This window comes from Pseudophryne corroboree, chromosome 12, assembly GCF_028390025.1.
Source record: "Pseudophryne corroboree isolate aPseCor3 chromosome 12, aPseCor3.hap2, whole genome shotgun sequence".
NCBI lineage: Eukaryota > Metazoa > Chordata > Amphibia > Anura > Myobatrachidae > Pseudophryne > Pseudophryne corroboree.
The window spans coordinates 141979293-142051381 of NC_086455.1; the positions used below are offsets into that span (position 1 = coordinate 141979293).

The window sequence follows — 72089 nt, forward strand, 5'->3', positions numbered from 1 at the left end:
ATCATCCAGCAAGGGTAATTGCAGGGGTATTGATACAGCAATTACCGACAGGTATTGCCCATGGTATCCCTAAATTATTAACTGCGGGAATGGGGGACATCCTAGTGATAGGGGATTTCAATTATCCTGATATAAATTGGAGTAACAATTTGTGTGTAAAAGCTAGGAGCAGCAGGTTTCTAAAGACATTAAAGGATCAATCCTTGTCTCAATTAGTCGAGGACCCAACCAGAGGTAATAATATTCTGGACCTAGTTATTACCAATAAAGTGGATATAATATCAAACATTACAGTTGGGGAGACCTTGGGAAACAGTAACCACTATATGATCACATTCAACATCAGTTTCAAGAAACATAGCTATAACGGATCAACCAAAACATTAAACTTTCTAAAAGCTAACTTCAATATGCTGAGGCAGGCACTAAACGACATTGACTGGGAAGTTTTGTTTCAGGGTAAGGACACTTCGGAAAAGTGGGATGCTTTAAAAGGGTTGCTTGATAGCAATATTCACAAATTCATTCCCATGGGCAATAAACGCAGGAGTACTAAACACAAACCAATGTGGCTTAATAAGGAGGTCAAAAAAGAAATGGCTAATAAGAGGAATGCTTTCAAAGCATTTAAATCAATTGGGGGGGAGGAGGTATTCCAGTATTACAAGGAATGCAATAAAACGCAAAAAAAGTTATAAGAGCAGCTAAAATTGTAAACAAAAAGCAAATCGCTATAGAGAGTAAAGCCAATCCTAAAAAGATTTATAAATACATAAACAGTAAAAGGTTAAAAAAGGAGATTGTAGTCCCATTAAAAGATGGACTGGGAGCCTTGATAAATGATGACAAAATTAAAGCGGATATACTGAACAATTTTTTTTCATCAGTATTCACCAAGGAGAATCAGAAGGTGATAGTAGTTCATAATGACAGTGAAGGTAATGACTCTTGGCTAGATGCTTGTTTGAGTGAGGAAGTAGTCCTGGAGAGACTAAGCAACATAAAGATTAAAAAATCACCGGGCCCAGATGGTTTTCACCCGAGAGTTATTATGGAGCTTAGGGCACAGCTAGCAAAAGCCTTATACTTGATTTTCTATAGTTCAATTAGATCAGGTATGGTACCGAGGAATTGGCGTATAGCTGAGGTAGTTCCATTATTTAAAAAGGGATCTAAAAATCATCCTGGGAACTATAGACCAGTTAGCATAACCTCTATAGTGGGTCAAATATTGGAAGGAATTTTGAAGGCTAGCATAGAGGATTATCTGCGGAATACTAAGTTTATTATCAAGAGCCAGCATGGATTTGTGAGGGACAGATCATACCAAACTAACTTAATTAGCTTCTGCGAGGATGTGAGCGATAATCTCGACCAGGGCAAAGTAGTGTATGTGGTCTTTTTAGATTTTTCAAAAGCCTTTGATACAGTGCCTCACAGGAGACTTATCATCAAATTAAGGGATCTTGGACCAGGAAATACTATTTGTCCATGGATATGTAATTGGCTGGATAAAAGGGTACAACAAGTAGTGGTCAATGGGATGTTCTCCAGCTGGACACCAGTAGTCAGCGGAATACCACAAGGGTCCGTACTTGGCCTGCTACTGTTCAATATATTTATTAATGATCTAGGAATAGGCCTGGAAAGCACAGTGTCAATCTTTGCAGATGATACTAAACTGTGTAAGGTAATTAATTCAGAAATTGATGTGGAGTCTCTACAGAATGACTTATGGGGAATGAGGTTCAATATTGAAAAATGCAAAGTTATACACTTTGGGATTAAAAACAAACTTGCATCCTACACACTTAATGGGGAAAATATAGGGGTAGCAGTAGTGGAAAAAGATTTGGGGGTGCTCATAGATAATAAGCTTAATAACAGTACACAATGTCAAAATGCAGCAAAGAAGGCAAGTAAAGTACTTGCATGCATAAAATGGGGTATTGAGATGAGGAATGCGGATGTAATCCTGCCTCTGTATAAATCATTGGTATGTCTGCATCTGGAATATTGGGGCTAATTCAGACCTGATTGGTGCTGTGCATTTTTGCACAGCAGTGATCAGGTCTGAACTGCGCATGCGCCGGCACCACAGTGCACCAGCGCATGCCAGACAGCCGACGGCTGTCTTAGCCCTGCGATCACCTCTGCCTGATTGACAGTCAGAGGCGGTTGCTGGGCAGGAAGGAGCGGTCCAGCAGTGTTTGGTCGCCGTTTAGGAGGCGCGGTCTGGGCATCGCAGGCATGCCCGGACTGTTGGGGGGGGGGGGGCCCGCGGAGGCTGCATGACATCACACGCAGCCGCTGTGACCCTCACAGCGATGAGTAGCTACCTGCCAGCGTGCAGGAGCTGTGCTGGTGAGGAGCTACTCTTCAAGTACAAAAGCATCGATGCTGTGCAATGCTTTTGTACTTGTGCGACAGGGTAGGGCCTGACATGCGGGGCGGACTAGCCTTGTGCTGGGTGTCCCCCCGCATGTCAGGGAAGCTGATCATAGATGTGCTAAATTTAGCACATCTACGATCAGGTCTGAATCATCCCCATTGTGTTCAATTTTGGTCACCATATTATAAAAAAGATATTGGGGGGCTCGAAAGAGTTCAAAGGTGCACTACTAAACTGATTAAAGGGTTAGAGACATTGGAGTATGAGGAAAGATTTACTAGGTTAAATATGTATTCCCTTGAAAAGAGGAGACTAAGAGGGGACATTATTAATATCTTCAAATATGTAAAGGGTCATTACAAAGAGTTAGCAGGGGATTTGTTTATTAATAGAATCTGTATAGGACACGTGGGCACTCACTGAGGCTAGAGGAAAGAGAATTCCATACAAAATGTAGGAAAGGGTTCTTCACCATAAGGGTAATACGGATTAGGATCTCCCAGCCGGAGAAGATATTAATGACGGACTCTATAAATGCATTTAAAAATGGATTGGACAGTTTTCTAGCTGAAAAAGGTATCCAAGGCTATAGCATTTAATATATTGGCATTATGTATATGGGAGTGACAAAAAATATAGTTGTCAATAAGTACGAAACCATTATTTCGGCAGGTGCATTATAATGTGCACTGCTTAATACAGAATATAGGTTGAACCTGATGGACATTTTGCCTCTTTTCAACCTCATTAACTATGATACTATTTTACTATGGTAAATACTAGTGATGAGCGGGTTCGGTTCCTCGGAATCCGAACCCGCCCGAACTTCACCTTTTTTTACACGGGTCCGAGCGACTCGGATCCTCTTGCCTTGCTCGGTTAATCCGAGCGTGCCCGAACGTCATCATCCCGCTGTCGGATTCTCGCGAGGCTCGGATTCTATCGCCAGACTCGGATTCTATATAAGGAGCCGCGCGTCACCGCCATTTTCACACGTGCATTGAGATTGATAGGGAGAGGACGTGGCTGGCGTCCTCTCCGTTTAGAATAGATAGAGAGTGAGACACTTGATTTACTGGAGCATTAGGAGGAGTACTCAGAGAGTGCAGAGTTTTGCTGATAGTTATACTAGTGACTGACCACCAGTGCAGTTTTATTTATTTTTATTATTTAATATAATCCGTTCTCTGCCTGAAAAAAAACGATACACAGTCACATACCATATCTGTGCTCAGCCTCAGTGTGCTGCATCATCTATGTATATCTGACTGTGCTGAGTGCTCACTGCTCACACAGCTTAATTGTGGGGGAGACTGGGGAGCAGTTATAGCAGGAGTACATATTTAACAGTGCACACTTTTGCTGCCAGAGTGCCACTGCCAGTGTGACTGACCAGTGACCACTGACCACCAGTATATTGTGATTGTCTGCCTGAAAAAGTTAAACACTCGTCGTGTGGTGTTTTTATTCTATAAACGCATTCTGCTGACAGTGTCCAGCAGGTCCGTCATTATATAATATATACCTGTCCTGCAGTAGTGATATATATATATTTTTTATATCATTATCATCCAGTCTATACTAGCAGCAGACGCAGTACGGTAGTCCACGGCTGTAGCTACCTCTGTGTCGGCAGTCGCTCGTTCATCCATAATTGTATACCTACCTGTGGTGTTTTTTTTTTTTTCCTATCTTCTTCATACTAGTAGTTTACTTTAGGAGTCTGCAGTGCTGACAGTGTCCAGCAGGTCCGTCATTATATAATATATACCTGTCCTGCAGTAGTGATATATATATATTTTTTATACCATTATCATCCAGTCTATACTAGCAGCAGACGCAGTACGGTAGTCCACGGCTGTAGCTACCTCTGTGTCGGCAGTCGCTCGTCCATCCATAATTGTATACCTACCTGTGGTGTTTTTTTTTTCTATCTTCTTCATACTAGTAGTTTACTTTAGGAGTCTGCAGTGCTGACAGTGTCCAGCAGGTCCGTCATTATATAATATATACCTGTCCTGCAGTAGTGATATATATATATTTTTTATATAATTATCATCCAGTCTATACTAGCAGCAGACGCAGTACGGTAGTCCACGGCTGTAGCTACCTCTGTGTCGGCAGTCGCTCGTCCATCCATAATTGTATACCTACCTGTGGTGTTTTTTTTTTCTATCTTCTTCATACTAGTAGTTTACTTTAGGAGTCTGCAGTGCTGACAGTGTCCAGCAGGTCCGTCATTATATAATTTATACCTGTCCTGCAGTAGTGATATATATATATTTTTTATATCATTATTATCCAGTCTATACTAGCAGCAGACGCAGTACGGTAGTCCACGGCTGTAGCTACCTCTGTGTCGGCAGTCGCTCGTCCATCCATAATTGTATGCCTACCTGTGGTGTTTTTTTTTTTCTATCTTCTTCATACTAGTAGTTTACTTTAGGAGTCTGCAGTGCTGACAGTGTCCAGCAGGTCCGTCATTATATAATATATACCTGTCCTGCAGTAGTGATATATATATATTTTTTATATCATTATCATCCAGTCTATACTAGCAGCAGACGCAGTACGGTAGTCCACGGCTGTAGCTACCTCTGTGTCGGCAGTCGCTCGTCCATCCATAATTGTATACCTACCTGTGGTGTTTTTTTTTTCTATCTTCTTCATACTAGTAGTTTACTTTAGGAGTCTGCAGTGCTGACAGTGTCCAGCAGGTCCATCATTATATAATATATACCTGTCCTGCAGTAGTGATATATATATATTTTTCATATCATTATCATCCAGTCTATACTAGCAGCAGACGCAGTACGGTAGTCCACGGCTGTAGCTACCTGTGTGTCGGCAGTCGCTCGTCCATCCATAATTGTATACCTACCTGTGGTGTTTTGTTTTTTTTTCTATCTTCTTCATACTAGTAGTTTACTTTAGGAGTCTGCAGTGCTGACAGTGTCCAGCAGGTCCGTCATTATATAATATATACCTGTCCTGCAGTAGTGATATATATATATTTTTTATATCATTATCATCCAGTCTATACTAGCAGCAGATGCAGTACGGTAGTCCACGGCTGTAGCTACCTCTGTGTCGGCAGTCGCTCGTCATCCATAAGTATACTAGTATCCATCCATCTCCATTGTTTACCTGAGGTGCCTTTTAGTTGTGCCTATTAAAATATGGAGAACAAAAATGTTGAGGTTCCAAAAATAGGAAAGATCAAGATCGACTTCCACCTCGTGCTGAAGCTGCTGCCACTAGTCATGGCCGAGACGATGAAATGCCATCAACGTCGTCTGCCAAGGCCGATGCCCAATGTCATAGTACAGAGCATGTAAAATCCAAAACACCAAATATCAGTAAAAAAAGGACTCAAAAATCTAAAATAAAATTGTCGGAGGACAAGCGTAAACTTGCCAATATGCCATTTACCACACGGAGTGGCAAGGAACGGCTGAGGCCCTGGCCTATGTTCATGGCTAGTGGTTCAGCTTCACATGAGGATGGAAGCACTCAGCCTCTCGCTAGAAAAATGAAAAGACTCAAGCTGGCAAAAGCACAGCAAAGAACTGTGCGTTCTTCGAAATCACAAATCCACAAGGAGAGTCCAATTGTGTCGTTTGCGATGCCTGACCTTCCCAACACTGGACGTGAAGAGCATGCGCCTTCCACCATTTGCACGCCCCCTGCAAGTGCTGGAAGGAGCACCCGCAGTCCAGTTCCTGATAGTCAGATTGAAGATGTCAGTGTTGAAGTACACCAGGATGAGGAGGATATGGGTGTTGCTGGCGCTGGGGAGGAAATTGACCAGGAGGATTCTGATGGTGAGGTGGTTTGTTTAAGTCAGGCACCCGGGGAGACACCTGTTGTCCGTGGGAGGAATATGGCCATTGACATGCCTGGTGAAAATACCAAAAAAATCAGCTCTTTGGTGTGGAAGTATTTCAACAGAAATGCGGACAACATTTGTCAAGCCGTGTGTTGCCTTTGTCAAGCTGTAATAAGTAGGGGTAAGGACGTTAACCACCTCGGAACATCCTCCCTTATACGTCACCTGCAGCGCATTCATCATAAGTCAGTGACAAGTTCAAAAACTTTGGGCGACAGCGGAAGCAGTCCACTGACCAGTAAATCCCTTCCTCTTGTAACCAAGCTCACGCAAACCACCCCACCAACTCCCTCAGTGTCAATTTCCTCCTTCCCCAGGAATGCCAATAGTCCTGCAGGCCATGTCACTGGCAATTCTGAGAAGTCCTCTCCTGCCTGGGATTCCTCCGATGCATCCTTGCGTGTAACGCCTACTGCTGCTGGCGCTGCTGTTGATGCTGCTGGGAGTCGATGGTCATCCCAGAGGGGAAGTCGTAAGACCACTTTTACTACTTCCACCAAGCAATTGACTGTCCAACAGTCCTTTGCGAGGAAGATGAAATATCACAGCAGTCATCCTGCTGCAAAGCGGATAACTGAGGCCTTGGCATCCTGGGCGGTGAGAAACGTGGTTCCGGTATCCATCATTACTGCAGAGCCAACTAGAGACTTGTTGGAGGTACTGTGTCCCCGGTACCAAATACCATCTAGGTTCCATTTCTCTAGGCAGGCGATACCGAAAATGTACACAGACCTCAGAAAAAGACTCACCAGTGTCCTAAAAAATGCAGTTGTACCCAATGTCCACTTAACCACGGACATGTGGACAAGTGGAGCAGGGCAGGCTCAGGACTATATGACTGTGACAGCCCACTGGGTAGATGTATGGACTCCCGCCGCAAGAACAGCAGCGGCGGCACCAGTAGCAGCATCTCGCAAACGCCAACTCTTTCCTAGGCAGGCTACGCTTTGTATCACCGCTTTCCAGAATACGCACACAGCTGAAAACCTCTTACGGCAACTGAGGAAGATCATCGCGTAATGGCTTACCCCAATTGGACTCTCCTGTGGATTTGTGGCATCGAACAACGCCAGCAATATTGTGTGTGCATTAAATCTGGGCAAATTCCAGCACGTCCCATGTTTTGCACATACCTTGAATTTGGTGGTGCAGAATTATTTAAAAAACGACAGGGGCGTGCAAGAGATGCTGTCGGTGGCCAGAAGAATTGCGGGACACTTTCGGCGTACAGGCACCACGTACAGAAGACTGGAGCACCACCAAAAACGCCTGAACCTGCCCTGCCATCATCTGAAGCAAGAAGTGGTAACGAGGTGGAATTCAACCCTCTATATGCTTCAGAGGTTGGAGGAGCAGCAAAAGGCCATTCAAGCCTATACAACTGAGCACGATATAGGAGGTGGAATGCACCTGTCTCAAGCGCAGTGGAGAATAATTTCAACGTTGTGCAAGGTTCTGCAACCTTTTGAACTTGCCACACGTGAAGTCAGTTCAGACACTGCCAGCCTGAGTCAGGTCATTCCCCTCATCAGGCTTTTGCAGAAGAAGCTAGAGACATTGAAGGAGGAGCAAACACAGAGCGATTCCGCTAGGCATGTGGGACTTGTGGATGGAGCCCTTAATTCGCTTAACAAGGATTCACGGGTGGTCAATCTGTTGAAATCAGAGCACTACATTTTGGCCACCGTGCTCGATCCTAGATTTAAAACCTACCTTGGATCTCTCTTTCCGGCAGACACAAGTCTGCTGGGGTTCAAAGAACTGCTGGTGAGAAAATTGTCAAGTCAAGCGGAACGCGACCTGTCAACATCTCCTCCTTCACATTCTCCCGCAACTGGGGGTGCGAGGAAAAGGCTACGAATTCCGAGCCCACCAGATGGCGGTGATGCAGGGCAGTCTGGAGCGACTGCTGATGCTGACATCTGGTCCGGACTGAAGGACCTGACAACGATTACGGACATGTCGTCTACTGTCACTGCATATGATTCTCTCCCCATTGAAAGAATGGTGGAGGATTATATGAGTGACCGCATCCAAGTAGGCACGTCAGACAGTCAGTACTTATACTGGCAGGAAAAAGAGGCAATTTGGAGGCCCTTGCACAAACTGGCTTTATTCTACCTAAGTTGCCCTCCCACAAGTGTGTACTCCGAAAGAGTGTTTAGTGCCGCCGCTCACCTTGTCAGCAATCGGCGTACGAGGTTACTTCCAGAAAATGTGGAGAAGATGATGTTCATTAAAATGAATTATAATCAATTCCTCCGTGGAGACATTCACCAGCAGCAATTGCCTCCACAAAGTACACAGGGAGCTGAGATGGTGGATTCCAGTGGGGACGAATTGATAATCTGTGAGGAGGGGGATGTACACGGTGATATATCGGAGGATGATGATGAGGTGGACATCTTGCCTCTGTAGAGCCAGTTTGTGCAAGGAGAGATTAATTGCTTCTTTTTTGGTGGGGGTCCAAACCAACCCGTCATTTCAGTCACAGTCGTGTGGCAGACCCTGTCACTGAAATGATGGGTTGGTTAAAGTGTGCATGTCCTGTTTATACAACATAAGGGTGGGTGGGAGGGCCCAAGGACAATTCCATCTTGCACCTCTTTTTTCTTTCATTTTTCTTTGCGTCATGTGCTGTTTGGGGAGTAGTTTTTGGAAGGGCCATCCTGCGTGACACTGCAATGCCACTCCTAGATGGGCCAGGTGTTTGTGTCGGCCACTTGGGTCGCTTATCTTAGTCACACAGCTACCTCATTGCGCCTCTTTTTTTCTTTGCGTCATGTGCTGTTTGGGGGGTGTTTTTTGGAAGGGCCATCCTGCGTGACACTGCAGTGCCACTCCTAGATGGGCCAGGTGTTTGTGTCGGCCACTTGGGTCGCTTATCTTAGTCACACAGCTACCTCATTGCGCCTCTTTCTTTCTTTGCGTCATGTGCTGTTTGGGGGGTGTTTTTTGGAAGGGCCATCCTGCGTGACACTGCAGTGCCACTCCTAGATGGGCCAGGTATTTGTGTCGGCCACTTGGGTCGCTTATCTTAGTCACACAGCTACCTCATTGCGCCTCTTTTTTTCTTTGCGTCATGTGCTGTTTGGGGAGTGTTTTTTGGAAGGGCCATCCTGCGTGACACTGCAGTGCCACTCCTAGATGGGCCAGGTGTTTGTGTCGGCCACTAGGGTCGCTTATCTTAGTCACACAGCTACCTCATTGCGCATCTTTTTTTTCTTCTTTGCGTCATGTGCTGTTTGGGGAGTAGTTTTTTGAAGGGCCATCCTGCGTGACACTGCAGTGCCACTCCTAGATGGGCCAGGTGTTTGTGTCGGCCACTAGGGTCGCTTAGCTTAGTCACACAGCTACCTCATTGCGCCTCTTTTTTTCTTTGCGTCATGTGCTGTTTGGGGGGTGTTTTTTGGAAGGGCCATCCTGCGTGACACTGCAGTGACACTCCTAGATGGGCCAGGTGTTTGTGTCGGCCACTAGGGTCGCTTAGCTTACTCACACAGCTACCTCATTGCGCCTCTTTTTTTTCTTCTTTGCGTCATGTGCTGTTTGGGGAGTAGTTTTTTGAAGGGCCATCCTGCGTGACACTGCAGTGCCACTCCTAGATGGGCCAGGTGTTTGTGTCGGCCACTTGGGTCGCTGAGCTTAGTCATCCAGCGACCTCGGTGCAAATTTTAGGACTAAAAATAATATTGTGAGGTGTGAGGTGTTCAGAATAGACTGAAAATGAGTGGAAATTATGGTTATTGAGGTTAATAATACTATGGGATCAAAATGACCCCCAAATTCTATGATTTAAGCTGTTTTTTAGGGTTTTTTGAAAAAAACACCCGAATCCAAAACACACCCGAATCCGACAAAAAAAATTCGGTGAGGTTTTGCCAAAACGCGTTCGAACCCAAAACACGGCCGCGGAACCGAACCCAAAACCAAAACACAAAACCCGAAAAATTTCCGGTGCTCATCACTAGTAAATACTGGCTGCTTTATTTTTACACTGCAATTTAGATTTCAGTTTGAACACACCCCACCTAAATCTAACTCTCTCTGCACATGTTATATCTGCTTCCCCAGCAGTGCACATGGTTTTACCCAATTGCTAACTTTTTTGGTTTGCTAACAATTCTGAATAACCCCCCATGTTTGTTTTCCCTTTTTTGGGGGAAGCACCAAATTCCAACTTGCCTCTGGGGTACTGGGATGAACTTATGTCCCTGTCTCCAACTGACAACTGAAATCAATGCAAGCAGCTGCAGGAGTAGCTGCCAAAACATAGTTCCAGCCATATTCCAGGTGAGTTCCAGTGCTCAATAAATCCTATAAACTACCTGCTTAACCAAAAGTAGATTAAGTTACCTGCCAAAAAAAGGTATTCTTCAGGTGGGAAATATGAAAACTATATATTTAAAACCTCCCTTAAGGGGATGAAAAGCAGGTTGATATAATGACATCATCATCGATGCGTAGCTTGTGTTGTATGAATGATAACGTACAAATGGACAATCAGATTAAAATTTGGATTGCACCTTCAGTGTGTAAAATCTCATCAACTACAAAAATGGTCCTGTCACTTTTTACCCTATCTCTCACTGACTGACTGACTGACTGACTGACTGACTGACTCATCACTAATTCTCTTACTTCCGAATATGTTAGGAAGCTGACATTTAGCATACTGTAGGTATTCTTCAGGTGGAAAGTAGGAAAACTACGTAATCAGATTTTTAATAAACCTCCCCTAAGGGGATGAAATGCGGGTTGACATAATGATGTTATTACCGATGTGTGGCTTGCATTGCATGAATGATAACGCCCAAATGGACAATTGGATCAAAATTTGGATTGCACCTCCAATGGGTAGAATTTAATAAACTACACAAAAAGGTCCTGTCACTTTTAACCATATCTGCTACGGGTGCTCCTCAGGTAATGCCAGATCCATAGATTAATATTTATTTACATTAAGACGTCTCAAATTTATATCTCTATAAATTTACCAAATTTTCAACACATTTATATTTACAACATTGAAAATCTGAAACTCAAGTGCGAAGAACGGGTAGAAGAGCTAGTACTGTATAAAACACAATTTCCATATATTGTGCAATGCAACAGAGGAACTTGGTAGCAATGGTGCCATCAAATCATGTATATACATAGATGAAATAACTTGACTAGTGAGTCTCTAATTTGTTGGGTGGGTCATCCATTAGGTGTGGTAAGAGATAGTAAGCAGAAACTATTGTAGGTACTGTTGGGCATGAAGAAGACTGCTACTGGATTACAGGGTCTCAGAGTGGTAGACTGGTCTGCTCGTTTTCTTCTTGTTGCCATAGGAGTTATAGTTATAACAGTATGTTCTCAATCAATTGTTGACCACATTTAATGCCAGCTCTTGTTGTCCGTGTGGTGATTTATGAGAGTTTATGATTGTTATTACTCTGTGTAGTAGTACACAGCTGACATAAGCCATTAAGGTGCTTCTAAAATATAGATTCAAACTAAAGTTGATTGGATGACCTCTTCCAATTAAATATGTTCCTATTTATTAAAAGATGTAGCTGTAATTCTAATGGCATGTGAAAATAAAACCCAGGTGACAGAATTTATCCGGGAAGGTCTTTCAAAAGATGTAACCATACAGTCCAAACACTTATTAATATTTTCCTTCATATACACCATTACTTTTCTTAGAAACTCCACTCCTGACAAGAATAGACAGTGAATTTTTTCCTTTATAACCTCTCTCCTTTTGACAGAAGTTTCACCTCTGTCACAGTTCCAAACATCTTAGTCAATCTTTACATCAACAAGAAATCAATGACATCAATATGATGTTTTACCCAGTTGTATTTCTTCCATTTTTTGGGAAGTTCTAAATGTTTTTTGTTGGCTATCATGAGTTTTGATCGTTACATGGCTTCATGTGAGCCTCTCAGGTATACCCAAATTATGAACATGGATGTTTGTCTACGGATGGCACTTGGCTGTTGGTTCAGTGGTGTTTTATTCTCATGTTGTCATGCATTTCTTGTAGCAAGTTTATCATTTTGCGCTTCAAATGTGATTAACGACTCTTTCTGTGATATTCCACCACTTCATAAGGCATAAGGATTAACTTTAAACATCAGTATGGAATAAACATTAAAACACATACCAGCCTTACATGTACAACACTCTGCAGGTGACTCAGAGGTGGAAGTAATTACAGTGGTTTTACCTCTGCGCATGCATCCAAGGTGCACTGTGTATGCGTCCAAATGTTTATCACCAGGGGATGCAGATCGAAATTGCATGGAGATTTGCTGCTGTGTTCAGAAAGTCTGCTACATCCTCAAGCCTGTACACACATATTTCTAACAATGATATAGACACCACACTAAGCTAAGTGGCTTCCAAGTTAATAAAGAGACAAAGAACCTTAAAGTAGGAGAATACCCTGAGGGGAACCTCCCAAAAAGTCAATAAGAAATTAGACTTATCAGGGTCAATTCTATTACCATGAAGGGTGCGATGTGCCATTGCCGAGCATTTAAATGCCGTCAACGTCACCCCATCTCGCACCCTTCGCAGGCTGGTTTCTGCCCAAACTCGCACAAAGTGCTCAGAACCCTATGGGGCAGTGATCACTTTTTTTCAAATTTGGACCCCCATAAAGTGTTGATGTTGCAGTGATGATTCACACCCATGATATCATCACGGCCAATAGGATCAACCCCAAAGTCAAAGAACAGCAAATGGATAACAGGAGTCATTCCAATGAGTGTGCCTCAGACCACCAGTTTAATAATTCTGCTTCTTTTACATTTCCATAATACTTGCAATGTTTGCATTGTAGATGTAACAAACACCATCAAGAAATAGGTGTACTGCAAATAACCTCCTTGACCAGCTCATATATAGTCCAGGAAAGCGCTGGCAACTAGGATATTTACATTACTGTACTTTACTACTCCATTAACAGTTCATTACAGTGGTGCATAGACGGGATGTAGTTGGGATGCCGATGCTCGTGATCCTGGCAGTCAGAATGCTGGTGCTGGAATCCCAACACCTGGTAGTGGGCCGACGCCAGCATCCCGAACGTAAGTATCCCAGGGAGGTTAGGGTTAGGCTGCAGGGGGAGGTTTAGGAATAGGCAGCAGGAGGGAGGGTTAGGTTGAGGCAGCGGGATGGAGGGTTAGGTTGAGGCAGTGGGAGGGAGGGCTAAGTTTACTCTGTGGGTAGGGAAGGTTAGGGTTAGAGAGAGGATTAGGGTTAGATGCCACCTTCTGCCCTGTTGGAATTTCAAATAGTTGGGATGCTAGTGTCAATATTCTGACCACTGGCATCCCGCCTGCCAGTATCTCGTTCCCAATGCGTATAGATAGCCACCAGCTGTGGGGCAGAGGATATAACACATTTCTTTTCCAAGAGAGGATTTCATTACTGATCGTCCTATCTGCATTTTCAGGAAAATTCTCACATACTGTAACTGTTAAATATACTGTATTCATTGTATTCAGCTGAGGTTGGACATAAGAAAAAGCAACTTTTCACCTAGCAGAGTATGGGAAAACCATCTGGGAAGTAGTTCTGAATGAGAGAGTGACACAACTTGTCCTTTAGGCTGCATCCAATGCTCCAGCGCTCCAGTTCTGTATTGTATTTATTAAAACTAGAGATGAGCGGGTTCGGTTCCTCGGAATCCGAACCCGCCCGAACTTCATGTTTTTTTTCACGGGTCCGAGCGACTCGGATCTTCCCGCCTTGCTCGGTTAACCCGAGCGCGCCCGAACGTCATCATGACGCTGTCGGATTCTCGCGAGGCTCGGATTCTATCGCGAGACTCGGATTCTATATAAGGAGCCGCGCGTCGCCGCCATTTTCACTCGTGCATTGAGATTGATAGGGAGAGGACGTGTCTGGCGTCCTCTCCATTAGAATAGAGATAGATTAGATAGAGAGAGAGAGATTGTGCAGAGTCGCAGACAGAGTTAGTTTACCACAGTCAGTGACCAGTGCAGTTGCTAGTTAACTTTTATTTAATATAATATATCCGTTCACTTCTCTCTGCTATATCCGTTCTCTGCCTGAAAAAAAAAACGATACACAGCACAGTCAGTCACACAGTGTGACTCAGTCTGTGTGCACTCAGCTCAGCCCAGTGTGCTGCACAGTCATCAATGTATAAATTAAAAGCTTATAATTAATTGTGGGGGAGACTGGGGAGCACTGCAGGTTGTTAGCAGGAGCCAGGAGTACAATTATATTAATTAACAGTGCACACTTTTGCTGCAGGAGTGGTGACCAGTGCCTGACCACCAGTATAGTATTGTTGTATACTACTAATATCTCTTTAAATATCAACCAGTCTATATTAGCAGCAGACACAGTACAGTGCGGTAGTTCACGGCTGTGGCTACCTCTGTGTCGGCACACGGCAGGCAGTCCGTCCGACCAGAATTGTATTATTTATTATTATATACCTACCACCTAACCGTGGTTTTTTTTTCATTCTTTATACCGTCATAGTGTCATCCTAATTGTTACGAGTATACTACTATCTCTTTATCAACCAGTGTACAGTGCGGTAGTTCACGGCTGTGGCTACCTCTGTGTCGGCACACGGCAGGCAGTCCGTCCGACCAGAATTGTATTATTTATTATTATATACCTACCACCTAACCGTGGTTTTTTTTTTCATTCTTTATACCGTCATAGTGTCATCCTAATTGTTACGAGTATACTACTATCTCTTTATCAACCAGTGTACAGTGCGGTAGTTCACGGCTGTGGCTACCTCTGTGTCGGCACACGGCAGGCAGTCCGTCCGACCAGAATTGTATTATTTATTATTATATACCTACCACCTAACCGTGGTTTTTTTTTTCATTCTTTATACCGTCATAGTGTCATCCTAATTGTTACGAGTATACTACTATCTCTTTATCAACCAGTGTACAGTGCGGTAGTTCACGGCTGTGGCTACCTCTGTGTCGGCACACGGCAGGCAGTCCGTCCGACCAGAATTGTATTATTTATTATTATATACCTACCACCTAACCGTGGTTTTTTTTTCATTCTTTATACCGTCATAGTGTCATCCTAATTGTTACGAGTATACTACTATCTCTTTATCAACCAGTGTACAGTGCGGTAGTTCACGGCTGTGGCTACCTCTGTGTCGGCACACGGCAGGCAGTCCGTCCGACCAGAATTGTATTATTTATTATTATATACCTACCACCTAACCGTGGTTTTTTTTTCATTCTTTATACCGTCATAGTGTCATCCTAATTGTTACGAGTATACTACTATCTCTTTATCAACCAGTGTACAGTGCGGTAGTTCACGGCTGTGGCTACCTCTGTGTCGGCACACGGCAGGCAGTCCGTCCGACCAGAATTGTATTATTTATTATTATATACCTACCACCTAACCGTGGTTTTTTTTTTCATTCTTTATACCGTCATAGTGTCATCCTAATTGTTACGAGTATACTACTATCTCTTTATCAACCAGTGTACAGTGCGGTAGTTCACGGCTGTGGCTACCTCTGTGTCGGCACACGGCAGGCAGTCCGTCCGACCAGAATTGTATTATTTATTATTATATACCTACCACCTAACCGTGGTTTTTTTTTTCATTCTTTATACCGTCATAGTGTCATCCTAATTGTTACGAGTATACTACTATCTCTTTATCAACCAGTGTACAGTGCGGTAGTTCACGGCTGTGGCTACCTCTGTGTCGGCACACGGCAGGCAGTCCGTCCGACCAGAATTGTATTATTTATTATTATATACCTACCACCTAACCGTGGTTTTTTTTTTCATTCTTTATACCGTCATAGTGTCATCCTAATTGTTACGAGTATACTACTATCTCTTTATCAACCAGTGTACAGTGCGGTAGTTCACGGCTGTGGCTACCTCTGTGTCGGCACACGGCAGGCAGTCCGTCCGACCAGAATTGTATTATTTATTATTATATACCTACCACCTAACCGTGGTTTTTTTTTCATTCTTTATACCGTCATAGTGTCATCCTAATTGTTACGAGTATACTACTATCTCTTTATCAACCAGTGTACAGTGCGGTAGTTCACGGCTGTGGCTACCTCTGTGTCGGCAGTCGGCAGGCAGTCCGTCCATCCATAATTGTATTATTATTATAATATATACCACCTAACCGTGGTTTTTTTTTCATTCTTTATACCGTCGTCATAGTGTCATACTAGTTGTTACGAGTATACTACTATCTCTTTATCAACCAGTGTACAGTGCGGTAGTTCACGGCTGTGGCTACCTCTGTGTCGGCAGTCGGCAGGCAGTCCGTCCATCCATAATTGTATTATTATTATAATATATACCACCTAACCGTGGTTTTTTTTTCATTCTTTATACCGTCGTCATAGTGTCATACTAGTTGTTACGAGTATACTACTATCTCTTTATCAACCAGTGTACAGTGCGGTAGTTCACGGCTGTGGCTACCTCTGTGTCGGCAGTCGGCAGGCAGTCCGTCCATCCATAATTGTATTATTATTATAATATATACCACCTAACCGTGGTTTTTTTCCCATTCTTTATACCGTCGTCATAGTGTCATACTAGTTGTTACGAGTATACTACTATCTCTTTATCAACCAGTGTACAGTGCGGTAGTTCACGGCTGTGGCTACCTCTGTGTCGGCAGTCGGCAGGCAGTCCGTCCATCCATAATTGTATTATTATTATAATATATACCACCTAACCGTGGTTTTTTTATACCACCTAACCGTGGCAGTCCGTCCATAATTGTATACTAGTATCCAATCCATCCATCTCCATTGTTTACCTGAGGTGCCTTTTAGTTCTGCCTATAAAATATGGAGAACAAAAAAGTTGAGGTTCCAAAATTAGGGAAAGATCAAGATCCACTTCCACCTCGTGCTGAAGCTGCTGCCACTAGTCATGGCCGAGACGATGAAATGCCAGCAACGTCGTCTGCCAAGGCCGATGCCCAATGTCATAGTACAGAGCATGTCAAATCCAAAACACCAAATATCAGAAAAAAAAGGACTCCAAAACCTAAAATAAAATTGTCGGAGGAGAAGCGTAAACTTGCCAATATGCCATTTACCACACGGAGTGGCAAGGAACGGCTGAGGCCCTGGCCTATGTTCATGGCTAGTGGTTCAGCTTCACATGAGGATGGAAGCACTCAGCCTCTCGCTAGAAAACTGAAAAGACTCAAGCTGGCAAAAGCACCGCAAAGAACTGTGCGTTCTTTGAAATCCCAAATCCACAAGGAGAGTCCAATTGTGTCGTTTGCGATGCCTGACCTTCCCAACACTGGACGTGAAGAGCATGCGCCTTCCACTATTTGCATGCCCCCTGCAAGTGCTGGAAGGAGCACCCGCAGTCCAGTTCCTGATAGTCAGATTGAAGATGTCAGTGTTGAAGTACACCAGGATGAGGAGGATATGGGTGTTGCTGGCGCTGGGGAGGAAATTGACCAGGAGGATTCTGATGGTGAGGTGGTTTGTTTAAGTCAGGCACCCTGGGAGACACCTGTTGTCCGTGGGAGGAATATGGCCGTTGACATGCCAGGTGAAAATACCAAAAAAATCAGCTCTTCGGTGTGGAGGTATTTCACCAGAAATGCGGACAACAGGTGTCAAGCCGTGTGTTCCCTTTGTCAAGCTGTAATAAGTAGGGGTAAGGACGTTAACCACCTCGGAACATCCTCCCTTATACGTCACCTGCAGCGCATTCATAATAAGTCAGTGACAAGTTCAAAAACTTTGGGTGACAGCGGAAGCAGTCCACTGACCAGTAAATCCCTTCCTCTTGTAACCAAGCTCACGCAAACCACCCCACCAACTCCCTCAGTGTCAATTTCCTCCTTCCCCAGGAATGCCAATAGTCCTGCAGGCCATGTCACTGGCAAGTCTGACGAGTCCTTTCCTGCCTGGGATTCCTCCGATGCATCCTTGCGTGTAACGCCTACTGCTGCTGGCGCTGCTGTTGTTGCCGCTGGGAGTCGATGGTCATCCCAGAGGGGAAGTCGTAAGCCCACTTGTACTACTTCCAGTAAGCAATTGACTGTTCAACAGTCCTTTGCGAGGAAGATGAAATATCACAGCAGTCATCCTACTGCAAAGCGGATAACTGAGTCCTTGACAACTATGTTGGTGTTAGACGTGCGTCCGGTATCCGCCGTTAGTTCACAGGGAACTAGACAATTTATTGAGGCAGTGTGCCCCCGTTACCAAATACCATCTAGGTTCCACTTCTCTAGGCAGGCGATACCGAGAATGTACACGGACGTCAGAAAAAGACTCACCAGTGTCCTAAAAAATGCAGTTGTACCCAATGTCCACTTAACCACGGACATGTGGACAAGTGGAGCAGGGCAGGGTCAGGACTATATGACTGTGACAGCCCACTGGGTAGATGTATGGACTCCCGCCGCAAGAACAGCAGCGGCGGCACCAGTAGCAGCATCTCGCAAACGCCAACTCTTTCCTAGGCAGGCTACGCTTTGTATCACCGCTTTCCAGAATACGCACACAGCTGAAAACCTCTTACGGCAACTGAGGAAGATCATCGCGGAATGGCTTACCCCAATTGGACTCTCCTGTGGATTTGTGGCATCGGACAACGCCAGCAATATTGTGTGTGCATTAAATATGGGCAAATTCCAGCACGTCCCATGTTTTGCACATACCTTGAATTTGGTGGTGCAGAATTTTTTAAAAAACGACAGGGGCGTGCAAGAGATGCTGTCGGTGGCCAGAAAAATTGCGGGACACTTTCGGCGTACAGGCACCACGTACAGAAGACTGGAGCACCACCAAAAACTACTGAACCTGCCCTGCCATCATCTGAAGCAAGAAGTGGTAACGAGGTGGAATTCAACCCTCTATATGCTTCAGAGGTTGGAGGAGCAGCAAAAGGCCATTCAAGCCTATACAATTGAGCACGATATAGGAGATGGAATGCACCTGTCTCAAGTGCAGTGGAGAATGATTTCAACGTTGTGCAAGGTTCTGATGCCCTTTGAACTTGCCACACGTGAAGTCAGTTCAGACACTGCCAGCCTGAGTCAGGTCATTCCCCTCATCAGGCTTTTGCAGAAGAAGCTGGAGGCATTGAAGAAGGAGCTAACACGGAGCGATTCCGCTAGGCATGTGGGACTTGTGGATGCAGCCCTTAATTCGCTTAACAAGGATTCACGGGTGGTCAATCTGTTGAAATCAGAGCACTACATTTTGGCCACCGTGCTCGATCCTAGATTTAAAGCCTACCTTGGATCTCTCTTTCCGGCAGACACAGGTCTGCTGGGGTTGAAAGACCTGCTGGTGACAAAATTGTCAAGTCAAGCGGAACGCGACCTGTCAACATCTCCTCCTTCACATTCTCCCGCAACTGGGGGTGCGAGGAAAAGGCTCAGAATTCCGAGCCCACCCGCTGGCGGTGATGCAGGGCAGTCTGGAGTGACTGCTGATGCTGACATCTGGTCCGGACTGAAGGACCTGACAACGATTACGGACATGTCGTCTACTGTCACTGCATATGATTCTCTCCCCATTGAAAGAATGATGGAGGATTATATGAGTGACCGCATCCAAGTAGGCACGTCAGACAGTCCATACTTATACTGGCAGGAAAAAGAGGCAATTTGGAGGCCCTTGCACAAACTGGCTTTATTCTACCTAAGTTGCCCTCCCACAAGTGTGTACTCCGAAAGAGTGTTTAGTGCCGCCGCTCACCTTGTCAGCAATCGGCGTACGAGGTTACATCCAGAAAATGTGGAGAAGATGATGTTCATTAAAATGAATTATAATCAATTCCTCCGCGGAGACATTGACCAGCAGCAATTGCCTCCACAAAGTACACAGGGAGCTGAGATGGTGGATTCCAGTGGGGACGAATTGATAATCTGTGAGGAGGGGGATGTACACGGTGATATATCGGAGGGTGAAGATGAGGTGGACATCTTGCCTCTGTAGAGCCAGTTTGTGCAAGGAGAGATTAATTGCTTCTTTTTTGGGGGGGGTCCAAACCAACCTGTCATATCAGTCACAGTCGTGTGGCAGACCCTGTCACTGAAATGATGGGTTGGTTAAAGTGTGCATGTCCTGTTTTGTTTATACAACATAAGGGTGGGTGGGAGGGCCCAAGGATAATTCCATCTTGCACCTCTTTTTTCTTTTCTTTTTCTTTGCATCATGTGCTGATTGGGGAGGGTTTTTTGGAAGGGACATCCTGCGTGACACTGCAGTGCCACTCCTAGATGGGCCCGGTGTTTGTGTCGGCCACTAGGGTCGCTAATCTTACTCACACAGTCAGCTACCTCATTGCGCCTCTTTTTTTCTTTGCGTCATGTGCTGTTTGGGGAGGGTTTTTTGGAAGGGACATCCTGCGTGACACTGCAGTGCCACTCCTAGATGTGCCCGGTGTTTGTGTCGGCCACTAGGGTCGCTAATCTTACTCACACAGTCAGCTACCTCATTGCGCCTCTTTTTTTCTTTGCGTCATGTGCTGTTTGGGGAGGGTTTTTTGGAAGGGCCATCCTGCGTGACACTGCAGTGCCACTCCTAGATGGGCCCGGTGTTTGTGTCGGCCACTAGGGTCGCTTATCTTACTCACACAGCGACCTCGGTGCAAATTTTAAGACTAAAAATAATATTGTGAGGTGTGATGTGTTCAGAATAGGCTGAAAATGAGTGTAAATTATGTTTTTTGAGGTTAATAATACTTTGGGATCAAAATTACCCCCAAATTCTATGATTTAAGCTGTTTTTTAGGGTTTTTTGAAAAAAACACCCGAATCCAAAACACACCCGAATCCGACAAAAAAAATTCGGTGAGGTTTTGCCAAAACGCGGTCGAACCCAAAACACGGCCGCGGAACCGAACCCAAAACCAAAACACAAAACCCGAAAAATTTCCGGCGCTCATCTCTAATTAAAACACATACTGTAGGGATGATTTTGAGTTGGACACACTGTTCATGCTCCATACTGTACCATGCATACACAGAAGGACTGGTGTGGATGAATATATCCTGTTATTTACAAATCCCTGTCTGTGGTGAAATGGGCATTTCTGGGTGGAATTACCATGCAGAGAAGATAACTCTTGTGGGAATGTCATGGGCTGACTTCAGTGCTCATTTGTAGCATGTGGACAAAGATGGGGAGCTTATTTCTGCTGGATCTTTTGCACAAAGCGTGGGGTGAGTGTAACCCCTGACACTAATGATGACACTGCGTCTATGTAATTAAAAAAAGTGACTGGCGTGGACTTGTAGATGCAGATGAATGGATAATCTGCATAGATAGGTGGATATTTGCATTAACATAAATTAGTATGCAGCCTGCTGCAGCCACACAGAAATAAGGCTGCAGATGCCTCAAACAGAGTCATGTCCGTACTGTACAGCAGGGCGGCGCCGGCTCCCTCCACTGTACGTTCTCTCCTGCTAGCTGCTTTGTGTGCAGATGAACCACATCACAACACCGTTTTTTTAAATTTGCTACTAACTGCTAAGTGCCCCAAATAAACTAGTGATGTTGCAGCAGGAAATGTAAAAAGTTCTTTTCTAAGAGCAACATGTATTGTACATTGTATAGGAATTGTGTAGGAGTTTGACTGGGATTCTGAGAGATATAGGGAGCCAATGAAGCAGGTTGCAGAGGCAGCAGATCAATGCTGAGAATCAAACATCAACAGAGGATAATAATAAAGTAAAATCCCCAAAGAAAGGGGAAAAGAAAAAAGAAATCAGTTACTTATATGGTGCAAGCAACCCAATAAGCATTAAATTTAAAATAAATCCTTTATTGTAAATTCATTAAAATCCCTATAATGTACTCAGATCTAGGCAAAATGCCACAATAAATGTATGATAATTCAGTCTTTAATTAATTTTATTTTTCAGACTTGTATTGTCCTTTATTCGAAATCAAGCGAAGTATTAAAAACGTAGTAAGGAAAGTGAAAAAAGAATGAAAATAAGTGAATAAAGATTAAAAACAAGACTAGTGTGTCAGATATATTGTGTGCTGTTATTATCAATTAATCCTAATATGTATAGACCGTAATGATTCTTTCTATATTGCACTCAAATTAATTATTCATATTGAGAGATTTGTGGGTGATCGACTCAAGTGGGACTCTTAATAGGGTGTATCCCGGAAATACAGTCTAATATATTAATATGATGATGGATATAATGTTTAATATTTTGTATCGCCTTTCAAATAACTTCAATGATAGGCAATTGCTGTATTTCAAAGATTACCAGGACCTTACGAAGTCACACCCTTAGGATATTGCAACTAAACCTGCATCATTATAATGCTGACGACAAATACTTGTATTTAACCACTGTAACTACCTATGATATGCACTCCAGATCACTTCATGTGTCACCTAGAGTTCTAATACTGCCCGTTCCTAGCATTATATAGGTGCGGTTCCCGTAACAATGCGGACAATACAGGCTGTCTGATACGCTGTATACTAGTTCTAATGATATAACTAGTATAACTGAGCCAACACTATTATATTATATAACCGCGTATCCGGATAGTATTTTATTAGTCCTGGCCACTTAAACTGTAATAAATTCCAGTGTGGTCTGCAGCTGTGCTTAACACAGATATAATCAGCTGCTTCAGTTATTAAGGTAGGGCTTATAGCGGCACCTTTATAATCTCATACCAGACATTTGTATCACTGTGTTATAATAGAGCCTGCGGTTACACTGAATAGAGCTAGAGCTAAAGCTCTTGTGGCCACTATAGTATAATTCAGGATTCCGCACTGGATGTAATATCCATTTTTAAATGGCAGTACGTACTCCACCGTTTGTGCGGTACATCTATATTTAGGTTATTTGTAACTGCTGCCACTGCTACGTAGTTCAAAGTGTCATCACAAATTTCTCTTTTCAGATGAACGCGTATATTCTACCACTAGACGGGCCGTTTAAGCTCCTCAGCTAGTGTGCTGTTAACTGCTGGCTATGATGATTCCTATATCATGCAGTACATTGATGGGGCATTAAACCGATAAAATCATAGATTGTTGCAGCCAATGCCGCCTGATTCACAATGCCGTCACTGGTCTCTCACACCAAATGACCACATATATTTTACAGCTGGGTTAACCGTTAGGCTGCTCGTTTAGTATACCATAAACTGTTTGATATAGTGAATCCTATATCGTACACTGCATTAATGGGGTATCAGATAGAAATAAGTTATTAATCACTGCAGCCACTGCCGTGCAATTAACAGTGCCGTCACCAATTTATTACTTCTAATAACCCCGTGTATTTTACAACCAGACGGGCCGTTATGCCACTCGTCTGATATGCTGTCAGATGCTGAATATAGTAAATCCTATATCATACGGTACACATATACATATATTTTAGTAGGACATAAACATAAACATTTATATTATGCACATAAGACACACTAGCTCTAAGCCAATGCACATTTCGCTCATAGGCTTCCTCAGGGCACTATAGTGAGGATAATAATGAAAGTAGATTAATTGTAGTGAGAAACGTGAGATCAGTGTGGCAGAAAGGAGGTAACAGTAGTTAAGAGATGAGAGAGATTTGGGAAGAACCTTAAATTATGTTGTGGAGGTGGAAAATGCAAGTGTGGAAGATATTCTGATTGTGTAGGGTGATGGATGAGATCCAGGAAACAGACTTGAGGATCAGCAGGAGGGAGAACTTATCCACAGAAAGAAAGGTTCAAATGAGTGAGGATTGGAAGGGTAAACACAATGACTACAGTGTTGGTCATATTTAAACTGAGAAAGTGCTGGGAATGAATGTCATCACTAAAGGTCCATACACACTTAACGATATAATGAGCGACGTCGCTCATTTTCCCCCTCCTTGAGCGACGTCGCTCATTATATCGTTAAGTGTGTATGCCGCCAGCGACGACCGATGCGCGGCCCCGCGGGTCGGCAACGATTGTCGCTGTCGGTAGGGCATGCATGAAGGATGTGGACTGTCGTCCACGACCTTCATGCAGGGCTGGCGGGGGCGTGACGTCACTGAGCGATATGAGTGGTCATATTGCTCAGTGCGTACAGGCGGCCGCCGACCGGCCGGCCCGGGAGGGGGAGACGTTAGACGATGTCGCTCACAGAGCGACATCGTCTAATGTGTATGGGCCTTAAGTGTGATCACACTGGTTGTTAGTTCTCTTTTGAACTGCTATTAATATCTGTCATGTCTGGGTGAGTGTTACAATGTGTGGATTGGGATATTTAGCAGGGGCATATTAAGAGACAGAGGGATCCACATACAACCTCCATCTGGGCCCCCTTCTCTCTAGCCAGCTGCCACTAGTGGAGCACGAGTAGACTATTGGTATGTTAGATTCTGCTGCGCGTGTGCAGGTCTCCAGGAAAATGGCACTGTGACCCAGGGACCTGTGTGCACTGCACACCTTGCGCCCATCCCATGTGTTTTCTTCCCTGTATTTGTTTCCCATTTCCTCATTCCTTACGTTTTTCTACCCTGGTTCACCAAATCATGTTTTTCCTCTTCCTTATTCTTGGTCTTACTATTTTTGATCTTCTTAATCAATTAATTTACTTTATGGATGTATTTATTTATTTATTCATTCATTTAATCTATGTGATTTGTGCTGTCTTAATTTTAGAATGTGTAAATGAATAATGAGTATTTATATATATATATATATATATATATATACAACAAGGAAGAAGCGGCGGCACTCAGAGACTTTCACTTTCAGAGGTACTAAAGCAAAAGGTGCATTTATTGATCAACGTTTCGGGGGACGGACCCCCTTCTTCAGGACACTGCAAACCTTTGCAGTGTCCTGAAGAAGGGGGTCCGTCCCCCGAAACGTTGATCAATAAATGCACCTTTTGCTTTAGTACCTCTGAAAGTGAAAGTCTCTGAGTGCCGCCGCTTCTTCCTTGTTGTACATATTGGGGTTGCCATACCCCTAGGAGGGCACCGGAGCAATATCCCGCCGGGGACAACGGAGTGCCGGGCTGCTTCCATGTTCTATATATATATATATATAGGTGAAAGACTGGCACTCCACTTTCCCGAAGTCAGCTGCCGCAGGTGCTCAGCTCCAGAGAAGATGTAAGGAACAAGATGAGAGGCACTCAGCGGTCTTGTATAAACGAAGAAGCAGACACCACATTGCCACTTGTGGTGTCTGCTTCTTCGTTTATACAAGACCGCTGAGTGCCTCTCATCTTGTTCCTTATATATATATATATATATATATATATATATTTTAGGAAATGTAATTATGAAATTGTAATTGTCATTTTGTTTTTCTATTAGGATTTATTTTGATAAAATTGAATTTAAGTTAAAATTAATCATTGTCAGTAAGTAACACAATTTTCAGTTGTATACCTTATCTTCGTTGCATTGATAATATAAATTGTGTGTGTATGCCCAATGTTTACACTGAAGCTTCGGCTGAACTAATACTTCCCCTAAAATCTCAAAATGAAGAGACCTCCAGTTAATCAGATTGCCATTGTGATCACCAGATGAGACTTTTTGCATGGTTTCTGGTGACAACACATAATCCCACATGTTGACATCGCTTATTTCACCAGAAAAGGACTGCTTAATATCAAACCCACCAGCAAATGAATCTTGCTCCTGCCCCAGAATAATAGATGTTTTAGGATTAATAGTAAACCCTTTGCTTGAAAATCTTCTGGGGTAGAGCTTTCCATTTACCCAAAGCTGGACCACTCCGGTATCAGAGTCCCAAGTTACACAGGTGAATTTCCAGTCTAGAACATCAGGGTCTGTTTTAATCTTGATTTGTTCCTGGCTTATATACACAGCAGTGTAGGATGGTGAGTTTGGAAAGATAAGAAAAGTGTTGTCCTTTCCTGAGCCAGACATTGCCAAGGAAAATAGACTATGATCACTTGTAAGTTCAGTGTATGATCGCAGGCAAACAGTAACTTTCTGCAATGGTTTCTCTATTTCAGGCTTCAAGATCACATGTGCCGTTGCCGTTCGTTTTGGGAAGAGGAAAACTTTGCTGCCCAAATCTAGAAAATAAAATAAATGATATTAAAAAAAAAGATTATAGTTTTGTACCACTGCTTTAATGTATATACTGCAGTGGTTCCCAAACTTTTTTTAATCATAGCACCCTAGAGTATCAGAATTTTTTCACGCAACCCCTAGGAAAAAAAATTATTTGAGAATTTTAGAAAACAATAAGTAAATTATGTTTATGTGTCATTCTTAGTTTCTTTAGTATGTTTCGGGACAATGGCCCTCATTCCGAGTTGATCGGTCGCAAGGCGAATTTAGCAGAGTTACACACGCTAAGCCGCCGCCTACTGGGAGTGAATCTTAGCTTCTTAAAATTGCGACCGATGTATTCGCAATATTGCGATTACTAACTACTTAGCAGTTTCAGAGTAGCTCCAGACTTACTCTGCCTGTGCGATCATTTCAGTGCTTGTCGTTCCTGGTTGACGTCACAAACACACCCAGCGTTCGCCCAGGCACTCCCACCGTTTCCCCGGCCACTCCTGCGTTTTTTCCGGAAACGGTAGCGTTTTCAGCCACACGCCCCTGAAACGCCGTGTTTCCGCCCAGTAACACCCATTTCCTGTCAATCACATTACGATCGCCGGAGCGAGGAAAAAGCCGTGAGTAAAATTACTTTCTTCATAGTAAAGTTACTTGGCGCAGTCGCAGTGCGAACATTGCGCATGCGTACTAAGCGGATTTTCACTGCGATGCGATGAAAAATACCGAGCGAACAACTCGGAATGAGGGCCCATATTTGCTTCTGTTTGTCCTCATATTTTATAGTTGGCAGCCACAAGCATTGGTTTTGTCTATTACTTTGACCAAAAATAGTTTGAATTGCTTCTGGACCACCAATCCAAGGCACCCCTGCTAGTGTCCTGAGGCACCCCAGGGTGCCTAGGCACACAGTTTGGGAACCAATGATATACTGATACATTATAACCCACTATCTTATCTACATGTTAAGGTTTAAAATAAACTTGTTTAAAAAAGCTATGGTCAATATGACCACCAACACATCACCACATATAAGGGGAGATTTATCAGGTCTTGGAGAGAGATAAAGTACCAACCAACAAGCTTCTGTTTTTTTTTTAAATAGCAGAGTTACAAGCTGATTGGTTGGAACGTTATCTCTCTCCACCTTATCTCTCTCCAGGGCTTGATACATCTCACCCATGAACACATGTTCTACATAAAAAACAAAGAAAACACCAGGAAAATACTGAAGAAGAGAAGATATTTATAGTACTTTATGTTAATGTTGTTAAACTAGTTATGTGTAATTGTATTATTAATAAATCAAATATTTGTCGCTTTATTAAATAGTCACTGCAGCACATTAGTATTTCAGCAGTAACAAGACAGTGTTGTAGAATTAGCTTAGCAATATTGTGGCAAAGTGATGTCACAGAATAACAGTATTGCAGCATAGTACTGCTATAGCATAGTTAAATTAACAGAGGGGTTTGATATGCTCGACCGGCGATTGGGATTCCAGCTGTCAGAATACCAACCACGGCATCCCAATGAATAGAATCCAAACAGGGAGTAAATAATTATATTTACCCTCAGACAATACCCCCTAACCCTCCCTCCCTGCAGCCTGAACCTAACCCCCCCCCCCCCCCCAACACACAAACACTGCTTAATCCTAACCCTCCCTGAGGGTGCCTTAACCTAACCCCCCTCCCCACTGCCTAACCTTAACCCTTCCTTCCCTGCAGCCTAATGATCTCTGGGAGTGGCAATAACTAACCTCCCCTCCGGTGGGCAAACACTGACGGCATCCTGACCGCATACCCGGCATAGTAATATCATAGTGTAGCATTATCATATCATAGCAGGATTATAGCATACTACGTGGGAGTCCACAGTTATTGGTCCTTTCTTTATCATAGAATAAAATAAATTCAACTACCAGGCCTTAATTAGTTCTTGAATTAACCAAGTGTGGTGGAGGAATGGAGCTACTACCTGAAGCCAAGGGATTAATCCTTTCATCACATGGGGCAGTCTGTCACTCTGTCACATAACCTTCCCCTGTAGAGGGTAATTCTTGTCCACTGAGATGGAAGCAGACCACTTCAGTTCATCTCTGGATATAAAATCCTCATTATGATGAAGTTGTCCAGGCGGGTGATACACCATATCATTGCTGGGTGATAAATAAAATGAAGGCCAGCATGTAGCAGGTTAATTACCATGTCGTTTCCATCCCAATATATGTATCAGGACTCAGCAGTTGGTGCGCATACACTTACCCACCTGGTGGTCTTGACAGCTAGGATAAGCTCCCTGGTGCTTCCACTTCCAGATGCGAGTTTCCTGCCGTCTCTGTACGGCAATCTTCCCTTGAGTCTCCACGCAATCTGGTGGTCTCCATGTGCTATCCTCTTCCGGTGTGTTCCCGATGGCTCCATACAGTGGGTGCCGCCATCTTGCCCTGATTAGATGATGACTAGTTAGCCAATGGAGGGCCACAATCCAGTCAGTTGAGTCACTTCACCAATGGTAGCTCTGTGATGGGAATAAAAGGGGCTGCTGGGACAGCCACAAATCACCAGTTTCCAGGTCTCCCTGCGATTCTGCATTGGCTCCTGTTTCATCTTCTTCCAGCAACTCATTGACTTTCCTATTTGGATCCAGTATTGGGATCCATAAACAGTTCCAGGACAGTCCAGCATTTGAAGCATAATTGGTTCCAGCATGGTCCAGCATTGAAAAGTGTAACCCGTTCCATCCCAGTCCAGCATTGAGAAACATTACTGGTTCCAGCCCGGTCCAGCATTGAGAACATAGCTGGTTCTAGTAGGGTCCATTATTGAGAAGCATAACTGGTTCCAGTCTCGTCCAGTATTGAAAAGCATATTCAGTTCCAGCCCAGTCCAGCATTGAAAAGCATAACCGGTTCCAGCCCAGTCCAACAGTGAGAAGCATAACAGGTTCTAGCCTGGTCCAGTATTGAGAAGCACAACCAGTTCCAGCTCGGTTCAGTTTCAAGAAGATATCTGGTTCCAGTCTTTTACAGGATTGTTCCAGCCTGGTCCCGTATTGTGAACCATAGCCGGTCCAACCCAGTATCCCAGAAGCTACAACTGTGCCCAGCCCGGCTTCTCAGAAACTACAGCCGGCCAAGTCCGGCATCTCAGAAAACATAAGCGGTTCCAACCCATCTTCCCAGAAGCTACAACTGGTCCCAGCTTCCAACACTCAAGGACCACCCTCAAAGCAGGCCAAAGATCTTTCCCAAATACACAAGTTCTGAAAACCAGTTTGCTCTGCCCAGAAGGATTCGGGTGAAGATCAGATCATAGGTGCAAGTGTTCTGCAAGGTCTAATGTAAAGAATTGAGAGTCAGGAATTTGCTCAACAGAAAGTTATGTAGTTTCTTCAAGAACTCTACATGTGGCTGTACAGCATCCAATCATCCATGGCCAATACAGTTCCCATTACTAGTGCTGCTCCTACTGCTCTGGTGCCAGTCTCTTTTCCTGTCTCCATGCCAGTATCTCACCTTCAGCTACCAATCCTTACCAACTTTAATGGCAACCCAAAACTCTGATAACTTTTCCTGAACCAGTGTGAAATACATTTCAAATTATTGCAGCATAATTTTACAACACTGAGATCTAGAGTGGCGTACTGTATATAGTCTGGTTTCACACTTGATTTGGTTTCCACATTATGGGAACAAGCAGATCTTCTCCTGTCCAATTATTCTGATTTCATTGCTACCTTTCAAAAGATTTTTAGATAAACCTGACAGACCCTCTTCAGCTTCTACAGACATACTCCCTATATTCCAAGGATCCCGTACAGTGGGACAGTATGCAGTCCAGTTCCAGACCTTGGCATCTGAACTTATTGAAACAATAAGGCACTAGTAGCAGCCTTCTGGTCAGGGTTATCTGACAAGATCAAAGAAAAGCTAGCCTCCCATGACCTTCCTGATAAACTGGAGGATTTAATTTAGCTCTGTACCAAAAATGATTTCCATATTCAGGAAAGTTCTGCTGAGAAGTTCATTGGTGATTGATTCTGATCTCGTCCAGTTCCTAGACCTCGTAGTCAATTTTAACCTGGGGAAGAGCTCTGTGCTGCTTCTAATAATTTCCTTAACTTTTTGTCCCCTTCGACTGGGAAACACCTGAACATAACTTGTTCAGGGAGATTCAGGTTGGGAGTACTTGCTCAAATTCTGATTTTGTTCAAACCATGATTTTGAAATATGCTCAAATGTCCCAAGTCCTGACTGCTGTAGTAGACTCTGGAGTAGCGGGTAACTTCCTTACATCTTCAGTCATCCAAAAACTCAATATTCCACACATAACCTACAGTAGATCTGTTGATTTACACAATAATTGTGTGAGGAAGGTATTGATTATCCACACTACTGAACCTGTATAATTGCGTATAGGAGTTCTACACTGAATTCAAATTCCTTTTTATTTCAAAAGCTTCACATGATATTGTCCTCGGTATTCCTTGGCTGTGAGTACACAACCCACAAATAGACTAATCTATCTCAGAAAATACTGCTTGGGATTCTTCCTGCTTCCAGACCTGCCTGTCACGAGTTGTACCTCTATGGGAAGCTAATACTAAAATATCTGTTGAGCTACCTGAGGATTATAAAGAATTAATTGATGTATTTAGTGAGCAAGCGGCTAATGAATTGCCCCTGCATAAAGAGTTGGACTGCGCTGTCAATCTAGTTCTGGAAAAATCACCTCCTAAGGGCAAACATATCCTCTATCAGTTCCAAAAACTATGGCTGAATATTTAAAAGAAAATAGAGATTCTTCTTCGGAAATAAAAAAGATGGTGACCTCCACCCCTACATTGATTACTGGGGACTTAATGACAATTAAAATTCTTATCCTCTTCCACTGATTAAAATGCTTTTTGATCGAGTAAGAAGGGCAACTGTATTTACTAAATTAAACCAACAAGAAGGCGACAAGTGGAAAACTTAATTTAACACCAGAAATGGGCACTTTGATTATCTTTTAATGCCATTCAGTTTATGCAGTGCTCCTGAAATTTTCCAACACTTTGTCAATGAAATCTTCAGAGATATTTTATACACTGTAAGTTCATGGAGGTTTATCTCAATGATATCCTCATCTTTTCTTGTCACTTAGGGGCTCATCTCCAATAGGTCAAAGAAGTTCTCCTCAGACTCCGGGCTAGTCATTTGTATGGAAAATGATCTAAATGTATCTTTAAAGTCCCCTCAATACTCTTAGGTTATATAATATCTGTAACTAATCTACATATGGACCCAGAGAAACTTAATGCAATCTTGAATTGGACCCTCCCGACCTTCTTGAAAGCAATTCAAAGGTTCCTGGGTTTTGGCAATTATTACAGGAAGTTTTTTAGTGAGTTATCTACCTTGGTGGCTCAAATTACAGCCCTTACTAAAAAAAGTGCTCAACACTAGCAATCGTCTGAAGAGGCTTTATCTGCATTTCAACTACTGTAGCAAGCCTTCATTTCCACACCTGTATTACATCAACCAGATATTGACAAGCCCTTCATTCTTGAAGTGGATGCCTCTGCGGCTGGAGTTGAAGCCATTCTCTCCCAATATGCTAAGAACAAAAATTTACATCTATGAGGTTTCTTTTTCTGAAAATTTTCATCTGCAGGGAAAAATTAATCCATCGGCAATCAAGAGCTTTTAGCAATCTAGCTTGCTCTTGAGCAATTGAGTTATCTTTTAGAAGGAGCTAAATTTCCAGTATCTTCACGGACCACAAAACTGTTTGTACTTGAAACCAGCCCAATGCCTCAACCCTCATTAAGCTTGTTGGGCCTTATTCTTCTCACGGTTCAATATTAAAATCACTTTCCGGACAGGATTTCAAAATCACAAAGCATATTGTTGAATTCTTTTGGGTTAACTAAATTAACCATCTTGTTGCTGTGTGGGTTGTTAGGTAAAATTAATGAATTGAAAATGGATTTATAAAAAATCAATTATTATTTATTAAAAAGGCCACGCCCGTATACAGGGGAGAGGGACATCCTCTCCTCCTGGGTTAAATCCTTTTAACAACCAGATACACGTATCAACAATGAGTTTTATATAATACACAGTTACGCCCCTTTTGTATATCCCTCCCATATGATTTCATACCTCAGGAATACAGTGTTAGGCAATATTGTTATGCAATATTATTATGCAATATTAGGACCATTGTCAAGAATACTCAAAGATACTCGTGATATTCAACTGTGTCCATATTAGGAATTACATCTGGACTCTATGAGCTTTTAGAAAGTGCGTATGTGGAATTAATACTTAGCCAACAAAGTTGTTTTTCTCGTCTCTCAGTGTGTAAAAAGTTCAAGATGAATTTGCTATATCATCTAGCTAGAATCAAGATGGATTCTCTTATGCTTCTACTAGTGAATATGAGAACCATTTGCTGCTGTGATTATTGGGTGTATACATAATATACGTACTATCCCGTAGTGCACACACATAACTGTTAGGCCGTCAGCAGGTTGCCTCAGTCCCAGTATTCGACAATATGCTCTGCCCAGATCTTTTCAATTCAAAGAGAAATCCATTTCTTAATAGAATCATCCAATCATTAACCTTATTGCCCCTGCTGGATTTCATAACAGATTTACCTCCCTCTAAGGGACATAACACTATTTAAGTAGTAGTGGATCAATTTTCTAAGATTGCCCACTTCGTCCCACTGTTTGGTCTACCATCAGCTTCTAAACTAGCACAACTCTTCTTCCATGAGATCTTTTGGTCTCTTCTAACAGAGATAGTCTCTGATTGGGGTGTGCAGTTTGTGCAAAGTTTTGTAGAGTCTTGTGCTCAACTGTGCAGGTAAAATAAAAATTGTCTTCTGCGTATCATCCTCAATGAGTAAAACCAGAGAGTGAAGCAAGAACTAAAAACCTGTCCCCTTCCCTGTGCTGAGTTTACTCATAACTTCCATTTCTACTCTGCTACTAATTCTACTCCTTTCTTCACAGTTTATGGTCAACATCTTTGAGTTTCTGATTTCCAGTCCTTGTCTTCAGTTGATGTTCCTGCCGCCTTGCTCAAATTACAGCACTTAGCAAAACTCTGGAAAAAGATTCATCTACAGTATCTCACAAAAAAGCATCAAACCAACATAAAGTCTTTGCAGATCATAAGCAATGGGCAGTGCCTAGTCTAAGGACTGGTAACTGAGTTTGGCTGTCCACTTGAAATCTAATACTCGAGGTACCTGTAATGAAGTTTACATCCAGATTTACTGGGCCATTCCCAATAGTTATCAATCTTGTTGCATATAATTTAAAGTTGGCAACTTTTCTATGAATTCAGATTCTTTTAACACAATAGCTTCTTGCTATGACCACTTGTATTTAATAGATTTCAGCCATTTTCAACTAAAACTCTTGAAGTTCAAACTAGTCAAGGAGAAGAGTTTGAAGTAGAGAAAATCCTGGATTCCCATTTTTCTTATGAACTTTTGCAATTCAGTACCTCATTGATTGCAAAGGTTATGATCCAGAAGAAAGTGCTTGGATCAACTCTTTCAATGTCCTTGGTCCACATTTGATTTTAATTTTCCATGCTAAGTTTCCTAAAAAGCCAAGGAGGTGTGCAGAGACCACCCACAAGAGGGGGTTACTGTCAGGACCCAGCAGCCAGTGCAAACACACCTATCCAGTGGTCTCGGCAGCTTGGATAAGCTCTCTGGTGCCCTTGCTTCCAGCTGTGAGTCTCCTGCAGCCTCTGTGCAGCATTCATTCCTGGCATCTCCCCACAGTCTGGTCATCTCCATGTGGCATCCACTTCTTGTGTGTTCCTGCTGGCTCTTTCCAATGGGCCCCACCATCTTGCCCTGATCAGCTGACTGCAAGTTAGCCAATGGAGGGACACAATTCAGTTGCCTGTGTCACTTCACCAATGGTAGCCCTGCAAGGGGGTTAAAAAAGGACTGATGGGACAGCTGCAACTCACCAGAGCAATGTTGGTCAAACCAAGCATCTTGCGGCTCCAGTTTCCAGGTCTCCCTGTGATTCTGCATTGGCTCCTATTTCAGCTTCTTCCAGTGACCCGGTGACATTCCTATTTGGGTCCAGTATTGGGAAGCATAACCGGTTCCAGCCCAGTCCAACATTGAGAAGCATAACCAGTTCCAGCCTGGTCCAGCATTGAGAAGCATAACAGGTTCCAGCCTGGTACAGCATTAAGAAGCATTACTGGTTCTAAACTGGTCCAGTATTGAGAAGTATATCTGGTTCCAGTCTGGTCCAGCATTGCTCCAGCTTGATCCAGTATTGTGAAGCATAGTTGGTCTCAACTTGGCATCCCAGAAGCTACAACCTGTCCCAGCCCAGAGAATCCCTGTATAATAGTCTAATCTGGTAATTCAGCATTTACCAACCGATTCTTATTCCCATACCACTTTATGCAGAGAAACTACATATGACCGCCCAATTCCAACACCTCAGCACTACCTGCAAAGCAAGCCAAAGATCTCTCCTGCATACACAGGTTCCTGAAACACTGACGATATGTCATCCACTAGATGGCTGCCTTTCTCACAGTTTGATCCAATAAATAGAAAATACTGTATGTTAATTATAGATTGCTAAAAGACAAGCAATTTTAATGTACAAATTTATATATATTGTATAAATGTGAAAGCCCTCATTCAGTCACTCACTCACTCACTCACTCACTCACTCACTCACTTATCACTAATTCTCTTACTTCCCAATATGTTAGGAAGCTGAAATTTAACATAGGTATTCTTCAGGTGGGAAGTAGGAAAACGACGTAATTAGAATTTTAATATACCTCCCCTGAGGGGATGAACAGGGGGTTGACATAATGACGTTATTACTGATGCGTGGCTTGTGTTGCATGAACGATAACTCCCAAACGGACAATCAGATCAAATTTGGATTGCACCTCCTGTGTGTAGAATTTAATAAACTACAAAAATGGTCCTGTCACTTTTTACTGTATCTGCTATGGGTGCTCCTCGGGTAACGCTAAGAACTATGGATTAATATTTACTTAAAATGTCTCAAATTTACATCTCTATAGATTTACCAAATTTTTAACACTCATTTATATTTACAACCATGAAAATCAAAAACTCCTGTGCAAAGAATGGGTAGTAGAACAGCTAGTGAGCAAATAAAACATACACTTTGAGATCACAAATGGTAGACATTACTTCCTACTAGACAATGATGTGAAAAGTTATATCAAGAAAACTCAAACAGATGGAGATGTAACCCGTGTTATCATCCAGCAAGTTCTAGACATGTGCCCACGGTATAAGAAGCAATTATGCAAGAACACACTACTCTCTAATACATTTCTATTTAAATTGTCTTTTTTCAATGTGAGTGGTGTGGATTTATCTGGAGGCAACCTCCTGCTGTTCCATTTCTCATGATAGCGGATAAAGTAGTACAGTAGTTGTGGTGAAGTCCTTCAGATTCCTGGGTTCTGTCGTTTCCAGGGATCTTAAGTGGGGGATCAATATTACAGCAGAGGCTGTACTTCTTACGGCAACTTAAGAATTCTGGTTTGCCGCAGGGATTGTTGATTCTCTTTTATACTTGATTAGGAAATTATTAGGAACTTGATTATGGTCAGGAAATGTGCGGGTAATATTATAGGAGATAACCTGCATACTGCCAACGATCTGTTTCAATTATTGCCATCTGGCAGACGTTTTAGATCATGACTGGTGTGAACCACAAGGCACAGGAATAGTTTCTTCCCTCAGGCTATCACATTGCTAAATAAATGAGATTTGTAGGTTTATTGGGGTTATAGACTACATTAAATTTTAATTATGAATATATGTTTTTATATATGTTTTTATGTCTAATGTGTTTTTTACCTTTTTCTATGTGTCTTTTGGGGAGATGTGGCATATCAGAACTGAATACATTGTATTTGTGTATACTTGGCCAATAAAGCTGATTTTAATTCTGATAAATTTATAATCAATCTATGATACACATTCACTTTTCATGTTTAATGAACCAGTTTTCTGGAAATTCATGTGAACTGACGGTGGATGAACTAATTAGTTGGGATCACTTAAGTTGACGGTCATTAGGTTGACCACTATTGGTCAACATGCATTAGGCCGAAAAGGTCGACATGAGTTTTTCACAATTTTTTCATTTTTTGAACTTTTTCATACTTTACAATCCACGTAGACTACAATTGGGAATAGTAACCTGTGCCGAGCGCAGCGGTAACGGAGCGAAGCATGGCGAGTAAAGCAAGCCATGCGAGGACAATGGTGCACTAATTGGGTTTCCTGTTCACTTTATGAAGAAAACTACACAAATTGTAAAAAAAACCTCATGTCGACTTTTTTCCCGCGTCGACCTTTTCCATGTCGACCTGAGGCACACGTCGACCTTTTCTGGGTGTTGACCTACTAATAGTCGACCTAAATAGGGTCGATCCAACAATCCCATTTTGATTAGTTTTGGGTATTTCAACTGGGTGTAGTATGGTATGCCGGTGCTCGGGCTCCCGGCGACCAGCATACCGGCGCCGGGAGCCCGACCGGCGGCATACCGACAGCGTGGCGAGCGCAAAGGATCCCCTTGCGGGCTCGCTGCGCTCGCCACGCTACGGGCATGGTGGCGCGCTATGCACGCCACACTATTTTATTCTCCCTCCAGGGGGGTCGTGGTCCCCCACGAGGGAGAATAGTTGTCGTATGCTGGGTGTCGGGATTCCGGCGCCGGCATACAGAAGACCACCCTTTCAACTGGCTACTTTATCCATATCATCTGAAATCAGCTCGATCTCAGCATATGCTCACCTGTGAATAGCCCACAATCCAACCTACTGTACATGTCCACGCAGTTGCGTAAGTTCGCCCCAATTGCCCGGAGGCAAGTTCATACCAGTTGCCCCCCCCCCTTATATTTAGATAAATATATGTATCTATGTATGTATGTGTGCATGTGTGTGTGTGTGTGTGTGTGTGTGTGTGTGTGTGTGTGTGTGTGTGTGTGTGGAGTGTTCTGAATTTTTTTTATATATTGTATATATAGTTTATATACATTTCATTGTCTTTTATTTTAAATCACACATTTCTTAGCAGTCATACCCAGGATTAGAACCCACTGACAGCAGACACTTTACTGATGGAGCTATTTGCTCCAGTACAAGAAGCATGAGAATTGTAACTATATGAAGTTATGTGTAATTGTCAGAGAAGTAACTTCAAATAGTGAAAAGATAGCGGCAGCCATCAATTAATTTATTTCAATAGTGTCACAGAATGGGAGGAGAAGAGCCCCCCTTCAGAGCTGGAGCCCGGCGGCAGATGACTCCGTTGCCTCCCAGAGTTCTGCCTCTGTGTCCACGACAAGCCCATGGCGCACATATCCTGAATGTTCCACTGCCTCACAGTTATACTCATTTAGCCACGAAGTGAGATGCAGCTGATATGCATATGACTGATTTGTCTGCAGTTGCTCACAGTTACGTTTGTATGCTCCAACACATGCACCTTTACTAATATCGATATCCAGCTACAAAGTGGACTTGTATTCAACTCTAAATCAGCCCTCCACCAATTTCTGCTCATAGAGTGTAATTGAAACATACCATACCTTGCTGTGCAACAGATCCTGTGATAAACACCAACAGCATAACATATAGCGCCATGTTCCTGCATAAAAAACATACAAATTTAGTAAATATAGTTTGCTTCTCTGTTTGTCATCCCAGCTAAAATGGACAGGTATGGTGCGATTTGAAAACTCTCCCCACACCCTATTAGTATTTAATAAGACTATTTGGCTAATAGTGTTGCATCTGCTGGTTATCAAGGATGCCATGAAAATATCTAGACCCTGGTACTCTAAAGGGGAATGACCAGTTGGGGAATGGGATTATTCCATTGGGCATATTGAGCCACTATGGAGAGTCAAAGACACAGCTAAGTGACACCAAATGCTGGATAGGACATGGAGTCCTTAGCTGGGTAAAACAGAGTACTTTGTGCCTGAACCCACCCTCTCGGCCACCCAAGAAAGTTATACAGCAGTTCAAATCACAGAATATGTTTAACAATCCAGATCAAGGAGGTTTGTTTTTTGTACAAGACAGCCTAGGTCCCCCACTACTGTCAGGCAGAGCCTAAGTTGCCTAAGGGTCATCTGCTTCTGTTTTAACTTAAAACAACAGTATATAGATAGATTTAGAGGAATTATGAATCATATTTAAAAGAAAATTCACATCTTATATAAACTTGTCCCATTCTGACATGAACATGGATTTCTCAAGTGTTTCCTAAATTCCAAAATTAAATTCTTCACCCTGTAATCCTTTTTCAAAAATGCCCCATGGTAACATTACATTTCTCAAATGTAAGTGGAAATAGTGTAAGGGTAATACACTATTGTATGAAATTTGTCTTTTAAGAATGATCAATCTTAAGAAAGAAATGCCATACTTTGGAATAATCTCCTATATATTAGCCCAGATCTGTGACTCTGTGCCTCATTTCCTAACGCTGGGCGGAGTCACAATGCTGGGTGGAGTCACAATGCTGGGCGGAGTCGGGCGGGATGCACTAACTTCTCCCACTGTGGTATTTGACTTAACGCATCCTGTGTGTTCTCCTTGGTAATGGGATGCCCGTAGATTTCTCCTCACTGCGCTTCCGCCTCATCACCACTGTGGCCATTCAGTCCTGAACTCTCCGTAGTGGTTGATCAGCGCTGCGCTCCCCCTGTCAGTCGCGCATGCGCACTTGTCTCTGCTGTATGCCATAACCAGGGTGCGCATGCACGACTGACAGGGGGAGAGCAGCGCTGATCACCCGCTACGGAGAGTTCAGCACTTCGTGGCCGCAGCGGTGATGAGGTAGAAGCGCAGTGAGAAGAAAACTACGGGCAGCTGTGGGCAGTGGGTCGCGATCCTATTAACGAGGAGACCACATAGGATGCAATAAGCCAGATACCGCAGCGGGAGAGGTTAGTACATCCTGCCCCCTGGGTCATAGAGTCACAGATCTGCCCAAATATATAGGAGAGGTGGCTGGATGCACGCCATGATCCTTTTACTTTCTGGTAAGTAGTTGATGCACCTAAGACGCAGAGGTCGCGCTCCCTGCCTGACCACACGCTGCTGTGACTATTTCCAATCTGAACCAAACAACCACCCCTCCCGCACCCACCCCTCCCCCACCCACAGCACCCCCGCACCTGCACCTCCCCCACCCCGTGGCAACCCCGCACCCGCCCCATCCCCCACCCATGGCACCCCCACACACGCCCTCCTCCATCCGCGGCACCACCGTGCCCAACCCTCCCCTACCCATGGCACCCACGTGCATGCTGTTAGGGCTGGCAAGCACGGTATATTTCTGGGCAAACCACTAAAAGAGTTAAAGGGAGGAATTCAAATATTATTGCCCCTGATCTTTTGTTTAATGTGCCTGGAGATCAGTGACGTGCGGTGAGGTAAATGCCTGGGGAGGCACTGGCTAAACTGAGCAGCAGCACATGTATATAAACAGCGATGGGGAAGTTATTTTCCGTTACAGCCAGAGGTTTCCTAGAAGCTATGACAGGAGGTGTTATACTAGGGGCCTTATTCAGCATTGTTGCAGTTTTGCTAAAATAGCAATACTGCAACTTCTATCACTTCAATGCTGGGGGCCGCCCCCAGCACAGGTCAAGGCCACCCAACATGCTAATGGCGGGCACCGATGTTATCGCAATTCAATTGTGAAGAATGCAACTCTGAATAAGTGAAGCCACCCTGCCTCCACATGGCTGCAAATGCTCTAAAGGCCCGTACACACTGGTCGATATATCGGCCAGTGTGTACGGCCGATACGTCTGTGAACTCCGTCGTTCACAGACGTATCGCGTCGGCCGCGCAGCACAGCTGACGGACAATATATCTAATGATATATTGGCGCGTCGCTGTGTGTGTACGGGGCGGTCGTCCGACCGCCCGTACACATGCTGCGGCGGCCGGCGGTGATTGACAGCTGAACTGGGCGGGCGGGCGCCCGCCCAATTCATGACGTCAGTCCCCCGACGAATCGGGCAGTGTGTATGCACAGCACACTGCCCGATCCGTACATAGATATATCTGCAGATCAATTGATCTGCAGATATATCTATTAGTGTGTACCCACCTTAAGAGCTGAACTTGCAGCAGCTCCCAAATCCTCTGCCCTTCCCCCGGAATCCTGCTTGTGCAGGAGCTATAAAAAAAAAACCCAGTGCAATAAATATAAAACCATGACAGTATGACAGCACTATTTGTGGAATTAATGGGGCATTAATTGTAATGTTTAATTTTTATGACTCTTTTAGGGTCTTGGCAATTAAAAAAAAAGACCATCATCCTAAAGTATTATTAATCTACATCTACTATTGTTTCATTTATTGCACCCTCTGTACAGTTTGTTCACATGTCCCTGCACTTACTGTACTTGCAGCAGTAGATGGATATATCACTATCACCCACTTCAATATAAAGAGACACAGTACCATTGTACCTCAGGGAAATGGATACCTAGCAACAGTGCCGTAACTAGACATTTTAGCGCTGTGTGCAAGAAACTGTATCAGAGCCCCCCACCCCAATTCATATAACAGTGCACAGTAGTCTCCATTATTCAAATTACGCATCACAGTAGCACCACTACACCAGGTAGAGCCCCTTTTACACATTACGGCGGACAGATTCCCCTTTTTACACATTACGGCAGACAGCGTCCCCTTTTTACACATTACGGCAGACAGCGTCCCCTTTTTACACATTACGGCAGGCAGCGTCCCCTTAATACACATTACAGCAGACAGTCCCCTTTTTTTTTTACACATTACGGCAGACAGCGTCCCCTTTTTACACATTACGGCAGACAGCGTCCCCTTTTTTACACATAACGGCAGACAGCGTCCCCTTTTTACACATAACGGCAGACAGCGTCCCATTTTTACACATTACGGCAGACAGCGCCCCCTTTTTACACATAATGGCAGACAGCGTCCCATTTTTACACATTACGGTAGACAGCGTCCCCTTTTTACACATAACGGCAGACAGCGTCCCCTTTTTACACATAACGGCAACAGAGTCACTCTTTTACACATTACGGCGGACAGATTCCCCTTTTTACACATTACGGCAGGCAGCGTCCCCTTTTTACACATCACAGCAGACAGTCCCCTTTTTTTTTACACATTACGGCAGACAGCGTCCCCTTTTTACACATTACGGCAGACAGCGTCCCCTTTTTTACACATAACGGCAGACAGCGTCCCATTTTTACACATTACAGCAGACAGCGCCCCCTTTTTACACATAACGGCAGACAGCGTCCCCCTTTTTACACATTACGGCAGACAGCGTCCCCTTTTTTACACATTACGGCAGACAGCGTCCCCTTTTTTTACACATTACGGCAGACAGCGTCCCCATTTTACACATTACGGCAGACAGCGTCCCCATTTTACACATTAAGGCAGCCGGTCCCCCTTTTTACAGATTGTGGCAGACAGACAGGATAGATAGATAGATAGATAGATAGATAGATAGATAGATAGATAGATAGATAGATAGATAGATACCCTCAATGTGCAGGGTAAAGAAGTAACCTATAGGGCAATATGTGTTTTTTGCTCCTAGCAACCCTGCAATCACCTGTTCTGTGGTCATCTGGTGCATGTGAGCAGACAAATGCAGCCGTCCTCTCTCCACTTCCGAGTTCCGTGCACAACACATTGGCCCTCATTCCGAGTTGTTCGCTCGGTATTTTTCATCGCATCGCAGTGAAAATCCGCTTAGTACGCATGCGCAATGTTCGCACTGCGACTGCGCCAAGTAACTTTACTATGAAGAAAGTATTTTTACTCACGGCTTTTTCTTCGCTCCGGCGATCGTAATGTGATTGACAGGAAATGGGTGTTACTGGGCGGAAACACGGCGTTTCAGGGGCGTGTGGCTGAAAACGCTACCGTTTCCGGAAAAAACGCAGGAGTGGCCGGAGAAACGGTGGGAGTGCCTGGGCGAACGCTGGGTGTGTTTGTGACGTCAACCAGGAACGACAAGCACTGAACTGATCGCACAGGCAGAGTAAGTCTGAAGCTACTCTGAAACTGCTAAGTAGTTAGTAATCGCAATATTGCGAATACATCGGTCGCAATTTTAAGAAGCTAAGATTCACTCCCAGTAGGCGGCGGCTTAGCGTGTGTAACTCTGCTAAATTCGCCTTGCGACCGATCAACTCGGAATGAGGGCCCTTAGCCGATGACAGCCCAATCAATCATTCAAAAGAGCTGATCGCTGGTAGTAAAATAGAGATAAGGGAAAGGACGCGACCTAAGCCAAGCCAGTTCAGTGCAGGATTGTGGAGAGAGCGAACAGCACTTTTGAATGATTACGCTGTCCGTCGGCTGCTGCTGTGTTGTGCATCGAACTAGGAAGTGGTGGGAGGAGGGCTGCGTTATCTCAGAGGTAATGAAGGACGGACTCTGCTAGAGGGGGCGTTCGTTTAATTCGTAGAGTATACTATGCCATAAATGCATCTGGGCGAGGGAGGGTGGGAGGAGTGGGGGGGCAGGCATCTGACCCTCTGCCCGTTCGTTCCAGCCCACCCCCTGCCGCTGTCCAATGATTGACAGGGGTGTACCTTGATGTGAGCTAAAGGCACAGCCCCTGTCAATGAGGCAATTGTGCTGGTGCCGCTTTCCACTAGTTTTTCAATGGGCTTTTCCAGCCCGCGATTTGGCCCCGCCCCCTGCCCGCCCCCCTCTTCAGACACTTTGTTATTGTCACTGGCGCTGCCTCCCATAGAGATTTAGAGGCATTCTCAGGTTAAAAATGATTAAAATAATACAAAGTAGTGTTATTAGTATCTTCTTTGTATTATTGTAATCATTATGGCAGGGGAGGCACTGCCTCCCCTGCCTCCCCTGACTGCACGTCCCTGCGTGGAGATTGCAGAGGGCAATATTCATTTGATGCCTCCTATCGCGCTGATCGCGCCCATTAGTGTCAGGTTTAGCTGTGTAAAGCAGCTAAATCTGACTAAACTAATAGGTGTGATGGGGAAAGGTGATGCTTGGATGCCCAAGTTGATCACTTTTCACACGTTTCAGCTTGCACACCCCCCCCCCCGAGCTGAAATGCAGACGCCATGAAGATTTAAATCCTGCCCACTGTCTTAAAATATCTATTGGTAGAGATCTATACATGCTGTGGTAAAAATAAACCTACCTCCTGTGCGCAATGAGCTGCAAAGATCCTAGTTACCCTAAAGTGTGTCACCATCCTCACAACATATAATCACTACATGCAAAACAATATTCTGTAGGTGACTTTGGTTCAGCACTCAAAAACGTATTCCAACATTTATACCACACTGGTAGTCTATATAAAAGTTCATGTCATGCAAAAGAGGGGAAGTATGTCACAATTTCTCACATACACCTCATACTTTCCTCAAGAAAGAGAAAAGAATTTGTCATGGTCGTCAACACAAAGAAAAGTGTAACACTCTCTCACTCACATACAGGAGTCTTGGATCCATTGCATGTAGACAATTTTATCAGGTATCCTTTTACTTTTCTTGAAGAAACCATGAGGTGGGCATCGGAAATTGTGTCATATACAGTATCCCCTCTTTTTGGTATTTTTTGAGTGCTGAGCCAGAGTTACCTGTTTTTCCTGTAAACAACTATACTTATTTGAGGGTTTTTGGAATAAAATTGACTAATTTTAGGGAGTAGGACAATCTGTTACACAATAGGGTCTGTTTGTTAACTACCATCAAAAAATAAAAAGGTTTATTAATCTTGATTTATGTAGGTATGACAACTCTGTATGAACACACCTAAACTAATATCCACACACTACAACAATTAATGAACGTTTGCTGGTGAAGACAAATATCTCTAACAAGAAATCAGACCATGAATATATATAAATAAATAAAAAAAACACAAGACAACAAAAGAACAACAGCAAAAAATAAAAACTAAAGGTTTTCCAGAACTCAAAAATCCTGAACTAATATATCCAATTCTTATACATTGTATCATAGTTTCCAAAAATGTCATATATCCATAGCTACTGTCTCAGCTATATTTTGCTTAGTGCTTGTTTGCTGAAAACCAAAGGAAGCTTAAATTAATTAATTAATCTTAAATTAGTTTTGTCAATGGTTACCTGTTTTCCTGCTTATGTTGCTGGTGTAAATACAAGGCTCTTTGCAGTTCTGCGTGAAGACAACACAAGTGGTTTGGTTATATACTGTAGACTAAACGTTGTCCGTGCCAAAAATGATTTAGTGTTGCAACAGACTTCCCAGAATAGTCAGTTAAGCTGGTATAGAAAACAAACATAATTACCATTTATTTGGTTTACAGATTACAAATACAGTATCCAAAACAAAGATATATGAGTTTACTTAAATGTAATAAGATGTTTTACTAGTGAACTTTTTTCCATGTAATGTGAGTTTTCTGCCTTATGGTTTATTGATACTTTAAACACTTTGAATAAATACTAGCTGGCTATTTTAGTAGCCACAGTATTAATGCAAATTGAATGTAGAATACCTTGTTGTGTTTGAAGTAGTTGTACATATTACACCCATATTAGCCTCATTATTTATAGTAGTATAAATACTCTGCGCTCTCCTCCCCTAACACACAGGACAGCAGCGCGGTAAGCAGCAGGGGAAGGGGAGGGCACTGTGAGGACATGTTTACCTGGCACTGGGGGCATACTGTATCTGATACTGTGGGGACATATGTATCTGGCACTGGGGGCATCTCTGTATCTGGCACTGGGGGCATATCTGGCACTCTGGCGGCATCTCTGTATCTGGCACTGGGGGCATATCTGGCACTGGGGGGGCATGTGTATCTGGCACTGGGGGCATTTCTGTATCTGGCACTGGGGGCATACTGTATCTGATACTGTGGGGACATATGTATCTGGCAATGGGGGGACATATGTATCTGGCACTGGGGACATATCTGGCACTCTGGCGGCATCTCTGTATCTGGCACTGGGGGCATATCTGGCACTGGGGGGCATGTGTATCTGGCACTGGGGGCATTTCAGTATCTGGCACTGGGGGCATATTTGGCACTGGGGGCATCTCTGTATCTGGCACTGGGGGCATATCTGGCACTGGGGGTATATCTGGCACTGTGGGGGCATTTCTGTATCTTGCACTGGGGGTACATGTGTATCTGGCACTGGGGGCATTTCTGTTTCTGGCACTGGGGGCATATCTGGCACTGTGGGGACATCTGTATCTGGCACTGGGGGCATCTCTGTATCTGGCACTGGGGGCAATTGTGTATCTGGCACTGTGGGGCAATGTGTATCTAGCACTGTGGGGCAATGTGTATCTGGAACTGTGGGGAAATGTGTATCTGGCACTGTGGGGCAATGTATATCTGGCACTGTGGGGCAATGTATATCTGGCACTGTGGGGCAACATATATCTGGCACTATTGGGGTCATATGTGTATCTGCCCCCCATATGTGTATCACGCCCCTATTTTCATTGGCTACGCCCCATGTGGCATTTGGCAACACCCATTTTTTGGCACGCGCACACAGTACCTGTAAGACATTTTTCTACTTGCACCACTGCCTGCGACCCCCCCCCCCCCCTCCCCGTTCGCACTGAGCTAGAAATAACTCAGTCTGTATGGTATTGTTGCGGGTATTTGTCAGTGTGCTGATGGGATACCAGGGGGGCTCAAAGTACCCACCATCTCTGTTTGTATGAGCCTTTACTATGAGGCATTACTGTAGACAAATGACATGGCCTATGTGGGCACTGCTAATAGGTAGTGTAGGACTGCTGATATCAGAGAAGCCTTGACGTGTCTCAGAAGCTTCCCATGTATTTGCAAATTCATGTAACAAATATCTCTAAAATTCTATCACCAGATAGGTTCAGGTATTGTTGCGGGTATTAGTCATTGTGCTGTGGGGATACCAGGGGAGGAAAAAGGACCCCCCTCTCTGTTTGCTGTGACCCCTCCTCTTTCTAGCACCTGATAAGTATTTCCAGAATGATTGAGCAGCTACCACTGTGTTTGTTTGCATGTGTGAGAAGACATTGAATGAGAGCAGCATTTGGAAGGCATGCTGATCCTTGTAGTGCTAATGGGAGCTCTTACAGGTGGCTCTCAGGTAAGCTAGCCCTCAATCTGGATGTAGTTTTGTATGAGCTTTTATCATGAGGCCTTACTGTAGACAAATCACATGGCCCTATGTGGGCTCTGCTATTAGGTTGTGTAGGACTGCTGGTATCAGAGAACACTTAACGCAGCTCAGCAGCAACCCATGTATTTGCAAATCCATGTAACAAATATCTCTTAAATTCTATTACCAGATAGGTTCAGGTGTTGTGAGAGTATTAGTCAGTGTGCTGGGGGATACAAGGAGGGAGAAGCACCCACCCCCCTCTGTTTGCTGTTTGCTGTGACCCCTCCCCTTTTCTAGCACCTTCTAAGTATCTCCAGAGTGATTGAGCAGCTACCACTGTGTTTGTTTACAAAATGCAGCTACCATGCTGTAAACCAACCAGCCCCGTTCCAGTCACATAACACCCGTTCTCTTTTCCATACACTGGCTGCCTGGAAGATGGTCAATAGTCTTCAATATTGGCTTACTGACTTTCAAAGCACTACATGACCAGTACCAAGGTACCTGAAGCAGTTTCTGATTCCCTACTGCCCCACTCATTACTGCGATCTGTAGATGAAGGACTTTAATCAGTACCGAGAATCTTACATAATTCATCTGGCGGCTCCAACTGTATGGGATTTGCTTCCCCGCTGAGCTCGAGAGGCCCACACTCTAGAATTCTTCAAAAACAATCTGAAGACTTTCTTGTTTATTCAAGCATTGCCTTAATTTTCCTTTAATATCTCCATGTTCTCTGTATTTTATGAAAAGTTTTTTATACCTCCTTGTTCCTGTACTGCATTATGGGGGTAATTCAGAGTTGATCGCAGCAGCAAATTTGTTAGCAGTTGGGCAAAACCATGGGGGTCATTCCGACCTGATCGTAGCTGTGCTAAATTTAGCACAGCTATGATCACTGACACATACATGCGGGAGGACGGCCCGCATGTCTGGCCCGGCCCCACGGCACACGTACAAAAGCATTGCCCAGCAGCGATGCTTTTGTACTTGTAGAGTAACTCTCAGCCAGGGTAGCTCCTGCGGCAGGCCGGGAGTTACTTGTCGCTGCCAGGGTCGCAGTGGCTGCATGTGATGTCACGCAGCTGCTACGGTCCGCCCCCCCGCACGTTCCGGCCATGCCTGGGTTGGCCGGACCGTGCCCCAAAAATGGCGAGCAAACACCGCCATGCCGCCCCCTCCTGCCCAGCGACCACTTCTGCCTGTCAATCAGTCAGAGGTGATCACTAGGCAACATCGGCCGTCAGCCGTCTGGAATGCGCCGGCAAACTGCGGTGCCGGCGCACGCGCAGTTCTGACCTGATCGCACCACTGCGAAAAACTGCAGCACGTGATCGGGTCAGAATGACCCACCATGTGCACTGCAGGGGGGGGGGCAGACATAACATGTGCAGAGAGAGTTAGATTTGGGTGGTGTGTGTTCAAACTTAAATCTAAATTGCAGTGTAAAAATAAAGCAGCCAGTATTTACCCTGCACAGAAACAATATAACCCACCCAAATCTAACTCTCTCTGCAAATGTTATATCTGCCTCCCCTGCACTGCACATGGGGGGTAATTCCAAGTTGATCGCAGCAGGAAATTTTTTAGCAGTTGGGCAAAACCATGTGCACTTCAGGGGAGGCAGATATAACATGTGCAGAGAGAGTTAGAATTGGGTGTGGTGTGTTCAATCTGCAATCTAAATTGCAGTGTAAAAATAAAGCAGCCAGTATTTACCCTGCACAGAAACAAAATAACCCACCCAAATCTAACTCTGTCTGCAAATGTTATATCTGCCTCCCCTGCAGTGCACATGGTTTTGCCCAACTGCTAAAAAATTTCCTGCTGCGATCAACTTGGAATTACCCCCATGGGGCCTAATTCTGAGTTGATCGCAACAGCAAATTTGTTGGCAGTTGGTCAAAACCATGTGCACTGCAGGGGGGGGCAGATATAACATGTGCAGAGAGAGTAAGATTTGCGTGGGGTGTATTCGAACTGAAATCTAAATTGCAGTGTAAAAATAAAGCAGCCAGTATTTACCCTGCACAGAAACAAAATAACCCACCCAAATCTAACTCTCTCTGCAAATGTTTATATCTGACCCCCCGCTGTGCACATGGTTTTGCCCAACCGCTAACAATTTTGCTCAATTTTGATCAACTCTGAATTACCCCGCTATGTTCATCTCCTATATAATAGCCCAGATCTGTGTCTCTGTGACTGTGTGTATAACGGAGGTAATTCCAAGTTGATCGCAGCAGGAATTTTTTTAGCAATTGGGCAAAACCATGTGCACAGCGGGTGTGGGGCAGATATAACATGTGCAGAGAGAGTTAGATTTGGGTGTGGTGTGTTCAATCTGCAATCTAAATTGCAGTGTAAAAATAAAGCAGCCAGTATTTACCCTGCACAGAAACAAAATAACCCACCCAAATCTAACTCTCTCTGCAAATGTTATATCTGACCCCCCTGCAGTGCACATGGTTTTGCCCAACTGCTAAAAAATTTCCTGCTGTGATCAACTTGGAATTACCCCCAACGTTGGGTATGGCTAGGAGTTCTCATTGGGTTAGCAGCAGGTCTATCACACCCAGTCCACATCTGATTGGGCGAGAAACGCCCTCTCACACAGGTTACATCCAATGGGAGGCTCTGCCCTTTGGCTGCTGTATGTTCCCAGAGCAGGATTAACAATGGGGCTGATGGAGCTGCAGCTCCAGGTCCACACTCCAAAATAGGCCTACTGCATCTGCAGCAACATACCCTCCAACAATTTACACGTAAAATTTGAAAAGGGGGCGTGGACATGGGTAAAGTGGTGTAGCCACACCCCTTTTCCTATACTTTCAATGGAAGTTTGGAGAGCCAAAAATTGGTACAGACCATAAAAAAATGGTACTGTACCTGTCAAAAAGGTACAGCTGGAGTGTATGCCACTGCATCTGTAGCAAGTCTCTGCGCTGTAGATAGGGAAAAAAATCCTTTTACTGCAGCGTTCTATGTCCTGCTGCCAGTCCACCTGCACCCCCCGGCATCAACAATCCCCACTCCCGAGCCGCGGGACAGGTGGAACAAAAGCTGTTGTGGCCACCAGCATAGATGTGTATGAAAGATGCGCAGTGGAAGGCTTTCATAGCCCTCCATGCGCCGCATACTCTCTGAGCCCCAGAGCCTCCTCTGCACCTGATGTCACAGAACTACCTCCCCGCCACAGCCGCGCCCACATCCCCAGAGGCCCTGACTCCGCCACACAGCAGAGGGTAATGTCACTCTGGACGCTGAACCAAAGTAAAAGGTGACAGTGCTGTGCAGTGCTGTGGGTGCGCAGTGTCAATGACACTGCACAGCACTGTCACCTTTTACACCTTTTTTCAGGAAGTCAGTCAGTCCTGCCAGCCAGTCACTATTGTTAGCGCCGATGTCCCAATGCGCTGCATTACAGGGAAGTAGACGCACTAAATAAACTACAGCTCCCGGCAGCCCTTAGCGCCTAATTATTCTGGCGCTAAGGGCTGCTGGGAGCTGTAGTTTATTGAGTGCATCTACTTCCCTGAAATGCGGCACGTTGGGACACCGGCGCTTACAATAGTAAATGGCTGCTTGGCTGCTGTGCGAGTCTCTGGTAGAGCCACTGCCATAGGGAGGACAGCAGCTTAGCTGCTTCCAGGAAGAGAAGCATTACCCGCCCCTCCCCCACTCACAGTACTTACGGGCCCCATCCGCGGCACCCTCACACACCCCCTTCCACCAGCCGCAGTGGCTCCGGACCCCCTCCCCCACCTGAAGCACCTCCGTACCCGCCCCTTCCTCACCCACGGCACCACTGCACTCATCCCTCCCCCACCCACAGCTCTGTTACGGAGGGCCGGCGCCTTCTGTCCCCAGCGGCGCCTGGAGCTCGAGCTCCACTCATTCAACACTTGCTACGCCCCTGATTGTAGTAAACCGAAGCTCCCGTCTAAGTCTATCTGCCTGTTGTGCCCCAAATACTGTACTTCTTTCCGCCGGTGTCTACCATTTATTAGTGATGAGCACCGGAAATTTTTCGGGTTTTGTGTTTTGGTTTTGGGTTCGGTTCCGCGGCCGTGTTTTGGGTTCGAACGCGTTTTGGCAAAACCTCACCGAATTTTTTTTGTCGGATTCGGGTGTGTTTTGGATTCGGGTGTTTTTTTCAAAAAACCCTAAAAAACAGCTTAAATCATAGAATTTGGGGGTCATTTTGATCCCAAAGTATTATTAACCTCAATAACCATAATTTCCACTCATTTTCAGTCTATTCTGAACACCTCACACCTCACAATATTATTTTTAGTCCTAAAATTTGCACCGAGGTCGCTGGATGGCTAAGCAAAGCGACCCAAGTGGCCGACACAAACACCTGGCCCATCTAGGAGTGGCACTGCAGTGTCACGCAGGATGGCCCTTCCAAAAAACACTCCCCAAACAGCACATGATGCAAAGAAAAAAAGAGGCGCAATGAGGTAGCTGTGTGAGTAAGCTAAGCGACCCTAGTGGCCGACACAAACACCTGGCCCATCTAGGAGTGGCACTGCAGTGTCACGCAGGATGGCCCTTCCAAAAAACACTCCCCAAACAGCACATGACGCAAAGAAAAAAAGAGGCGCAATGAGGTAGCTGTGTGAGTAAGCTAAGCGACCCTAGTGGCCGACACAAACACCTGGCCCATCTAGGAGTGGCACTGCAGTGTCACGCAGGATGGCCCTTCCAAAAAACACTCCCCAAACAGCACATGACGCAAAGAAAATAAGAGGCGCAATGAGGTAGCTGTGTGAGTAAGCTAAGCGACCCTAGTGGCCGACACAAACACCTGGCCCATCTAGGAGTGGCACTGCAGTGTCACGCAGGATGGCCCTTCCAAAAAACACCCCCCAAACAGCACATGATGCAAAGAAAAATGAAAGAAAAAAGAGGTGCAAGATGGAATTGTCCTTGGGCCCTCCCACCCACCCTTATGTTGTATAAACAGGACATGCACACTTTAACCAACCCATCATTTCAGTGACAGGGTCTGCCACACGACTGTGACTGAAATGACGGGTTGGTTTGGACCCCCACCAAAAAAGAAGCAATTAATCTCTCCTTGCACAAACTGGCTCTACAGAGGCAAGATGTCCACCTCATCATCATCCTCCGATATATCACCGTGTACATCCCCCTCCTCACAGATTATCAATTCGTCCCCACTGGAATCCACCATCTCAGCTCCCTGTGTACTTTGTGGAGGCAATTGCTGCTGGTCAATGTCTCCACGGAGGAATTGATTATAATTCATTTTAATGAACATCATCTTCTCCACATTTTCTGGATGTAACCTCGTACGCCGATTGCTGACAAGGTGAGCGGCGGCACTAAACACTCTTTCGGAGTACACACTTGTGGGAGGGCAACTTAGGTAGAATAAAGCCAGTTTGTGCAAGGGCCTCCAAATTGCCTCTTTTTCCTGCCAGTATAAGTACAGTCCGTACTTGCCTACTTGGATGCGGTCACTCATATAATCCTCCACCATTCTTTCAATGGGGAGAGAATCATATGCAGTGACAGCAGACGACATGTCCGTAATCGTTGGCAGGTCCTTCAGTCCGGGCCAGATGTCAGCATCAGCAGTCGCTCCAGACTGCCCTGCATCACCGCCAGCGGGTGGGCTCGGAATTCTGAGCCTTTTCCTCGCACCCCCAGTTGCGGGAGAATGTGAAGGAGGAGATGTTGACAGGTCGCGTTCCGCTTGACTTGACAATTTTGTCACCAGCAGTTCTTTGAACCCCAGCAGACTTGTGTCTGCCGGAAAGAGAGATCCAAGGTAGGTTTTAAATCTAGGATCGAGCACGGTGGCCAAAATGTAGTGCTCTGATTTCAACAGATTGACCACCCGTGAATCCTTGTTAAGCGAATTAAGGGCTCCATCCACAAGTCCCACATGCCTAGCGGAATCGCTCTGTGTTAGCTCCTCCTTCAATGTCTCCAGCTTCTTCTGCAAAAGCCTGATGAGGGGAATGACCTGACTCAGGCTGGCAGTGTCTGAACTGACTTCACGTGTGGCAAGTTCAAAAGGTTGCTGAACCTTGCACAACGTTGAAATCATTCTCCACTGCGCTTGAGACAGGTGCATTCCACCTCCTATATCGTGCTCAGTTGTATAGGCTTGAATGGCCTTTTGCTGCTCCTCCAACCTCTGAAGCATATAGAGGATTGAATTCCACCTCGTTACCACTTCTTGCTTCAGATGATGGCAGGGCAGGTTCAGGCGTTTTTGGTGGTGCTCCAGTCTTCTGTACGTGGTGCCTGTACGCCGAAAGTGTCCCGCAATTCTTCTGGCCACCGACAGCATCTCTTGCACGCCCCTCTCGTTTTTTAAATAATTCTGCACCACCAAATTCAAGGTATGTGCAAAATATGGGACGTGCTGGAATTTGCCCAGATTTAATGCACACACAATATTGCTGGCGTTGTCCGATGCCACAAATCCACAGGAGAGTCCAATTGGGGTAAGCCATTCTGCGATGATCTTCCTCAGTTGCCGTAAGAGGTTTTTAGCTGTGTGCGTATTCTGGAAAGCGGTGATACAAAGCGTAGCCTGCCTAGGAAAGAGTTGGCGTTTGCGAGATGCTGCTACTGGTGCCGCTGCTGCTGTTCTTGCGGCGGGAGTCCATACATCTACCCAGTGGGCTGTCACAGTCATATAGTCCTGAGTCTGCCCTGCTCCACTTGTCCACATGTCCGTGGTTAAGTGGACATTGGGTACAACTGCATTTTTTAGGACACTGGTGAGTCTTTTTCTGAGATCTGTGTACATTTTCGGTATCGCCTGCCTAGAGAAATGGAACCTAGATGGTATTTGGTACCGGGGACACAGTACCTCCAACAAGTCTCTAGTTGCCTCTGCAGTAATGATGGATACCGGAACCACGTTTCTCACCGCCCAGGATGCCAAGGCCTCAGTTATCTGCTTTGCAGCAGGATGACTGCTGTGATATTTCATCTTCCTCGCAAAGGACTGTTGGACAGTCAATTGCTTACTGGAAGTAGTACAAGTGGTCTTCCGACTTCCCCTCTGGGATGACGATCGACTCCCAGCAGCAACAACAGCAGCGCCAGCAGCAGTAGGCGTTACACGCAAGGATGCATCGGAGGAATCCCAGGCAGGAGAGGACTCGTCAGAATTGCCAGTGACATGGCCTGCAGGACTATTGGCATTCCTGGGGAAGGAGGAAATTGACACTGAGGGAGTTGGTGGGGTGGTTTGCGTGAGCTTGGTTACAAGAGGAAGGGATTTACTGGTCAGTGGACTGCTTCCGCTGTCGCCCAAAGTTTTTGAACTTGTCACTGACTTATGATGAATGCGCTGCAGGTGACGTATAAGGGAGGATGTTCCGAGGTGGTTAACGTCCTTACCCCTACTTATTACAGCTTGACAAAGGCAACACACGGCTTGACAAATGTTGTCCGCATTTCTGTTGAAATACTTCCACACCGAAGAGCTGATTTTTTTGGTATTTTCACCAGGCATGTCAATGGCCCTATTCCTCCCACGGACAACAGGTGTCTCCCCGGGTGCCTGACTTAAACAAACCACCTCACCATCAGAATCCTCCTGGTCAATTTCCTCCCCAGCGCCAGCAACACCCATATCCTCCTCATCCTGGTGTACTTCAACACTGACATCTTCAATCTGACTATCAGGAACTGGACTGCGGGTGCTCCTTCCAGCACTTGCAGGGGTCGTGCAAATGGTGGAAGGCGCATGCTCTTCACATCCAGTGTTGGGAAGGTCAGGCATCGCAAACGACACAATTGGACTCTCCTTGTGGATTTGTGATTTCGAAGAACGCACAGTTCTTTGCTGTGCTTTTGCCAGCTTGAGTCTTTTCATTTTTCTAGCGAGAGGCTGAGTGCTTCCATCCTCATGTGAAGCTGAACCACTAGCCATGAACATAGGCCAGGGCCTCAGCCGTTCCTTGCCACTCCGTGTGGTAAATGGCATATTGGCAAGTTTACGCTTCTCCTCCGACAATTTTATTTTAGATTTTTGAGTCCTTTTTTTACTGATATTTGGTGTTTTGGATTTTACATGCTCTGTACTATGACATTGGGCATCGGCCTTGGCAGACGACGTTGCTGGCATTTCATCGTCTCGGCCATGACTAGTGGCAGCAGCTTCAGCACGAGGTGGAAGTCGATCTTGATCTTTCCCTATTTTTGGAACCTCAACATTTTTGTTCTCCATATTTTAATAGGCACAACTAAAAGGCACCTCAGGTAAACAATGGAGATGGATGGATACTAGTATACTTATGGATTGACGAGCGACTGCCGACACAGAGGTAGCTACAGCCGTGGACTACCGTACTGCGTCTGCTGCTAATATAGACTGGATGATAATGATATAAAAAATATATATATATATCACTACTGCAGCCGGACAGGTATATATTATATAATGACGGACCTGCTGGATACTGTCAGCTCAGCACTGCAGACTCCTAAAGTAAGCTACTAGTAGTATCAAGAAGATAGAAAAAAAAAAAAACACCACAGGTAGGTGGTATACAATTATGGATGGACTAGCGACTGCCGACACAGAGGTAGCTACAGCCGTGGACTACCGTACTGCGTCTGCTGCTAATATAGACTGGATGATAATGAGATATAAAATATATATATATATCACTACTGCAGCCGGACAGGTATATATTATATAATGACGGACCTGCTGGACACTGTCAGCTCAGCACTGCAGACTCCTAAAGTAAGCTACTAGTATCAAGAAGATAGAAAGAAAAAAAAACACCACAGGTAGGTGGTATACAATTATGGATGGACGAGCGACTGCCGACACAGAGGTAGCTACAGCCGTGGACTACCGTACTGCATCTGCTGCTAATATAGACTAGATGATAATGATATAAAAAATATATATATATATCACTACTGCAGCCGGACAGGTATATATTATATAATGACGGACCTGCTGGACACTGTCAGCTCAGCACTGCAGACTCCTAAAGTAAGCTACTAGTAGTATCAAGAAGATAGAAAAAAAAAACACCACAGGTAGGTGGTATACAATTATGGATGGACTAGCGACTGCCGACACAGAGGTAGCTACAGCCGTGGACTACCGTACTGCGTCTGCTGCTAATATAGACTGGATGATAATGAGATATAAAATATATATATATCACTACTGCAGCCGGACAGGTATATATTATATAATGACGGACCTGCTGGACACTGTCAGCTCAGCACTGCAGACTCCTAAAGTAAGCTACTAGTATCAAGAAGATAGAAAAAAAAAAAAAACACCACGGGTAGGTGGTATACAATTATGGATGGACGAGCGACTGCCGACACAGAGGTAGCTACAGCCGTGGACTACCGTACTGCGTCTGCTGCTAATATAGACTGGATGATAATGATATAAAATATATATATATATATCACTACTGCAGCCGGACAGGTATATATTATATAATGACGGACCTGCTGGACACTGTCAGCTCAGCACTGCAGACTCCTAAAGTAAGCTACTAGTATCAAGAAGATAGAAGAAGAAAAAAACACCACGGGTAGGTGGTATACAATTATGGATGGACGAGCGACTGCCGACACAGAGGTAGCTACAGCCGTGGACTACCGTACTGCGTCTGCTGCAGTGCTAATATAGACTGGATAATAATGATATAAAAAATATATATATATCACTACTGCAGCCGGACAGGTATATATTATATAATGACGGACCTGCTGGACACTGTCAGCAGAATGCGTTTATAGAATAAAAACACCACACGACGAGTGTTTAACTTTTTCAGGCAGACAATCACAATATACTGGTGGTCAGTGGTCACTGGTCAGTCACACTGGCACTGGCAGTGGCACTCTGGCAGCAAAAGTGTGCACTGTTAAAATATGTACTCCTGCTATAACTGCTCCCCAGTCTCCCCCACAATTAAGCTGTGTGAGCAGTGAGCACTCAGCACAGTCAGATATACAGTATTACATAGATGATGCAGCACACTGAGGGCACACTGAGGCTGAGCACAGATATGGTATGTGACTGTGTCACACTGTGTATCGTTTTTTTTCAGGCAGAGAACGGATTAATTAAACTGGTGGTCACTGGTCACACTATCAGCAAGTAGTACTCCGTCCTAATATGCTCCCCAAAATTAGTAAATCAAGTGTCTCTACTCTCTACTACTCTCTAGTCTACTCTAAACGGAGAGGACGCCAGCCACGTCCTCTCCCTATCAATCTCAATGCACGTGTGAAAATGGCGACGACGCGCGGCTCCTTATATAGAATCCGAGTCTCGCGATAGAATACGAGCCTCGCGAGAATCCGACAGCGGGATGATGACGTTCGGGCGCGCTCGGGTTAGCCGAGCAAGGCGGGAAGATCCGAGTCTGCCTCGGACCCGTGTAAAAAGCGTGAAGTTCGGGGGGGTTCGGTTTCCGAGAAACCGAACCCGCTCATCACTACTATTTATCACCCGTATACATCACAAAATACTACACACAGATCATCAACTTTGGTAGTTTGTATCCTGCAATTTATTTTTTTATTAGCTTCCAGTTGAAACAAACAGAAAACCTGATGCTTGCTAATGCTATGTACAGTACACTGAAAACACAAAACTATTTAATTGTTTCACTGCACTGTTTGAAATAATCTCATCTGTCATTCCAAATGAAATATCTGTAAATGGTTTCAATTAACTAAATTTTCAAATGCATTCAAATATAATCAAAAATGTCTCCAATAATAACACAGAATTTGAATTCAAATGCTGTCATTCCTATTAACTAGAGATGTGCGGTTTGGTTCTCCAGAAATCCCAATCCACCCAAATTTTGCAGATCCAAACTGGACCAAGACCCAGTCCATGGGGGGATTGTAATAGGGTATGAGAATCAGAAAGTCCTATGATAATGATAACGCCCAAACGGACAATTTGATCAAAATTTGGAATGTACCTCCAGTGGGTAGAATTTAATAAACTACAAAAAAAGGTCTTGCATTTTTTTACCATATCTGATACGGGTGCTCCTCGGGTAATGCCAAGAACCAAGGATTAATACTTATTTACAGTAAAAAATCTTACATTTACATCTCTGTAGAGTTGCCAGATTTTGAACACTCATTTATGTGTACACCCATGAAAATCAGAAACTCCTGTGTGAAGAATTGGTATAACAGTTAGTTCTCATATATTTTCAGCCATGGCCAAAATTTTTGAGAATGACACAAGTATTGGTTTTCACAAAGTTTGCTGCTTCAGTGTTTTTAGACCTTTTTATCAGATGTTACTATGGTATACTGATGTAAAATTACAAGCATTTCATAAGTGTCAAAGGCTTTTATTGATTCTTATATTAAGTTTATGCAGAGTCAATATTTGCAGTGTTGTCCCTTCTTTTTCAAAACCTCTGCAATTCACCCTGGCATACTGTCAATAAACTTCTAAGCCACATACTGACTAATGGCCACCCATTCTTGCCCAATCAATGATTGGAGTTTATCAGAATTTTTGGGTTTTTGTTTGTCCACCCAACTCTTGAGGATTCACCACAAGTTCTCAATGGGATTAAGGTCTAGGGAGTTTCCTGGCCATGGACCCAAAATTTCAAAGTTTTGCTCCCTTTGAGACTTAGTTATCACTTTTGACTTATGGAAACAAGCTCCATGATACTAATAAAAGGCATTGCTCGTCACCAAACTGTTCTCGGATGGTTGGGAGAAGTTGCTCTTGGAGGATTTTTTGTACCATTCTTTATTCATGGCTGCATTTTGGCTGAGAAGCAACCCCACACATGAATGGTTTCAGGATGCTTTACTGTTGGCATAAACCAGGACTGATGGTAGCGCTCACCTTTCCTTCTCCGGGCAGTGGGGCCCACCGGTGGTTTCCCCTGTACCTCTGTGGGCCAGTCCAAGCCTGTCCCCAGATATGTTTGCATCCGGCACTAACACCCTGAACCTGTGCCACTCAAAATGTGATAGAGCATCTGCCAAGTCATTTTTAATGCCTGGTACATGCCTGGCGCAAAAAATAATATTCCACTGTAAACAACGCAGGACAAGCTGACCCAACAAATGCAAAACAAGTATACCAGTCACTTTTTGTCTGTTAATCACCTGAACCACCCCCAAATTTTCGCACCAAAAGAATACTGAAACATTGGCCAATACCTCATGCCTTAACTCCAACACAACCATGATTGGGAATAACTCTAACAACACCAGATTCCCTGTTAGGCCTTCATCAAACCATGCTTTGGGCTAGGGGGACACACACTACCTGCCCTCCAGGTATGCTCCAAAACCCAAAGAACCAAATGCATCAGTGAATAACTGCAACTCAACATTGGATATTGGTTCAGTCTGCCAAATGTGAACACCATTGAAATCCACCAAAAACTTTTCCCAAATATGCAAATCCCTATGAATTTCTTTAGATAAACATATAAAATGACTTGGCCTCTTAACACCAGTTGTCGCTCTTTCTAACTTCCTGCTACCCATTAGGATAACCCTGCAGTAGCGTATCTTGCCACGGGCAAGCAGGAGTTTTGCCCAGGGGGCCGCCTTCCGGAGCGCGCCGGCACCATCCGGAGGGTGCCACACCATGGCAAGATTCGCCACTGTGCCCCCCACAGTGCCCCCCGCTGTGCCCCCCCGCTGGTCCCCCGCTGTGAAGGGAACCAGACGCTACGCATCTAGTTTCCCTTCGTGGAGAGGACCTTTGCTGTGCGGTGCGTGATGACGTCATCGCGCACCACACAGCTTTGTGGCACAGAGGCTAGGGGTAATAATTGAGCTCTAGTGTCTATGCATCCGAGGAGAGGAGCTGCGCCGGCGGAGGTCTGCAGCGGTCTGGAATCAGGAGCGGGGATATAAGTATACTTTTTTTTTCTTTTCTTTCAGCGGCGCTACAAATGGGGGCGTAACTGACCACCCCCTGTATTAAGCCACGCCCCTAACATTTTGCCCAGGCCGCCACAAGGGCAAGAACCAGCCCTGCCACCCTGCAAGCAAAATTAAGTGACCCCAATAATGATTGAGCCTGTTTCAACTTCACCTTGCCATTAGCCAATGCCACCATTATATCCTCTCTCAACTTTTCTTCTTTTTCCATGGGCAAACGACAGCAACCCTTAATTATATCAATTTCAATACCTAAGAAGGTCAACACCAATATAGGGCCAACCATCTTTTCATCAGCTATTGGAACCCCCAAATCAGCAAACAATGAAAATGTATTCACTAAAATATTACCAGAAATATTGGACTCAGCCGGGCCCATGAACAAAAAATCATCTAAATAAGGAACAATTCCAGACTCGCCTAAATATTCTGAAATACACCAATGCAAGAAACTACTAAACTTTTCAAAATATGAACAAGATATAGAACAACCCATAGGAAGACATTAATCCACATAGAAACCATCAGCCAGGCGAAAACCCAAATAGCAAAAAAATTCTGGATCAATGGGCAACAGACGGAAAGCCGACTCTATATCGATTTTACTCATCAAAGCTCTTCTACCAAATTACCTAACCTTTGTCAACGCATCTTTGAAAGATTGCTCAACTACCATGGTCAAAACCTCTGGAATGGCATCATTAACTGAAGACCCACTTGGACATGACAAATGCTGAATTAATCTAAACTTTCCTGGGGTCTTCTTAGGAACAGCACCCACTGGGGAAAAAAATCAAGTTGTACACTGGCCGAGAACTAAAAGGCCCTACAATTCTTCCCAAAGCAACTTCTTTGTCCACTTTTTCATTAAAATTTTTTGGAAACTGCTCAGCCAGGCGCAAATTTCGAACCACAACTGAAAAAACTTGGCCTTCAATAGGCAAAGGGAAGCCCATGGAAAAATCCAACCTTAACAAATCAGCGTCTTCCCTGTTTGGGTAATAGTCTTACCAATAGGACAGTTTATCCAATCTCACTGGAGCAGGAGCCCTACTTAGTACCGGCAACCCGGGGGTGCAGTTCTGCTGTCTTTTGAAACCTCCTCTACCATCTGAGGGCTTCGTGCAGTCTCTAATGGGATGTGACCCCCCACGGAGGATAAAAACATGACGAAAATGACATCTAGACCCTAGGATACATTGACCATTATTAAAAGCATAGCACCTACCTTGACTATTCTTTCCTGATGACCATCTACTACTGTTACCACCACATTTTTCAGTTATCACTTCAGAACCACTCTTCTGTGGTTGTGTAATGTCTACAAAATCTCAGCATCTTTTTTACTAAAATCCATGACAGCTCTACCATGCTGCTTCCTACGAAAAGCCTCATCATAAATCCTCCAAGCTGGCCCACACCCTGATCTTGCTAATTCATGCAAAAAATACATATATTTAATTACGTTCAAATGCTCTTGTGGTCTAGTCTCTAAATAACAGGCTGCAAAGACCAGCACACCTGTTTGCCAATTTGAATATGATTTATACGCCTCCTTACCTATACCCGATTTCTTTCTGGCTGCAGTTAATGCCTTCTTTGCTTTGCTCATTAATGAACACATGTTAACATATCTGCCCTCGTGTATGCGATCCCTAATTCTGGGCCGAATCCCTCTTAAAACAGCAGTATTAGCATATTGCAGAGAATCCTCAGGACCCTCCTCCGAGGACATGCTAGAACGGCTGTGTTTGCGCTTCCTTTTGTGCGAAATCTTATGACCACTGCAATCACTATCCTCCGAATCTAAGGACTCCGCTTTGGTGGCAGACGGTGTCACAATGCAGCTCCGCCTGCCACCACAGCGAGCTGGAGGTCAAGCCCGACCCCTGGCAGTGGTACTACCACCCACATTAGATACACCTCACCGTCTTCCCTGTACCATACTGCCCTGGCCCCTTCCTGACACTGACTCTACGGTTTCCATTCCTCTGCTTTCAATAAAACGGATAGGGGGACCCGCAGCATGACTGGGCCTAGGCATGTTAAAGTAAAGAATAGATTAGATAAAGGAAAGATTACAGAAAAAAGGGGGGAAGGGAATTAGAGAATAGTAAAGTATGAAAGGAAAATGAAAAGAAAATACAATAAATTCACAAATTATATGCAGTTCAATACAACATAAACACAGAGCAGTTCACTGTTCAATTTTTCCTAAGGAAAAGAGGGAGAACTTAGTCAATGCTCGCCTCATAAGTGCTAAGCCCCTCCCATCACCTGATTTCTCAGCAATCCCATGGGTCAAGCAGTTACCATAGAAACACCTCTACCTGTCCCTGCTGCTTCATTCAGTATACTACTCAGAATTTTATGTCACTATACACATATGAAATGTCCTCCGTTTTCTATATAACACAAATAATTTTATGAAACTTTTTGTGTTTGGAAATACAGTAATAGTATGTGTCATGACATTGAAAATAAGTTTTTGGCTTGGCAGACACACTTTTGGTCCAAAGATAGCAACCTATTTAATATCAGCATTCACATCAAACAAAAAAGGAGTGGAACAAAAGCTTTATTATTGTATACAGTACAATGGTAATCATTTGTACGGTATGTGCCCAGACAGAGTAAACTCTAAATACCAGGCCAGTTTATTAGTGATGTGCACCTGAAATTTTTCGGGTTTTGTGTTTTGGTTTTGGGTTCGGTTCCATGGCCGTGTTTTGGGTTCGGACGCGTTTTGGCAAAACCTCACCGAATTTTTTTTGTCGGATTCGGGTGTGTTTTGGATTCGGGTGTTTTTTTCAAAAGACCCTAAAAAACAGCTTAAATCATAGAATTTGGGGGTCATTTTGATCCCATAGTATTATTAACCTCAATAACCATAATTTCCACTAATTTTCAGTCTATTCTGAACACCTCACACCTCACAATATTATTTTTAGTCCTAAAATTTGCACCGAGGTCTCTGGATGGCTAAGCTAAGCGACCCTAGTGGCCGACACAAACACCTGGCCCATCTAGGAGTGGCACTGCAGTGTCACGCAGGATGGCCCTTCAAAAAAATACTCCACAAACAGCACATGACGCAAAGAAAAATGAAAGAAAAAAGAGGTGCAAGATGGAATTGTCCTTGTGCCCTCCCACCCACCCTTATGTTGTAAAAACAGGACATGCACACTTTAACGAACCCATCATTTCAGCGACAGGGTCTGCCACACGACTGTGACTGAAATGACTGGTTGGTTTGGGCCCCCACCAAAAAAGAAGCAATCAATCTCTCCTTGCACAAACTGGCTCTACGGAGGCAAGATGTCCACCTCATCATCATCGTCCGATTCATCACCCCTTTCACTGTGTACATCCCCCTCCTCACAGATTATTAATTCGTCCCCACTGGAATCCACCATCTCAGGTCCTCGTGTACTTTCTGGAGGCAATTGCTGCTGGTGAATGTCTCCATGGAGGAATTGATTATAATTCATTTTAATGAACATCATCTTCTCCACATTTTCTGGAAGTAACCTCGTACGCTGATTGCTGACAAGGTGAGCGGCGGCACTAAACACTCTTTCGGAGTACACACTGGAGGGAGGGCAACTTAGGTAGAATAAAGCCAGTTTGTGCAAGGGCCTCCAAATTGCCTCTTTTTCCTGCCAGTATACGTACGGACTGTCTGACGTGCCTACTTGGATGCGGTCACTCATATAATCCTCCACCATTCTTTCAGTGGTGAGAGAATCATATGCAGTGACAGTAGACGACTTGTCAGTAATCGTTGGCAGGTCCTTCAGTCCGGACCAGATGTCAGCATCAGCAGTCGCTCCAGACTGCCCTGCATCACCGCCAGCGGGTGGGCTCGGAATTCTGAGCCTTTTCCTCGCACCCCCAGTTGCGGGAGAATGTGAAGGAGGAGATGTTGACGGGTCGCGTTCCGCTTGACTTGACAATTTTGTCACCAGCAGGTCTTTGAACCTCTGCAGACTTGTGTCTGCCGTAAAGAGAGATCCAAGGTAGGTTTTAAATCTAGGATCGAGCACGGTGGCCAAAATGTAGTGCTCTGATTTCAACAGATTGACCACACGTGAATCCTGGTTAAGCGAATGAAGAGCTCCATCCACAAGTCCCACATGCCTAGCGGAATCGCTCGGTTTTAGCTCCTCCTTCAATGCCTCCAGCTTCTTCTGCAAAAGCCTGATGAGGGGAATGACCTGACTCAGGCTGGCAGTGTCTGAACTGACTTCACGTGTGGCAAGTTCAAAAGGTTGCAGAACCTTGCACAACGTTGAAATCATTCTCCACTGCGCTTGAGACAGGTGCATTCTACCTCCTTTGCCTATATCATGGCCAGATGTATAGGCTTGAATGGCCTTTTGCTGCTCCTCCATCCTCTGAAGCATATAGAGGGTTGAATTCCACCTCGTTACCACCTCTTGCTTCAGATGATGGCAGGGCAGGTTCAGGTGTTTTTGGTGGTGCTCCAGTTTTCTGTACGCGGTGCCTGTACGCCGAAAGTGGCCCGCAATTCTTCTGGCCACCGACAGCATCTCTTGCACGCCCCTGTCGTTTTTTAAATAATTCTGCACCACCAAATTCAAGGTATGTGCAAAACATGGGACGTGCTGGAATTTGCCCAGATGTAATGCACTCACAATATTGCTGGCATTGTCCGATGTCACAAATCCCCAGGAGAGTCCAATTGGGGTAAGCCATTCTGCGATGATCTTCCTCAGTTTCCGTAAGAGGTTTTCAGCTGTGTGCCTATTCTGGAAAGCGGTGATACAAAGCGTAGCCTGCCTAGGAACGAGTTGGCATTTGCGAGATGCTGCTACTGGTGCCGCCGCTGCTGTTCTTGCAGCGGGAGGCAATACATCTACCCAGTGGGCTGTCACAGTCATGTAGTCCTAAGTCTGCCCTGCTCCACTTGTCCACATGTCCGTGGTTAAGTGGACATTGAGTACAACTGCATTTTTTAGGACACTGGTGAGTCTTTTTCTGACGTCCGTGTACATTCTCGGTATCGCCTGCCTAGAGAAGTGGAACCTAGATGGTATTTGGTAACGGGGGCATACTACCTCAAGAAATTGTCTAGTTCCCTGTGAACTAACGGCGGATACCGGACGCATGTCTAACACCAACATAGTTGTCAAGGCCTCAGTTATCCGCTTTGCAACAGGATGACTGCTGTGATATTTCATCTTCCTCGCAAAGGACTGTTGGACAGTCAATTGCTTACTGGAAGTAGTACAAGTGGTCTTCCGACTTCCCCTCTGGGATGATGATCGACTCCCAGCAGCAACAACAGCAGCGCCAGCAGCAGTAGGCGTTACACTCAAGGATGCATCGGAGGAATCCCAGGCAGGAGAGGACTCGTCAGACTTGCCAGTGACATGGCCTGCAGGACTATTGGCTTTCCTGGGTAAGGAGGAAATTGACACTGAGGGAGTTGGTGGTGTGGTTTGCGCGAGCTTGGTTACAAGAGGAAGGGATTTACTGGTCAGTGGACTGCTTCCGCTGTCGCCCAAAGTTTTTGAACTTGTCACTGACTTATTATGAATGCGCTGCAGGTGACGTATAAGGGAGGATGTTCCGAGGTGGTTAACGTCCTTACCCCTACTTATTACAGCTTGACAAAGGCAACACACGGCTTGACACCTGTTGTCCGCATTTCTGTTGAAATACTTCCACGCTGAAGAGCTGATTTTTTTGGTATTTTCACCAGGCATGTCAATGGCCATATTCCTCCCACGTACAACAGGTGTCTCCCCGGGTGCCTGACTTAAACAAACCACCTCACCATCAGAATCCTCCAGGTCAATTTCCTCCCCAGCGCCAGCAACACCCATATCCTCATCCTGGTGTACTTCAACACTGACATCTTCAATTTCACTATCAGGAACTGGACTGCGGGTGCTCCTTTCAACACTTGCAGGGGGCGTGCAAATGGTGGAAGGCGCAAGCTCTTCCCGTCCAGTGTTGGGAAGGTCAGGCATCGCAACCGACACAATTGGACTCTCCTTTGGGATTTGGGATTTCGAAGAACGCACAGTTCTTTGCTGTGCTTTTGCCGCAAGTCTTTTCTTTTTTCTAGCGAGAGGATGAGTGCTTGCATCCTCATGTGAAGCTGAACCACTAGCCATGAACATAGGCCAGGGCCTCAGCCGTTCCTTGCCACTCCGTGTCGTAAATGGCATATTGGCAAGTTTACGCTTCTCCTCAGACGCTTTTAATTTGGATTTTTGGGTCATTTTTTTACTGATCTTTTGTGTTTTGGATTTTACATGCTCTGTACTATGACATTGGGCATCGGCCTTGGCAGACGACGTTGATGGCATTTCATCGTCTCGGCCATGACTAGTGGCAGCAGCTTCAGCATGAGGTGGAAGTGGATCTTGATCTTTCCCTATTTTTTTAACCTCCACATTTTTGTTCTCCATATTTTAATAGGCACAACTAAAAGCCACCACAGGTGTACAATGTAGATGGATGGATAGTATAGTATTACTTATACTTATGGACGACGAGTGACGACACAGAGGTAGGTACAGCCGTGGCCTACCGTACTGCTGCTTAGTGCTTATATATAAATATAATATACTGTATAACGGACCTGGTGGACAGTGTCAGCAGCAGACTGCTAAACTAGTATGAAGAAAGAAAAAAAAAACACCACAGGTATACAATGTAGATGGATGGATAGTATAGTATTACTTATACTTATGGACGACGAGTGACGACACAGAGGTAGGTACAGCCGTGGCCTACCGTACTGCTGCTTAGTGCTTATATATAAATATAATATACTGTATAAAGGACCTGGTGGACAGTGTCAGCAGCAGACTGCTAAACTAGTATGAAGAAAGAAAAAAAAAAACACCACAGGTGTACAATGTAGATGGATGGATAGTATAGTATTACTTATACTTATGGACGACGAGTGACGACACAGAGGTAGGTACAGCCGTGGCCTACCGTACTGCTGCTTAGTGCTTATATATAAATATAATATACTGTATAACGGACCTGGTGGACAGTGTCAGCAGCAGACTGCTAAACTAGTATGAAGAAAGAAAAAAAAAACACCACAGGTATACAATGTAGATGGATGGATAGTATTACTTATACTTATGGACGACGAGTGACGACACAGAGGTAGGTACAGCCGTGGCCTACCGTACTGCTGCTTAGTGCTTATATATAAATATAATATACTGTATAACGGACCTGGTGGACAGTGTCAGCAGACTGCTAAACTAGTATGAAGAAAGAAAAAAAAAACCACCACAGGTATACAATGTAGATGGATGGATAGTATAGTATTACTTATACTTATGGACGACGAGTGCACTGACGACACAGAGGTAGGTACAGCCGTGGCCTACCGTACTGCTGCTTAGTGCTTATATATAAATATAATATACTGTATAACGGACCTGGTGGACAGTGTCAGCAGACTGCTAAACTAGTATGAAGAAAGAAAAAAAAACCACCACAGGTATACAATGTAGATGGATGGATAGTATAGTATTACTTATACTTATGGACGACGAGTGCACTGACGACACAGAGGTAGGTACAGCCGTGGCCTACCGTACTGCTGCTTAGTGCTTATATATAAATATAATATACTGTATAAAGGACCTGGTGGACAGTGTCAGCAACAGACTGCTAAACTAGTATGAAGAAAGAAAAGAAAAAACACCACAGGTATACAATGTAGATGGATGGATAGTATAGTATTACTTATACTTATGGACGACGAGTGACGACACAGAGGTAGGTACAGCCGTGGCCTACCGTACTGCTGCTTAGTGCTTATATATAAATATAATATACTGTATAACGGACCTGGTGGACAGTGTCAGCAGCAGACTGCTAAACTAGTATGAAGAAAGAAAAAAAAAACACCACAGGTATACAATGTAGATGGATGGATAGTATTACTTATACTTATGGACGACGAGTGACGAGTCGACACAGAGGTAGGTACAGCCGTGGCCTACCGTACTGCTGCTTAGTGCTTAATTATTTATATAATATACTGTATAACGGACCTGGTGGACACTGCAGTGTCAGCAGACTGCTAAACAAACTAGCATGAACAAAGAAAAAAAAAAAACCACAGTGTTTTTCAGGCAGACAAACGTATACTGGACTGGTGGTCACTGTCAGCAAAACTGTGCACTGTACTCCTGCTTTAACTGCTCCCCAGTCCCCACAATTATGCAGTGTGAGCAGTGCACTCAGCACAGATATATCATGCAGCAGTGCAGCACACTGAGTGAGCACAGATATGGTGGAGCGTTTTTTTTCAGGCAGAGAAACAACGGATTAAACTCAAAACCCTGCACTGTACTCCCTAACAGCTGCTCCCCGTCCCCAATCCTCCCCACAATTATAACTAACTAAGTTCTAATATAATACAACGGACTCAGAGAGGACGCCAGCCACGTCCTCTCCCTATCAATCTCAATGCACGTGTGAAAATGGCGGCGACGCGCGGCTTCTTATATAGAATCCGAGTCTCGCGAGAATCCGACAGCGGGATGATGACGTTCGGGCGCGCTCGGGTTAACCGAGCAAGGCGGGAGGATCCGAGTCGCTCGGACCCGTGTAAAAAAAAGGTGAAGTTCGGGCGGGTCGGATTCCGAGGATCCGAACCCGCTCATCACTACAGTTTATTTGATTGATCCCCTACATTATTATGATGAACTGATGGCTACAGTGTTGATGAGTCAGTTACAGCAAATGTAATACGGTATTTGTGCCATCAGTAGAATCTCTAATCATTATTTCACAATACAGTTGAAATGATATCTACACATTCCAAAAACTGGTTTGGCAAGGCGAGATGATAATCTCCTTTAGTAGTAATTAAACAAACAAACACTCCCAGAACTTTCTGCATAATATAGTGAATATAGATTTGGTAACTTAATAAAACAACAGTAGCAATTACAAATTATACAGTTAGACATAAAAAATAAAGCATCAACATAAACATAAAACAAATAATATTACATTAATCAAGTAGAATATTAGATTAATCAAGTAGTAATTGAAGATTTTTGCCTGTCACTCACTAGATTGTTGTTCCTTTTGTTTCATTCATGTCTAAAGGAGATTGTTGAATCTTTTATATAATTAAATGAATTTAATAATATATTGGCAAGCATGACTTCCATTAAAATGATCTTTTAAAACAAACCAGTTTCACAATCCGGTGTGCTGTATCATAGTTAAAAAATATAAATTTGATCTTTAATCTCTTGTATAATTATGTTATTTAAAACTCCATTTAATTATTTAGGTTATTAGTTCTTTTTTTTTACTTTTATTAAATGTACTTTGAAATGAATGTGCTCATGTAGAGTAGAAGGTATGCATCATTTTGTCAAAACATATTTTTGCAAGATAATTTAACCAAACCAGGACATAAATATTATTGGGTCCAAGTATTTGGCTATGATTTTTCATTACTGGTGAGATTCTTGCATATTTCCACTGAATCATAAGTTGTCACATGTAATAGAATGAGACTATAGGCAATATCATCAGACTACCTCCTCAATATATTACCTTATGACACAACTAGCCTACAGTTATTTCTATTTTTAAAGATAGAGATCGCAATAAGTAATATTCAATGAGTTGAAAACTTGCCAGAAATGTTCCAGAATCAGCCAGAGAAAATAGGTCAGTGAGATTGATGAGATCTGATACCTAAGATTTATTAGCACATATAAGGCGTTTTCCCTTGTGTGTGTGTGTGTGTGTGTGTGTGTGTGTGTGTGTGTGTGTGTGTGTGTGTGGATCTACCCATGGCTGTCTTTGGAAATGCTCTGGAACTTTTCCAAGTGTTCTCCCTCACAGTGAGAAGCAGTGTAGTTGGTGGACTGAGTACCAACACCAGATGATTGGCAGATGTAGATTACGTACCAGATGTATGTATAGTTCTTATATGACCCTTTACTTACTATTAGATCAGGAGGGGGTTCAACTGTATAAGCTGAATTACAGAAACCTCCCATTTCTCTATGAGGAGGTGAGATATGATCTTGAAGTTTGCTTGGCACCAACTATGCAGTGCCTGGGCTGCATAAATAATGTTGTGCCACAGACTCCATTCAGTCTGTGAGCTCTAGGGTGTTATGGATAACACAGTTATCTTTGTAAGGCAATTAAGTCAAGTGTTATGTTGCTTCAAAAAATTATTATGCACAAATATATCTTTCCCATGTCATGCATAAGAATGATAGGACCTCAAATTCACCATTTATAATGCTCTGATAGCCATTGATTAGACTTATAATCAACTGAAAGCAAGTCACTTGAGACTAGAAGTTTAAGTCAATTGCAACAGTTCCACTTGCTCAGTGTTAAGATGGTCTGTGATGCTAACCTCAAAATTATGAGGGTGGTATCAGGTTTCCCTTGGTCTTGCCATGATACCTACTGTATAACCTATATCAGTCAGCCCTGTGGAACAAATGAGAGAGTGGTGAGATACCTGAGGGCAAGATATTAAGTATTGCTGCTTTCACATCGCAAAACCTGCTTTTGAAACGGTTCTTTAAACGGTTCTTAAAACGGGTCTGAGCAGTTAAATCCCCTTTACTTCGCATGTTGTAACCAGTATATTACCATTTCATTACCGTTTTGGTACCTTTCACACTGAACCCGTTTCACCCATACAAAACGGTGGTTGTCATTTTAAATGTTTATTTCCTGCTTCTGCCTGGTGAGATCACACATGGAGACAGCCTATCACCTTCTGGGGCTTGCAAATACCGTTTCAGACCCTTTCACACTGCACAATGAAACGGGTCTGAAACGGGTAGGACCCTGCTTTTTTACCGTTTCAAAATACTGGTATTTTGTAAATGGTAAATTGAAGGTGACCCTTTCACATCGCAGCTCGAACCATTTAGGAAGCCAGTAAAAATGGCAAATTACCGGGTACAAGCTGCGGTGTGAAAGGGGTATATGTTTTACTTTGTTCAACACTGTTTTCACATATACTATTTGCAAGATTGTAGACTTTTTTTTATTTTATTTTAGGTCATTCAGGATATGGGTGCCAAACCTGGCTTATGACACATCTGTTGAACCCACAGGGTCTGCCTAAGATTGAGGAATACATTTCCAGTAGGAACGTGAGAGAACGCACCTTCAGGATATTGTAGAGTGGGCTCTGGTGTTTTTATAAATTCAATGGTGTATTCCTTTTTACTTCATATAAGGATGGAGACCTTGTAAATATGTGTTTCACAGTATTGCTCATCAGCAAGGTAGCGCTGCCTTGAACAAAATTGAGGCATACAGTGATGAGCCAGTATCAACTTTTACATCTGAATGTGTAGTAGATACAGAAAGGAACCAGGGGGTAAATGTATTATACCCGCACATATTGTGCTGGTATAATGCTTCCCTTTTGCCTCTTTACCGAGGTGAAGCAGGAAGCATCAGCACCGAGATGTATTAACATCTCGGATGCCAAAGTGGGGGAGCGAAAAATCCCCCCTCCGACGGTTGCTGCCAGACCCCCCACGGTGCATCAGTCTAGTGCTGATGCACTGTGCCACTCCCCCCGGCCGGCTCCCTGGGCATGCATGAGATCTCACTACTTTTGCAAGATTTCCTATGCAGCCTGAAGCCGGCAGCTGCCACAACCAGGGACATCACTGTCCCTGCTGTAGTGTATGTAACGACACCTGCAGCTGTTAAAATCAATAGCTGTAAGTGTTGGAGTGGTCAGTGCTACTGACTGTTCATACATTGCCTGGCATATTGATGATCTACAGTATCTGTAGATATGCCACACATCTCCTCCTTCATACATGGGAGAGAAGCTGTATCAGCACACATAATGATGCTGATACCGCTTCTCCCCCCCATAATGACCCTTCTTACATCTGCCCCCAGGTGGTTATAGACAGGCTCATCAGCACTACTTAATATTTAAATCACGTCTCAATTCATAAAAGTATTGTCCTTTTGTTATGTGAGTGTAATAATTATTTTAAAAACATTTGAAAACAACAAAGGTTCTACCAATCTCCCTATGGGGGAGATGTATCAAACACTGGAGGGAGATAAAGTGTAGAGAGATCAAGCACTAATCAGTCAGCTCCCAACTACCATTTTACAGACTGGTTTTGCAACATGGCAGTTAGGAGCTGGCTGGTTGGTTGGTTGGTTGGTTGGTTGGTTGGTTGGTACTTTATCTCTCTCCACTCATCTCTCTCCAAGGCTTTAAACATTTCACTCTACATGAGGTGATGGATTTACTTAGTCTCTCCTTTTTTTGGAGCGTATGTTCATTTTTATTGTTTATTTTATATCACAATTGGCTGAACTGAAGTTTAATCTTATTTTATGTTTCATTACCAAGTGTAGTGTAAATCTTGTACTATCCCTGTTATCTTTTATAGTGTTGAACATGTTTCTTGTTATGAGTACAGAGTATTCTCCATGGGTTTTAGAAAAATCAATATTGCAGAACTTGAATAAACACAACATTCTTACTTACAATATTGGCACATTTAAAAGTCAAATATTACAACACAAAAACAACA

General features: G+C 44.1%; 1 protein-coding gene across 1 annotated transcript; it reads right to left on the bottom strand.

Moving 5' to 3' along the window:
- Window positions 1–25602: 25602 nt before the first annotated feature.
- Window positions 25603–44654, bottom strand: LOC134980500 (C-reactive protein-like). The gene is made up of 3 exons (XM_063947350.1): window positions 44569–44654; window positions 37986–38044; window positions 25603–26353 (listed from the first exon to the last, which is right to left on the bottom strand). The coding sequence occupies exons 2-3, from the start codon at window positions 38038–38040 to the stop codon at window positions 25683–25685; spliced, it is 726 nt and encodes a 241-aa protein (XP_063803420.1). The 5' UTR covers window positions 38041–38044; window positions 44569–44654; the 3' UTR covers window positions 25603–25682.
- Between the last annotated feature and the right edge of the window lie 27435 nt (window positions 44655–72089).

Bases quoted from the DNA above. Each gene is read 5' to 3' on its own strand.
- LOC134980500 (XM_063947350.1), bottom strand. From the start codon at position 38,040: ATGGCGCTATATGTTATGCTGTTGGTGTTTATCACAGGATCTGTTGCA. The intron at 26,354-37,985 runs GTATGGTATGTT...TTTATTTTCTAG, and splicing joins AGGATCTGTTGCACAGCAAG to ATTTGGGCAGCAAAGTTTTC.